A 72,089-nucleotide genomic window follows, 5' to 3' on the forward strand; every position below is an offset into this window, starting at 1 on the left:
CTGATATCTGTAGACGGAGTTCTGCGTTTTGCCGTGTCAAAGCTTCGATTTGCGCTTCCATTGCTGCAAAGCGTTCAGGATCTCCTATTTTCGGTTGACGAGGAGGTATGTTGTGTTGAATCGGTCCCTGCTGAACTATGGGATCAACAGGGTTGATGCTGATAACTAGATCTATCGAGTCAGTCTGGCTGGCGTGGTTGACCGGTTTCGGATTAGGCTGGACCAATGGACCAACATGGTTGGCTATTTTCGTTCACGTAGCCACCATGGCAAAATTTTTTCTTCCTTTTTGCTTTTTCCTTTTCTTCTTATCCGTGATAGAGTAACCCCAAAATGTAATAATTTGGAATAAGAATTACCTTATTCTCACAACCAATCAAAACCAAATTTGGAATTTAAACTAGGATAGCCTATTCTTAAACTAGAATAAGAATATAAGCTTAAACTAGGATAACCTATTCCTAAACTAGAATAAGAATATAAACTTAAATCAGGATAAGCTATTCTTAAACCAGGATAGGAATATAAACTTAAATCAGGATAAGCTATTCCAAAACCAAAACATGAATATAAATTAATAAGAAAAACCTATTGCCAAACGCCAATTTTCTTCTCCAAATTCCTCCAACGTACAGCCCTTCACGTTTTTCTTTTCTTTTTATCTTTTTTCTTCTTTCTTCTTCCTTTTCTTTTTCTTTTTCTCTCTCTCCTGTGGCCAGCACCTGCTCCTTCTTTTCTTCCTTTTCTTTTTCTTCTACGAGCACTAGCTAAGTACGTGCAGGTCCAGCGCTCTGGCAGTGCTGCAGGTCAGTGATGGGCTGCTGGGGTGAATAGACGATCTGTAGTGATGGGCTGGTGATGTCGCGGGTTCGGAGGTGAACGGCAGTGTCGCGGTGTCGCGGGCTTGGACGATGAACAACAGGTTTGGCGTGCGACCGGCGATCTGCAGGGGTGTGTGGTCGGATCTCCAGCAGTGGTGGATCTCCGGCAAGCTGGTTCGGCGAATAGCAGTCACGCCAGTGAATGTCCCGTCAGTCCGATTTGGGTCAACCATGCGCTGGGTCTCCGGCAGTCCGGTTTGGAGGCCGGCAATTTAAAGATCGGTGGTCAGCTCTGTGCGCTTGGGCTTGGGGGCACTTCGGCAGTCCGGTTTGGAGATCGACGGTACGGTGTGGTGCGGGTCTGCGGCAGAGATCGTTGGGCTATGCGTTCTGATCTCAAGCAGTGGTGGATCTCTTGCGAACGGCAGTAAATCTCCGGCAGACTGGAGGTGTGGGTCGTGCTGGGCTTGATCCGGCAGCGTGCTTGGACACCACACTGTTGGGCTTCAGTGAACGTGGATCTGCAATGTAAGCGGCAAATCTGTGCAAATCTGCTGCCTTCCGGTTGGTTGTCGCCGGAATGCGTGCTCACACCGTGATGAATTTTTTTTTTAAGAGAAACGAATTAATCGTTCCCACACGGCGCCAAACTGTTAGAACAGTTTTCAACATGGTGGATGCGCTTTCTTCGGGGTCTTCAATACGTTGTCTTGCACTCCAAATCACTATAAAAAAGCAAAAGCAATATTGTCAAGGGGGTTCCCGGGGGACCGGGACACTCCGATGCCAAAGTCAGAAAGAGTTTCTAACTCAATAATATGTGAGAATATTTCAGTATTCAAGATGTTTTAGTACCTTGGGTAGGGGCCTATTTAAAGGCTTAGACTGTTGAAGTAGAATTGGACTGGATCTTCTTATTTGAATTGATTTGAGAGTCCAAAGTTGAGATATAACTCAACAGCTATCATGTAGAGATAAATATTCAACCGATATTATGTAGAGATAATATTGAATAGTCATCTTGTAGAGATAAGTATGACGTATTTATTCTAATATTATCCTGATTGGAATATAAGTCTACTAATTAATTAAATAGCCTTTGCTATTTAATTAATATTTTCATGGGCCTATCATTGGTCATTGGGCCCAGAATTTGGTGGGCTTGTAGTGTGAATTTATTCCCAACAGGTGTGTTGGTTAAAGGTTTTTGGTCCGATACATTCAAACATAATTTCTAATTATATTATGTTGTTATTTTTTGAATATTTTCTAAAATGGGAAAATTACAATTTACCCCCCAAAAGTTTGACATCGTTTTTCAATTCGAATACCAAAGTTTCAATTTTTGCAATCCACACCCACCAAGTTCCATTTTTTTTTTTTTTTTTTTAATTCGATCAATATAATCCCAAAATTTTCTTATTGTCCATAATTTTTATTTTTTATAAAAAAAAACAAATTTGGGGGTGCAAAAATGGCTAGATGGCCAAAGAGCCACCTCGAATTTTTTTTTTTTTTTTTTTAAATTTTTTTTTATAAAATATAAAAAATAAAAAATTAGGGGTAATATAGGAAGTTTTGAATACAATTGGTCAAATTATAAAAATTCGAAACTTTGGAAGAATGAATTGTAAAAATTAAAACTTTGGTAGTTGAATTGAAAAACGAGGGGAAAAATTGTTTTCCGTTAAAAATACGAAGACAAATACACTAGGCTTTGTTTGGTAATGGGGATGAGGTTGGCCCAAACACTGTTCATCACAATTTCCCAAAAAAATCAACATCAAAACATTCTAATTTTTCACTTTTAATATCAAATCATTTACTTTTTATTATTATTCAAATAAAAAAATCACTACAAAACAAAACTTTTTCACTTTTTCATACCACTTTTTCATTTTTTTTATACCAAATATTCTTACTTTTTTTTACATCAATCTACATCAACTACAGTGTTTAAGCCATCCCATTTGCCAAACACCCCCTAGGAAACATTTCCAAACATTTTTTAAACCTGGTCTTTTGCCGAATTTCAAAAGTGAGTTGAGCATGGTCTAATTTGCAGCAAGGAGCGAGAAATTGAATTCTCCGTCTCTGTCTCTCTCTCCCGCAGGCATTTGAAAATTGAAATGAGCATCTGAGGGAGCAATCAGATTTGCACGAAGAATGAGCGGAGCGAGACTGTGCTCGTTGTTGGGGGAATTGGGATTTCAAGGGGCAGAGGGATTGGACCCTGACAGCTTCGAGTGGCCCTTCCAGTACGAAGACGCACGCCCCATCCTCGACTGGATCTGCTCCAGTCTCCGCCCCTCCAACGTCTTCTCCCTCTCCGAACTATCCCAGTTACGTTCCTCGCTCTTTCTCTCTTCGCCATCTGATTTTGTTCTCTGTTTTTGGTGAATTATATACTACATACACTAATTTCTTATTTCCTATAATGAAAATCGTTTAGGGTTTAGTTGATGTTAGTGAATAATTGTTCGAAAATTTGGTGTCCAGGCATCAGCAGTTTCTGCAAGAAGGGAAGCTATTAGAGGTAACTTCCTCATGCCTATTTTTTGCTTGTAAGCTTTAATTACTTGCTATATGGAGCATATGACACTGAGTTTAAACTGGGTTTTCCACGTTCCGATTCGAAACGACAAAGCGCCCTAGAGAGGAAAGGGGGCATATGTTTATTGTTTCAATTTTTTTTTTCTTTAGATTTTTCGCTAAGAGAATGCGTTGGGGTCGATTGAATAAGGATCCGGAGATGTTTGGCTATTGAAGAAACAATTTTGATTATATAGTGCTTTGATAGTATTTTTCGTTTTTCGTGATTTGAAGTATGCACTGAAACAAGTAAATTTATGTACAAATGTTTAATTACTTGACAGGGGGAGGATTTGGATTTTGCTTATGATAGCATTTCAGCCTTTTCTGCCAGGAGAGACAACCAGGAGGCACTTTTTGGAGCTGAAGAAGGATTAAAAGATATAAAGTAATGTAATTTGTTGGACATTGATGTTTATTCACTATTTAGTACCCCCCTCCTCGTGTTTCTTCGACCTTTTTTTTTTGGTTATTAACTAAGCAAAACTGTGTCCAATGACCTAAGTTTGATGACCTCAAGGATGCACAGTAGGAAATTCATTGGTGATATTTGTAGTTGGGTGTGCATCTATCTTGTTTTAACTTGGGTAGAGAGGGAGGTTGCAAGGAAGTATACGTGCATGCATGAATTTATATATGGAAGAAGAGTGTAAACAAGGATGACTAACATTTCTCTTTTAACTTCATCTCTTTGTTATGTCAATGATGTTTTGACGAAATGACTTCTCCCTTATAAACAAGGATGTAGAGTTAAGTTCATGGGTTCATTCTACACGGCAATGTATTCACTCACACAATAATTTTATTTTATTTATTTATTTATTTTTTTATGTGTTTGTTGTGTGAACGAGTTTATAAAATTAATCTAAGACCACCTTTCCTGACTTCATTGAGTTCTCTTAGTTTCTTCATAATCTTTTGTATGTATAATGGGCTATTGATGAGGTGGCTCCAATACAATTTTAGCACTTTAGTAGGAGTGCCTGCCTTATACATATATATTTCTCGTATTACTTCTACCCTAGTAGCATACTTTATCGATATATATGTCTTTTCTATATTATCAGTTCATTCGTCCTTATGATATAGTCAACTTTGTGGATCATCATGTACTCATCCTTATGATATTATATTCTTGTGAGACAAAAGTTGCCTGAGCAGGGCCTCTTTCAGTCCTGTGAATTCTGCTTTTGACCTTCATATTTCTTAGCATAATGAAATTATGTACTGTTTTATATTTGCTTTTGTGCATAGATGCTTTGCCACTTAAAATGCTACGCTTGGGGCATACAGGTTGCACTGAGGACTCTTTTGTTCAGAATTAGGATTTATGATAGGTCTCTTCATTATATTTTGATGCTGAATTCAGTGATTATCTTTTTAGTATGCATTTTGTTTTCACTTTATTTTTAATTGAACATAGTGTTATGTTCATCATGACAAGAAACATTATATGTGGCCACTTTATGCAAAAAAACTGATTTAAGGGTAAGACCATGTCCAAGCCATCCCTCCCAGAATACCAGTAAGGTAGGACCATGATTTGGTAATGGCCTCTTTTATTAACTTGTAACTAATCCTTGATATTTTGGCTCACAAAGATGAATTTTTTTGCTGCACTCTTGCTGGTATCTATTTGAAGATATGCTTATTTTGGTTGCTGGTAATGGAATTCTGGTAGTAGGCTTCCAGTTCTGATGGATTTATTTTTTAAAATTTTGTTTTCATTTTTTATTTTTTATCTTTAGGGATGCAACTTTAGCATATAAAGCTGAAGCTTTAGAGCTGCAGAAAGAGCTTAGGCATCTGCAGTCTCAATTTGATATGCTCAGTGGCCAAGCTTCAGCTTTGATCCAAGGGAGACGGGCACGAGTTGCTGCAACATCTAATGTCAATGGACACCTGACATTAATAGATGATAGTCTTTCAGCAAGAAATTTACAGGTGCATATGCTATGATAATTCAAACATATATATTATACACATCCACTTTAAGATAATTTTGATATATGCTGTGCAAATATAATCAATCTTTAACAGGAATGAATTTTTCAGTTTCTTGACAAGGCTGGAAAGCATATTATTTAAAAATGGTGTCCATGCATTTTGTAGGCTATGATTATTAAATAGGTGCATTATCCTATTATTTGCAGTGAAAACTTCAAGATGGCATACATTTTTGCATATGTCAGCTGTTATCTCAAAGCTAACTTCATATGCATGATAATATAGCTCTGGTCTTAAAACTAAGCTTATATATATGGATACGTTCCAGTACTTGTTAATGCACAAAAATTTACTTGGAATCTTGTGGAATTATGTAAGTATAGCAGCTTCAAGCATTGTTTACAAGCTTATTCCTTCAATAAAATATTTTTTGGAGGTGACTTTCTTGAAAATACAGCGTGTTTTGGTACCTGGGAGTGAAACTCAGAAAGCCATAACTGTTAAACCCCAATGGAAAGTATTCTTCATCCTAAAATGGTTGGTCTTTGATGTTAGAGTTACTACAAAATACTGAAGCCTTTGGTTTCACGGGGTCAGATGTATTGTCAACAGATGGTTGAGTAAATGAAATCTTAGAAGAAATTATCTGTGGAAGATTGTATAAGTGATACTCTTTTTAATACTAATAAAAAGTAATGTGGTGATTTGCAGATAGAAGGATATTCTTTGTTTTCATGATTGCTGCAAGTAAATTTTTTTCTTAATATATCATTTATGTGTTATATTCCTTTCGTTTTTCTGTTTCTAGTTTGTGTCACCTATGACCGCTCCTGGTTATGAGATACATGCTATTGTGATTTTTTATTTTTCTGTAGCATGGCAGAGGAATGTTTTATTTGGAACAATCACAATGTCATAGTTACATTTCATGTCTTTGCTTGATGTGGTGAAACTGGTTGTTATTTCTTTTAAAGAGAGAACTACTTGTTGCAATATATGTTGATGGTTGACCATTTCAGAAGTTTTTGGAATTCTTTAATTGTGACTTAGATGAACGCAGTTCTCGGAAGGATCACTGCTACAGCACAGGAGTTGGCTCATTATCATTCCGGTGATGGTATCATTTTTATCACTTGTAGTTTTACTTTCATGGCCAATTGAATTTATTTTCATTTTTCTCCACCAAAGTTGTGAAATTTTTTTATTGAGATTCTCCAATATTAAATCTAACCAATGAGTTTGTTGACCTTTTTTTTTTTTTTTTTTTTTAAATGTAAAAAAAAGGTACATGATGATATTTGGGTTTTTTGTGGGTTGTTCTTGCTGTTTTTTGGGTATTTCTTTTGCTCATTTTTGTTAGGAGCTTTCTGTGTATACTGCTTGTGTACTTAGCCTTGCGCTTTTTTAATAAGTTGTCAATTACTTATCAAAAAAATGATGATATTTGGGTTTTGGTTTGGGGCTCATCAACTAATTCAGCCCAAACATTACTTTTAATTTTGGGGAACTTCATTTGACCCCCTTGAACTTCCATCACATTTGCAATGTTTCTCCTAAAGTTCAAAAACTCTCAATTTAGTGTATTGAACTTCTAATTTTTTGCAATGTCACTCCTTTGTTAGGTTTTTTTAATTAAATCCGGTCAAAATTTCCAAAATACCTATTTTTTTTTTTTTTATAAAATAAAAATAAATAAATTGAAGAGATTCAAGCATGAGTATTTTTGCAAATTTCGTTAAATCTTTACCAACACCTGAATCATTGCAATTTTTTTTTTTTAATTTTTAAAATGGGGGGTGTTTTGGTCAATACACTAAATTGAGAGTTTTGGAACTTTAAGGAGGTAATTGCAAAAGTGATAGATGTTCAGGATTGTTAAGTGAAGTTTTCCTTTTAATTTTTTCTTTCTTCTTTTCCTTTTATGGACTTGATATTATACTTTTTAGCTAATTGGTTTGGTGGGTTGGTTGAGTTTGAACCCATGGGTTGTCTATTGTTTGGGGTTTCAAACTTATTACAGTTCTTGCCCTAGTTGGTTTTAGCTGTACATTTTTTTTTATCTTGACTGAATCTGCCTAAGGTCCACATATTGCTTTCTGTTCTAGGTTTTCTACTATGAAACTTGATCAATATTGGGCTTTGTAAATGTTGGTTTTTCAAAATTATGTATACGAATTTCGAGATTTTGGTTCTGATTCATGCTCAATTAGAAAGATTTATATGCACTTTCCCCCCCCAACAATTTCATCCTACTTTATATGATGAGATTATAGCACTATTAACTTGCAGAGGATGGCATCTATTTAGCATACTCTGACTTTCATCCATACTTGCTGGGAGATTCATCCTGTATAAAGGAGCTAAATCAGTGGTTTGCTAAGCAATTGGACACGGTATGTGTGCTGGCTTTTGTTGTGTTTGTCTGCACTTGGTGTAATATTTTTGATGTTACAGTCTTGTCCAGTCATAGAATTGATAACCTTATTATGTGATCATGATTAGGGTCCTTTCCGATTAGTTGCTGAGGGAAAATCCAAATGTTCTTGGGTGAGTCTTGATGACATTTCAAATATCATTGTACAAGGTATTTCTTCTCTGTTGCCTCTATGGCTTATTTTTTTTTTTACCTGTGTGCATATATATATATATATATATATATATATATATATATATATATATATATATATATATATTTGCATTTGATTGCTTTGTTAGTTACCTATTGGTGGTTGCCCAATGTATATCATCATGATTGCATAGTGATTTGTGCATTCGTGCACCTCTTATGTGTGTAGAGAGAGTTAAAATTTGTTTTGATTTTATGAGATTTTAATCCATTCATCTTTCATGTTTGCTTGCATAGATGAAATGTCCGAATTTTCTTTAAACTAAAAAAATGAGTACTTTCAAACAATAATATCATATATTAATCATCAGTTGTATTTATATCGCGTGTCTTCTCTATGTAATGTTCGGAATATTTATTGTGTGATACTAGTGAGAATGATCAGGATTGAAATTCAAGTTGACCTTACTTTTGTTAGGGCTATGGTGTTTGAAGTTAATTATTACCAGCTTTCAATCTTTCTATTTATTCATACACATGCTTGAAGCATGGGTTTGAGTATTGCCTTTCCATGTAGTGGGCATATCTTCATTTTTCATTTTACTTTTTCTTTTTTGGTAAATGAAATAATTGTAGTTATTGGTTTAAAATTTTTTTGATAAGTTATTGGTTTAAAATTTGTATGTTCCTTTGAAAGAAGACAAAGTTTAAGATGGAAAGTTTGAAGTTTCTTTCCCAGTCTGCATTGGAAAGGGGTCTTACCTCACTTGGTTATTGTTTTTGGAGAAGATTTATTTTTCAATTAGGTGCATGTAGGCCCGTCAAGACATTCCTAATATGCGTGTTTGCATTCTGGGAATGATGCCATCTTAGTTCTTCTTTAGGGTGTTTTGCTATGGGTAGTTATTCAAGGTTCTTCGTCGCATCTAAGGCATTCAATTTTTGGCAGCTGATGCGTCTTTTGTACTATGTATTGTTGAGAGGAGAAGGGGTGTTTCTTGGGCAGATTTTAAGGTGAGGTGAGCGTGGGCTGTTTTTTGGGTAATGTGGAGGCTTTGTTACATGGGGAGGGGCAGGAGGAATTCGTGAAATCCTGCAGAGTTGTGAGCAGAGCTTTTATAGCTCAAAGATGTACCAATCGCCATGGTCGGTATTTGGCACATGCGAAATACAAAGGTGGTGGCCGGAGAGGCTGCATTATCATATCGGAAGGACGTGAGGGGAAGGGCTGGAGAAGCTGCTCTCTTGAGTTGCCAAAGGCACTCTCCTTCTAGTTGTCCTTCAGCGATGGTCTCAAAGTTTGGCTCCCCATAGGCTTCTTGGTGGTCTTCCTTTGTGTGGAGTGGGTGGTAGCACAATGACAATAGAGGTTTTGGCCCCAGTGGAGGTTGTTCGGAAAAAGGACATATGTGGAGGTTATGGAAGGGTCCGGGCAGTCTCCGGTAATTCCCATAGCTCACAGGGGCAATGCGGGTATTTCAGAGTTTAAAGAAAGGAGAGGATGGGGTGGCAGCGGCAGAGGCTCTTGGGGTGGTGTCAGGATATGCCTGGTTTCTTGCTGACATTACCAAGTCTGAAGCTTCCACAGTCATTTTGGTTGATGTGGAATTCATTTGATTGGAAAAAATGTTTCCCTTTCTAAAAGTAGAAATTGAAGGATATTTTTTTTTTGATAAGTAAAAAAAAAAAAAAAAAAAAAAAATATCCTTCAATTTCTACTTTTAGAAAGGGAAACATTTTTTCCAATCAAATGAATTCCACATCAACCAAAATGACTGTGGTTGATGTGGAATTCATTTGATTGTGTCCCCTTTGTCGATTAGCTTTGATGATTTCCTTGTTCGTTTTTCTCTTTCTAATTAGGTGATTCATTTTGTGTACTTCTTGTGTACTTAGGGGTTCATGCGCTCCCCCCCAACATAAGAATTCTTTGAGAGGCGTTCTTTGTGTGGAGGACAGTGTTAGGGAAGACCTTAACTTTGGATTACCTGGTAAAGAGACACTTCATAGTGATGGATTGGTGATGCATGTGCAAGAAGACTAGGAAGATCATAGATCATCTTCTTCTCCATTGTGAAGTGGCTGGAGCTTTGTGGGTATTGATTTACCGTCTTTTTGGATTAGATGGGTCATGCCCCAAAAGATGGTGGAGTTGTTGACTAGCTGGAGAGGTTAGTTGGCTCCTTTGTGCTTAATGTGATGTACTTGGAGGGAGCGAACACTTGGAATTTTGAAGAGTGTGACAGATCATTGTTAGAGTTAAAAGCTATTATGTTCAAATCTCATTATGTTTGGGTGGCGGCTAACAATAGTTCTCGTTTTTATAGTCTTTTAGTTTTTTTTTTTGGATTTGTGTTCTTCTACTTCTGCCTAATTGGGGGTCTCTTTTATATACTTCTTGTATGCTTGGGTTGTTCCCCTCGGTGCTTACGAATAAGATGAATCACTTATAAAAAAAAAAAAAAAAAAAAAAATCAGGGAAGGGAACGACAATACTATTTTTACTACTGCTTATTTTAGGGAACTGAGGATGGCGAAAATTTGGTCGGTAGAGGCGAAAGAGTTTGAAATGGTGGTGAGGGTAGGAGCTAATGGGGTGAGGCTTTTTGAGAGGAGTAAGGGGAAACAAAGATCCATTTTCTTTCAGAGGGATGAGCTAGAGTGGCTAGCTCGTACAGTGAAGGAACTGGTGACAGTGGAAACCTCAGAGGTCTTTTGGGATCAATCCAGAGCGGGCTATCCAAGGATTATAGTGCAGCGACGGTCCAATCGACACGGGTGTTTCCTGACGATGGAGGAATTTGATGGGAGACGAAGGTGTGGCTCGGTTCTTATTCCAGAAGGACGCTATGGGCAAGGTTGGAATCGCTTCATTTCGGAGATACGCCATGCTAACTCTTCATTTCAAAGTTTCCAAGAAGAAAAGAAGCTTCAAGAGAAGAAGGCCAGGAGGAGCTTTGCTGAGGTGTTGGCACAGTCTGTAAACCCGACGGAGGAGTTGTTTGGGAAGTTCTCTGAGCCCGTTGCTCGAGTTCCCAGCTGGCTGAAGGATTCCTCTACAGGCTCAGGGCGGAACACTCTAGCCACAGGGACACAAGACTTGATGCCAAGGTCACACTCTCAGACTCCGGCGAAATTCTTAGGGGGTCAGGAAGGCGTGGGGTTCCATAGGCCGGAGGGGAAGATAATCACGGAGGAGAAAGCACTTGAGACAAGGGCCCCGGCGCGTGATTCTCAAACGCAGTCAAAGACACCCGCAGGGAGTAGCAAGTCGGTGCTTGAGCTGACGGGACGTGAGGGGTGTCAGGCTCAGACCCTTTCCAGTGCAATTCTCGAGCTGCACAACTGCAAAGAAACGTTAAGGTGGCTGAAAGAAGGAATAGACGTGGGTTTGCAGAAGTTGGATTTGGCAATTAAGAGGGTGGAGATTTTCGGACGTCAGCAGGAAGAGAAGGGCTCGGACACCCATGTTGTTGGGCATGGGTCGAAAGTTATAGGGGGGAACGTGGGTGGAGTGGACGTGGCAGCTAATAGGGAGGACGTGGCAGTTGAGAAGGTGGAGGATAATGGGCTCCAGAATTTGAAGAATGGGCTTCGGAAGAAGGTGGGTGCTTATGCTCATGTTAAGGCAGGAAATTATCAAAAAGCAACAAACCGGGTTGCAGGGATAGGCCCAAGGACCGTGAAGGGTTTTAAGACTAAAAAAAGGTTGGTTTATAAGCCAAATTATCATGTGGGTTCGGGCCTGGGCCAGGAAGATAGAAGTAGGACTGAACCACGTGAAAGTAGTCTGAAACTTTCAAAAACGGCGTGGGTTAAGAAGGGATGGGCCGGCGACACAGGGGCGTCATCGTCGGCAGCAGGTCTGCGTTCAGGGGGGCGGTCGTCGGAAGAACAGAACGGCCTCGCCGACACTTCAGACAACGTCGCATGTGCTCCTGGAGGTTCGATCGGCAACAAGGTCGCCGGTGGTTTGATCGGAGACTCCCTGAGCCCACCGTCGATCGAGATGCCGGACATGAGAGAGGAAGACATGACCCAGACTTCGCCGAAGAAGCTGTCGATGGTGGTACCCAATGTCAATCAAGAGCTCGGGAAGGTTTCCGGCGGTTATGGAGCGCAAAATGTGGACGGCGATCCACTGACTTCTCCGGTGAGTACATTTCCGGTCAATGGGGAGGCTGGGCTTCAGTTGTCAATGGTGGAGAGGTCCAACCCACTGGACGAGGGCAATTTTTCAGAGGTCGATGCTCACGGCGCCGAGAAGCAGCAGGACTTACAGGTCAGTGAGGGGCGGGATTCATTTCGGGACGTAGGGACTGTAGAAGTGCGTGAGCTTAGTGTGGAGGGCCAAATTCCTGGAGAGGACAGCAGGGTGGTCGAGGCAAGAGTTGAAGCTCTTACATTTGGGGATGAGGACAGAGGCAGTTTGAGGAGGGAGGAAGAAGGGGTTGGGGGTCGTGAGGTCGTTATGTTTTCTCCTTGGAACACGCATGCTAAGGATGCAGGGGGGGCGGCAGGTTATTCAGACTGGGTGATCCAATGCGCTAATGAGATCTATCCGATTGTAGGGATTTCTTACACGGGCCACAAGCTACAGCTGCTAGCTCTGCTGACCTTCTTAGAGGAGGAACGAAGAAATAATGGGATGGCCAGCACAAGTAGCGGAACGAAGGGCAAGAGGGAGGTTAGGAACCTGGAATGTTCGGTGAATTATGATGCTAGAAATATGGGCTCAAAGCGCGGCAGCAGAAAAGGCAAGGGGCAGGTAACCACATTATGAAGCTAAACATCTTATCTTGGAATGTGAGAGGGTTGAACAAGAGGGACAAGCGTATGAGGGTGTGTAATATGCTTAGAGATTGGAAGGTAGACATTGTTTGTCTCCAAGAAACTAAGCTTAGAAGCACGTCTCGCAATATTGTCCGTAGCTTATGGGGGCGAAGTCATGTGGATTGGTGTTGCTTGGATTCGAGTGGGGCTTCGGGTGGTATTCTAATTATGTGGGACAATAGGGTGGTGGAGAAGGTCGATGTTTGTGTGGGGGCTCACACCCTGGCGGTATCTTTCAGGAATATGGGGGATCGCGCTGTTTGGGCTTTTGCTGGGGTGTATGGCCCGAACCTCTATAGGGATAGAAGGATCCTCTGGGAGGAGTTGGCAGGCATTATGAGTTGGTGGGACATGCCGTGGTGTATTGGGGGTGATTTTAATGCCACTCGATTCCCTAGCGAAAGATCAGGGGAAGCTCATTTAGATGCGGCTATGATGGAGTTTTCTGATTTTATCCTTGAACAAGGGCTGATGGATCTTCCCCTGGTTGGGGGTTCGTATACTTGGTCGCTCTCCAACGATCCCCCGGTGTGGTCAAGGATAGACCGGTTTCTTGTATCTCCAGGTTGGGAGGCTTGTTTTCCAGGGGTAAGGCAGAAGAGGCTCACTCGCCTTTGTTCCGATCATTTCCCAATCATCCTCGAGGCAGGGGAAGTGCCTAAGGGGAAAAGGCCATTTAGATTCGAAAATATGTGGCTGAAAGCGGAAGGGTTTGTGGCTCAAGTGCAACAATGGTGGGACTCATATGCTTTCCACGGTTCGCCGAGCTATGTTCTCGCCTGTAAGCTTAAGGCCTTGAAGACGAATTTGAAGACTTGGAATGAAGAGGTGTTTGGCAACATTGAGAGGAACAAGAGGCTTCTTCTTGAAGAGCTCCAGGGGTTCGATGCGAATGAAGAAAATAGGGCCCTGATAGAAGAAGAGGTTAGGAGGAAGGCAGAGGTGGTTCATGAGTTGGAGAAGTGTTTGCTTATGGAGGAGGTGAGTTGGAGGCAGAAATCTAGGGTGATGTGGTTGAAGGAAGGTGACAAGTGCACTAAATTCTTTCACTCCATAGCCAACTCCAATAGGAGACACAATGCTATTGAGTCTCTAATGATTGGAGATAACCTCACTTCGAACCCAACCGAGATCAATGAGCATATAGTTGAGTTTTATAAAAAACTCTTTACGGAGCAATGCCGTTGGAGGCCGTTGGTTGATGGTATTTCCTTCGACTCCATTTCGGAGGAGGAGGCTCGATGGTTGGAAAGAGATTTTGAAGAAGAAGAGGTCAGGAAGGTAGTGTTTAAAATGAATGGTTTTAAGGCGCCGGGTCCTGATGGGTTCTCTATGGCTTTTTTCCAATCTTGTTGGGAGGTGGTGAAGGGGGACATTATGAAGGTGTTTAGAGATTTTCATGCAGGAGGTTTGTTTGAAAAGAGCCTCAACGCGTCCTTTATTTCGCTTATTCCGAAGGTTCCTGGCGCTATTAATCTTAAAGACTTCCGGCCGATCAGTCTTGTGGGAGGCATCTACAAAATCATAGCCAAGGTTTTAGCAAATAGATTGAAGGTTGTCTTGGATAAGATTATCTCTCAGTCACAAAGTGCTTTTATCAAGGGCAGGCAAATTCTTGATCCAATTTTGATTTCCAATGAATGTCTCGATAGTCGGTTGAGAGGGGGGGAGCCAGGGGTCATTTGCAAGATGGATCTGGAAAAAACTTACGATCATGTGAATTGGGATTTCTTGTTGTATATGTTGAGGAGGTGCGGTTTTGGGGGGACTTGGTGTTCTTGGATTGACCATTGCATTTCTTCGGTGCGTTTCTCAATCCTAGTCAATGGATCTCCTAATGGGTTCTTTAGTAGCTCCAGGGGTCTGAGACAAGGGGACCCCCTGTCTCCTCTGTTATTTGTATTTGTGATGGAAGCCTTGAGTAGGATGATCTCGGCAGCAGTTAATGGGGGGTTGTTAGAGGGTTTCAAGGTTGGTAACACGGTGGTTTCTCATCTCCTGTTTGCTGACGACACATTGCTGTTTTGCAATGCTTTGCCCTCCCAACTCCGTTACTTGAGGAGTATATTTTTATTATTTGAAGCTGTTGCCGGTCTGAAGGTCAATTTGGCTAAGTCGGTGATAATTCCGGTGGGAAATGAGGAGCAAGGGGGTATGTTAGCAGACATTCTAGGGTGTGGGGTTGCATCTCTTCCTATCAAATACCTTGGTTTGCCGTTGGGGGCTCCTTATAAGGCGAAGCATATTTGGGATGAAGTGATTGAAAAGATAGAACGTCGGCTGGCTGGTTGGAAAAGGTTGTATTTGTCAAAGGGCGGCAGGGTCACGTTAATCAAAAGTACTCTTGTGAACTTGCCTACTTACTATTTGTCTCTCTTTCCTATTCCGGTTAGCGTTGCCAAGCGCATAGAGAAACTTCAGCGTAACTTCTTATGGGGTGGGCTAGGTGACGAGTTTAAATACCATCTAGTGAAGTGGTCGAAGGTGTGCACTCCAATTAAGGAAGGCGGGTTGGGGATCAGAAATCTGGTGGACTTTAACCGATCACTTCTAGGAAAATGGTTGTGGCGCTACGGTTTGGAAAGAGACGCTTGGTGGAGGGGGGTGGTGGATGCGAAGTATGGTAGCTTATGGGGAGGGTGGTGTTCCTTGGAGTGTGGAGGTACTTTTGGGGTTGGGTTATGGAAGAATATTAGGAAGGATTGGGATACTTTCCAAGGCTTTACACGCTTTGAGGTGGGGGAAGGGACTAGGGTTCGATTTTGGCATGATGTGTGGTGCGGTGATACGGCTCTTAAGGAAGCCTTCCCTGGTCTCTTCAATATGGCTTGTGAGAAGGATGCCTCAGTAGCGGCTATCTTGGAGGTGAGTGGTGGCAACAACCTGTGGAATGTGACTTTTTCTAGAGGGGCTCATGATTGGGAGGTGGACGTTTTTGCCTCTTTTTTCCAGTTGTTGCAGTCAGCTCAAGTGAGACCAGGGTGTGAAGATAGGTTGTGGTGGAACTCCTCCAAAAGAGGCCAGTTTAAGGTCAAACTTCTTTATGCGTCTTTGGCTGGTTCTAGACGGGGGCACTTCCCTTGGAAGAGTGTATGGCGTACACATGCTCCGCCGAGGGCAAGTTTTTTTGTGTGGTCGGCAGCTATGGGCAAAATTCTGACCCTAGACAACCTAAGGAAGCGGCATGTGATCGTGACAAACAGGTGTTGGATGTGCAATAAGGATGAGGAGACGGTGGACCACCTTCTTCTCCATTGCGAGGTAGCTTACGCTTTGTGGTGCGCCTTCTTTGGGCGGTTTGGATTGTCTTGGGTAATGCCGAGACGGGTTTCGGACCTGCTCGCTTGTTGGTGGTCTATGGGAAGGAGAGGGAGCGCTGCGGTTTGGAAAATGGTGCCTACGTGCTTCTTTTGGTGCATTTGGAGGGAGAGGAACAATAGGTGTTTTGAAGATCTGGAAGGGTCTTTGGAAGATTTACTATCCTTATGTCTACACACTTTGTATCTATGGACTGTAGCGTATATCTTCCCGGTGTCGATTAGCTATAATGACTTCCTTGTTCGCTTTTCTCTTTCTAGCTAGGTGATCCTATTGTATACTCCCGGTGTACTTTGGGGCGCCTTTACGCTTTCAATAAAACTGGCTTTTACTTATCAAAAAAAAAAAAAAAAAAAAAAAAATCATTTGAGGCCTTGGACAAAATGATAAGTTTATATCCCAATTGTCCTTTTAAAGAAGGCAAAGTTTAAGAGGGAAAGCTTAAAGTTTCTTTCCTAGTTTCTATTGGAAGCTTGTCTACTTGCACTTGGTCATTGTTTTCAAAGAAAAGAAGAATTATTTTTCATTTAAGGCCTTGGACAGAAATACAGGTTTATTTCCACTTGAAGATATTCTTTGGTAAGTCTCTTTTTGAAATGATTGAAGCAATTGATGAATTTATAAATACATAATCAAATTTTATGGTTTATAAACTGCAACTTAATCCATATGCCATCCATAGAACTGTGAATCTAAGTTCTAACTGTGCTGTTAGTTTTAAAGGAACTTGTGTTTTTGTTTGCTCATAGCAAATGTTTAACGAAGGGAAAAAATGCTCGTGTTTTTAGCTTTGCATTATTTTTTTTGGTTTTTTTGTTTGTTTTTTTTTTTCTCTTTCCATTTTTAGCCTTTTGAGAAATTCTATCATCATTGTATATCTCAATTGTCTTGAGTTTGGTGCATTTTCTTGATACTTATGCATAAATACAAGTTTTTAATGTGAAATTAAATATGTTAGGTTGCGATCTACTGTGCACTTAAGTAACTTTTTCTTTTTTGTTTTAACAACGCAACAGATGTGGAAAAATCCCAACACCAACGTGTATCTGAATTGCAGCGGCTTCGTTCTATGTATGTTTTTTGTATCTAAATAAGTTATTCGTTTTCTTTTTCCCACTACATGTTATATTTCTTAGGGAAACTACATTTAGCCACCAACAAAAAAAAAAAAAAAAACTGCCACCCCTTTTGTACTTACACTTGTGTAAACTTTAAAAAGTGACACTTGGCCTCTCAAACTATCACTTCATTGCAAGTTACATCCTTCATTATAACTTTTGGTGTTAAAATGGATGGAAAATAACACCATTTGATATGCACATGATAAATTTTGACTTGAAATGCCCCAAATTATCCCTAAGAATTATAAAAGAAGGAAAAACAAACGGAGAGTCAGTTGTATGTGCAAAAAAAACGGAGAGTCAGTTGATCATCTTCTTCTCCACTGTGAGCTCGCAAGTGCTCTTTGGCACATGATTTTTCAGCGGTTTGGGTTGCATTGGGTCATGCCGTGCCGGGTGAGGGACTTGTTTGCTAGTTGGTGGTCGGGAGGACGATCTCGAAGCGCGGTTGTGTGGAAGATGATCCCTTTGTGTCTTATGTGGTGTATTTGGAATGAAAGAAATGCTAGATGTTTTGAAAATTCCACTAGGACCTTAGAGGAATTGACTCATTTTTTCTTCTTTACTCTTTACTCTTGGACGGCCGCTTGGCTAGCTCCTTTAGTGATTAGTTTCTCTGAGTTTCTTTTTCATTTTTCTCCTTCCTAGGCGCCCTCTGTTATACTTCCCGTGTATATGGGTTGCGCCCCTCTACGCTCTTTTTATATCATCATTACTTATCAAAAAAAAAAAAGAAGGAAAAACAAAAAAAGAGAAAAAAAAAGAGGAAGGTTGAGGGGATGGTTCACCCACTCCCTTATCAGTTTTGGGGGTGGCCGAACCATCCTTACAACATTGAGGGGGTGATTAGGCCACCCCTTCAGGATTTTGGGGCGGCCGAATTGTCCCCTCAGCCTTGAGAGCTGATTTAGCTACCCCAATACTAGCTCAACCTTGAACAGTGGTTCAACAATCCCTTTAGCTTCCATTTTTTTAATGATTTTCAGGGGTAATTTGGGCATTTTAAATTAAAAGTTAGCACATATGCGTCACATTTCATCTATCTTAATGCTAAAAGCTAATGAGGGGTGAAACTTGCAATAAAGTGGTGCTTTGAGAGGGTCATGTGTCACTTTTTTAAAGTTTGGAGGTGTAACTTCAAAAGAGGCGTCGGTTTGAGAGTATTATGTGTAATTTCCCCTTTATTCTTTTTATTCTTTTTATTGGTGCTAGTGGTAATTGAATAATGGAGGAGTTTCTAATTGCATGGGAATACATTTCCAACTTTTTGTTAGGACAAGGGAAATAACATGTGATGCACTTTAAGCGTTAAGAAGAAACTAGAAGTAGAGCAGTTCTTAGAATGGTTTTTACATTTTATGATTCACTACCACCAAGAAGCTTCCTTGTTAGTTATAACTGTAAAGTGGCTGCAGTGCTAGTGTTACATGAGGCATGAGTTTTACAAGTTCTGGTTTTCTAATCTATCATCTTCTTTGTATGCCTCCCGTATCTCTCGTGTGTGCTGGATGTGGGTGACTGTAACACATTGATGATGACTTGCACAAGCACATTCACATTCTTGGATACATGGTTGCAATTTTCTAATCTATCATCTTCCTCGTATGCCTCCCATATCTCTCGTGTGTGATGGATGTGGATGACAGTAACACACATTGATGATGACATGCACAAGCACATTCACATTCTTGGATGTGACAGCTTGTTAGTTTTTTGGGTTACTTTGGGGACTTTGTGATGATTGTCTAATTTCCTGAAGTTTTATTGGCTGTTCAATGTTATCACAGATTTGGAACAAGTGAAAGACAGTGGGTAGAGGCCCAAGTTGAGAATGCTAAGCAGCAAGCAATTCTAATAGCACTTAAATCTCAGATATCATCAGATGAAGCTCACATTCATCTTGATCTTCATTCTCTTAGGTACTTGCTCCATAATTTACTTGTCAAGTTATTATGCTATTTTAGATGTTTGGCTTTTTAACTTTTAGGTTGCAAATCACCTCGCAAGATCCATGTCTAGAGCCTAGGTAATTATGCATGGAAAAAGTTGAACCCCCTTGTCTCACCCAAAAGATTGGGGTAAAATATATGAATGAAAATGCTTTTAGGTACAAGCTTCATATTTTACTTTCCAAGTCATAATGTAAACATCATGAAGCTAAACATGGTAATTTGGTCCCCTCATCATTTGAGAATTGGCCTTCCAGACAAGAATCAATGAGCTCCTGAAGATTCCTATCCCTTATAAGGTCAAGTGCATGACTTGGAGGCATATGTTTTCTGTTTAGAAGATCAAGTAAAAGAGTGCCAAAACTATACATTACATTTTTAGGTGTAACTCACCCTGTTAAATACTTGGGAGGAATAAATGCCAGGTTTGTACTGAAATGTTTCCCATCTCTATTTTTTATCAAACCAAAGCATGCAAGTCTTGAGTTACCATCATCACCGAAGACGATTCTATAAGCATTCAAATCATGATAAAGAGCACATTCTTTGCTAGTACAATATTCTTGAGCTTGTGCAAGATGCAAAGCAATCCTTAATCGCATTGCCCATTTCGTAGGTTGTTGCTTAATCGCATTGCCCATTTCGTAGGTTGTGTTTCCCAATGAAGTAAGTGCTTTGCTAATGTATCATGGGGCATATATTCTGCAATAAGTAACCTCTCACCAGCTTTAAACTTTGCAGCAGTCAAGAAGCCATTAAACTTATTGTGTTTAGAGGAACTAGTGTCTTTCCTAAGAGGATGCAAGCTATGGGTTTTGTTGCCCATTTGTAATGAACAAGTGTTGACTCTAGTGCGGTGGATTATGTCATTCTCATGGTAGATGTCATTCTCATATAACCATGGTCTACCCAATAGAATGTGAAATGCATCCATTGGCACAATGTCACACATAGCCTCACTATCAACATTATCACCCAAGGAAAAATTGACTAAACAAATATTTGTGACCAGCGCTTCGTTACCTTTTCGATCTTGTATACTTTGTCTGCTTGGATTGTAGTCCCTCTGTGTTTATCTTTTTGAAGGGCTTACTTATGAGAAAATAAGAAAGAAAAAACAAAAAGAAGCCCAAGAAAGTCTGAACTTCTGGATAGATAATGTAAGACTATCGTCTTTAGTAAGAATTGAACATATTAATATCTTACATTGTTTACTTTCTCTAGAAATGCGTTTTTATTCTTGAAACATTATTGTTTCTGCTATTAAATGTTATCTTCTTGTATATTCTATAATAACCAGGAGAAAGCATTCTGAGCTGGTGGGAGAACTTTCTAGTCTTTTTCACAAAGAAGAGAAGTTGTTATCTGAGGTTTGTCCCTGTATCTAGTTCCAATTTGTCTACATCTTTTTTTTTTTGATAAGTAATGTTGTATTTTCTACATCTTGCCTGCCATATCCTCATCAATTGCAATAGTTTTTAGTTCCAAGCATGGACGGTTAGTTTAATTGCCTTCTATTGTATTATATATATTTATTAAGGATCTTAGTTTATCATAGGTTCTACTATTTGTCTTCCCCTCATGGCATAAAGCAGCATCAGGTTATCAGTGTCATATGTTTATATTTAATTATGCATGGAGAGAAATATCATCTGAAAGGTTATACAACTAGTGACATTAGAAAGAGCAACTGAATCCAAATCGCTGTCTTGTTAAATTTTTTATTTTTAACCGAAAGGAGGTACTGAATTTTTTTTCAAAAAAACTGAAATATCCTTCAACCTTTCAAGAAATGCAGTTAAAAATGCTATCATTGCTACATGCATATATATGATTAAGAATGATAACCATTCTTAATATACAATGCAAATACATATGCAAATACCTACATGCATATGTAGAGCTCCTTAAGTTTAGGTTTGCTTCCATGCCATCACCTTACAACTATATATCTGTCTCTTCTAGTCATGTCTCTTCCACTTCGGTTGGAGTTTCCAAGGTCTTTAAACTTTAGGTGCTAATTTTCTCGGTTTTCCCCCTTGTTTCTTTTTATCTGGTGTTTTTTCTCTTGTACGCTTTCCATATGCGTGGGTGCATCCAATTTACATCAAAATGATTTCTTACTCCCCAGAAAATGTGCGTTCTTTTTGTTGCTGTATTTCAGTCTGAGTGTATAATTTGTACTGTCTTATTTTTCAGACTATTCCAGATCTTTGTTGGGAGCTCGCTCAACTCCAGGACACATATATTTTGCAAGGTATTCTCTTGTAGTTTTCCCTCTTTAGAATTGTTAGAAGAAAGAAAACTTATAAAGAACAGGAGTTGTTAGAAGAAAGAAAGTATCTATTTCCTTTTCTTAATTTTTTTCCTGTGTTATGGTTCTAATTCTTTTTCTATAAAATAATATTGTTCAACTTTTTAACTTTTAGGTGATTATGATTTAAAGGTCATGCGCCAAGAATACTATATTAGCCGGCAGAAAGCGGTATATTTAGCTATTATATTATTTTATATTTCTGCATGTTATTCAATTTCTCTTTCAGAAAATGTTGATAAAACGCAATTGAATAGCATGAGCTGTAAAGTAGAACCCTGGCATGTGGAGCTATCTTTTTCTTTTTCTTGCTTTACGAGCTGCTCATGGGAGTTTGAATTATGGCATTTTGATTGCTAATACGGATTAGGAGTAGTAGCTTTGTGAAATTATGTAAAAAAGGTATTTTAGTCAAATCTTTGCCCCATAAGTTTTTAGCAAAAATTGGACTAGAAGTTCAGATTTTCTCAATTTTTTTTTTCTATTATTTACTTGAAGCATTCTAAATGATAACTCTTCTCCAATCTTGATATTGTGTTATTTTCCGGGGATTAATTAGTAGATCAGGAGGATCATCCTGAAAGAACAGGGGTTGAGTGTATTTAAAGTTGCCTAAAATGGTTAACGGAAATGGATAAATTAATACTTGGGAATCAAAAGTAAGCGTTATTGATTTGGTTTTAGCTTGGTTGTGTTTCAGGGGCTTTACCTTTAATACCAGTTACATCTCATGCGGTCTTGCGACAATCAATAGGAGGGCATGTTGCTGTAGGCCTCCTTGAAATGTTTTTGGCACTTTTTAGATCCAAACTAAAGAGTAGAGATCAATCTCGTCTTCTTGTTACTAGTAGATGGCTATTCGAAGGATCATTTTGCTTACCCCTCTTGAACATTTTGATCATCAACATCTTCTTTTGATTTTTTGTCTTCCCTTTGTCTTCTCGGCATGATTCTCTATTTTACTGAGCGGGAGTCTCACTTGTATAATTGGAGCCCTATTTCCTACTATCCTCCTGCTTCACCTCACTACAGGGGTTGATAGCAAAGTGTTCTATTTTAGCCACTTGAATTCATTCCAAAGTAGGGTTTTAAGTTGTTGATTTAGGTAGGATGAACAACCATAATGCTTCTGATTGAATTATTGTTTTCTAAGCTTTATTTTAGGTTTAATTTTTTAAATAATTCAGTACATATTCTTATGAAAATTTAAATACTTGTAAGATTATTGGGGGGTTTTGTGGCTGTCCCAATGGTCATGAACGATCTGTTTCCTACTGAAGCTATTACTTTTATTTTAGTAGTTATTTTGGTTTTGTTAGTGCAAGTTAGAATTTAATCAGAGCAGATTTTTTTTTTTTTTTTTTTTTTTTTTTTTTTTTTTTTTAAAATTAAAAAAAAAGGTGGGGTGGGGGCATTATTTTGAAATTAATAGCATTTATATAGAACTACTTTAAGGTAAATATGTGTTCTCTGATAATCATGGGGCACGGTAAACCCATAAATTCAGGTTGTGAATTGGCTAATTGTAAAGTTTAAATGGAAATGACATTATTATCCTAAAAAAAGAAAAGAAAACCTCTGGATGTGCATGAGTTCAAGAGTTGAAATGGTATCTATGTCTGATCTAATCAGAGGGCACTTACAAATATAAATTAGAAAGAGTTGATGGATCGAGGGATAGAAAAGTTATCATTCCAAAAAACCAGTGATTTTTCACTAGAGTGTTCTGCTTTAGATATGCTGGAAGGCCAATGATATGGCCTAGGGTGGTTTCTCATGAAGATTTAGATTTGCGGCAAAATTATGCCAAAGAAAGGCATGTTTGGTGTTTGCTTTTCTTGTTTGTTTGTTTGTTTGTTTTTTTAATTATTTTTTTCCTATTTTTGAGTTCTTTTTGTATACTTCCTGTATGCTTAGGGGCGCCTACTCTTTTTATAAAATATCTCTTATTACCTATCAAAAAAAGGGGTCGGGCTCACATGAAATTTCATTGTGTTCATGGTACCAAGCAGTACTAATTTCTTCTGCATGAGTAATATTTTAGTGTTAAACAACTCAAAGCATTTGAATTATCTGCATGTATTTATTTTAGGTATATAATATTCTTAATTTCTTTTGACAGTTCATAAATCATCTGATCAATCAACTTGCGAGGCATCAGTTCTTAAAAATAGCTTGTCAGTTGGAAAAGAAGAACATGCTTGGAGCATATTCGTTAATTAAGGTTATTGAGTCAGAGCTCCAGGCATACATGTCAGCAACCAAAGGCCGAGTGGTACATATGCTTCTAGTTTTTGCTTTGTTTCTCTCTCTCTCTCTCTCTCTCAATTGTTACTCACATCCTTTGCTTCAACAACGCATGTGTGCGGGCATGCAGAAACACATGCACATCTATTCTAGTTTTATACCAGGCTTCGTTTTGTTGTGCTGGATGCCATGATATGATCAGGAATGTCTATGAGATCAAACTGAAAATGTGATATAATAAACCTTGGTCTGTGGTGTACAGGCAGAGCCTTGTGCATTCATGAAGCATGCTACCCTATGCCAGTGGGTAACTATGGAGCCACGGCTTGCTGGTCACATGTGAAAATTGTTTATACCACCACTTTGTATAATAGACACATATTTGTTGCTTAAGTATTAAATAAAAATTACAAATGTGGTGGGTAGTTCTAGTGGGCTTAAGGGTCTCTTGTAGTTCCTTTCTTTTGTTTTGTTTTTGTTTTTTTTTTTTTTTTTTTTTCAGGTTTTTGCTGGTGTCCTTGGCTGGGTTTTCTTTGTTCTTTTTGTTTCTCTTTGTTAGTCCCTTTTGTATACTTTATTTATACTTAAGGACGCTTTATGCATTTTATAATACTTGTTGATTACCTATCAAAAGATTTTTCATTTTGCTTCATGGTCAGCTAGGTGTTCTAGATTGGACCTTTCAATGTTTAGTCTCAAACCATACACTATTACACTTCCAATTGTGGAGCTGTACCTCAAAATGAGGAATGAAGTCTGGTTTTTTTGGTAGCTTTTCTATTACACAAATCTCACGTAATATTTTTTGGTAACTATATATTTGTTATATTTCTACATTTGACTTTATCTAAAGTGGGAAGATTATGCTTCAGATTACCCTGAAAACGTTTGTTATATAGGTCTCTTGTTTTCTTTTATCTTTTTTCCTTCTTAATGATGTCGTTCTAGGCGATATAATCTCTTTTCTTTTTTGATTTTTAGGATTCATTAAAATTTTATGTTCTAATTACTAGTTGTCCTCTTATATACTCAAGTTTTATCCTTTTCTCTTTTGATACATATTTTACTTGATGATGGTGTTGTATAACCATAATAGGGCCGTTGCCTGGCACTGATTGAAGCTGCATCTGACGTACAAGAACAAGGAGCAGTGGATGATAAGGATAATTTTGTGCATGGGGTTAGAGATCTTTTAAGTATCCATTCAAGTAAAGACCATACATTCTCTTTTAGTTACCTGAGTATTCATTCAAGTGCAGACTGCAATTGTTAGTTTTTCGGCTAGCGTATTAATTACATTCCTGCTTTTACCATTTTCTTAGATGCTCAAGCTGGGTTTTCAACATACGTATCAGCTCCTGGCATAGTTCAGCAGATATCTAGTCTTCATTCAGACTTGGTGACCCTTCAATCTGACCTTGAAAATTCTCTTCCAGAAGACAGAAATAGATGTATCAATGAGCTGTGAGTTATTCTATTTTGTTAAGGGTTATCTTACATTTATTAAATTAGCCTTTTAAATATTGCTTTGAGGATGAACTGATGAACTTGTATACCTGCATGATAAATGATTTTTGACAGTAATCTTTTTTGGCTATAAACTAGTGTATCTGCTATATTTGATTTTGTTGGACTTTGCAAATTGGTTCTGTAATTAGTTTCAGCCCAATGCAAATTGATAAGATTTAAGAATTCTTTAGCTCTCATTTAGTGATGTAAGCTTTGCAGAAGCATGAAATATGCGGATCATCATTAATCGGAAAATAGAAAAAAAGAACAAAAACTAAACGTTACTGGTATCCATGAAATATTCCTACCAAATCATGTTCATGCTTGTTGTAAGCCCAACTTGGAACAAATAAATTCCAGTCAGTCACTGCAAAGAGACATTGTAATGTTCATAGCAGCTTGATTATCGCAATACAGAGGAATAGGTGTAGGAACTGAAAATCCAATTTCCTGAAGAAACTGCTATAATCATGGAATTCACTAGTTGTATGAGCCATAGACCTATACTTTGCACTAGATAGAGCAATTACTGTCTACTTCTTACTCTTCCAAGTAACAAGGTTAACTCCCAAGAATGTATGATGCCTAGTAGTAGATCTTCTGTTGGAAGAGGATCCTGTCCAATTTGCATCAGTGAATCCTTCTATCCCGAGATTTCCATTCTTCTTATATTGAATACTGCGACCAGCGAATCTCTTTAGATATCGTAGAATATGAACCACAACCTTCCAATGTAAAGTTCTAGGTGCTTCCATGAATTGACTCACTACACTAACTGCTTAAGAGATATTTGGCCAGTGATAGTAAGATAATTCGATTTCCCAATCAATCGCCTGAATTGGCTAGGATCATCAAACAACTCTCCATCTTTCAGAAGCTTTTGATTTGGATCCATAAGAACATCAACAAGACAAGCTCCCAAAAGACCTGTTTCTTCACAGAAGTCTAGCACATATTTCCTTTGAGATAGATTAACCCCATGTTGGGATCTAGCAACCTCAATGCTCAAGAAATACGAAAGTTTTCCCAAGTCTTTGGTATAAAATTTCTCCTGGAAAAACTATTTCAGTCTAGAAAAAAACGAAAGGAAATGAACAGATAAGTGAAGTGAAACAGAATATAAAATTTATCTACTATACACAATTATTGCAATGCTCCGATACCATGTAATGAAATGAGATTGAAGAAATTGAAATGGGAAGAAAGCTATGAAATGGAATGGAGCTACAGATTCTACATAGCTCATTCCTCCATTTATTAAATAGAAAAGCCAAAATACAAGAATATTCTATGACAGTTATAGGAGACAGCTCATTAGGACACCTGGCCTTCTTGTAGAAGTTTTACATATCAATCCCTATACTCTTAGGAAATTACATATTATTCCACAGTTCACTCTATCCAAGCCAATGAATTGTAGTTCAAATGATACCTCCCTCAATTAAGAACAGGGTGGAGGGGTTTTGTCTTGAGTTCAAACGCTACTTGCTACATGTGTAATTTACCAATTAAAAAAAAAGGGAGTAAACCTGGTCTTGACATATTTGCTTTAAAAGCTATTCTATAATTGATTTTACTCCAATCCTTAGATGCCATTTGGCATCATAAACACATTTCCTTGGGCTTCATATCAATGATTTTATCATCTCTGCTAAGAAACAGCTGCTTCATGTGTCATCCTTTTTGAGCCATATATAAAAGTAATTTGTTGAACAAAATTTTGAATTGTTAAGGAAGCATTTCAAGTGTATTTGTTTATTTATGTCAGGTGCATCCTAATCCAAAGTCTGCAGCAACTACTATTTGCATCTTCAACAACTGCACAACCAATTCTTACACCTCGGGTACAACCTTCACCATTAAAATTTGACTTCTTATGTTTGCTGTTACAGTTGGCTCGAGTCTGTTTTCTCATTTGCTATTACCTTTGCGTTTTTTTTTTTATGAGTTTATGTTTTTGTTGTTTAGTTATTGGAATTGGAAACAATATGGTGATAGGTTTTATAAGAGCTCAGAACAAGCAGAATGAATACAATTCAAATGATACTATATTCCCCATCTTCAAAATTGGTTTCACAGGCCATCTTATCTAATCTAAACTAACCTTTGAATAAAAATAAAACCAACTTTTGGAATAGAAATAGCTCCAAACTAATATATTGATGAGAATTTGAGCATTTGACACTGATTTAAAATTTTATTTGAGCATATGATGCTGATCGAATTTGAACATCTAGCAGAGTTTCTAGATGATTCTCTCTTGCTCTCTTTTTGTGTGTTTGTGTGTGTCTTACAATGGTGATCTTTTCCTTTATAATTAAAATATAGTAACATTTCATGAAGGCTTGCGTTCATGCATTTGGGATTTTTCTAGTGATCCCAAGGAAATTTGGTAATAGGTGATTGTAGTGATTAGTCTATGTCTTCGAACTGCTTTGGCTTTTAGATTTTCTCGCTAAATCTAAGTCATATTTAGCAGGCAAGTTAGTTTGTTTCCTTCACCTTCTAACTAATCCATTGTCGAACCAGAACAACGTGCCCTTATTAAGTCTGGTTTTGGTGTTTCTTCTTTTTTTCTTATTGTCTGTTTGGTCCTGTGACATGATGTCTTTTCCAGTCATTGATGAAAGAGCTTGATGAAATGGAAAAGATCAATGCAAAACTCTCTGCTGCAGTCGAAGAGGTGACACTGGAACACTTGAAGAAAAATGAGGTAATCCTGCAGTGGTAGATTGTGAATTCTGTAGTGGTAGATTCCTTTCAGTAACTAAAGTTGTATTTTTTAAGATGTATATCGTAGACCACAGTGGTTCATGCAACTCATCTTCTTCTAGCATTGCATATAATAATTTTCTTATTTAATGAATTTTTGAAAATAACATGCTCTAATTGTGAGTAATCTATAATTTTAAAACATAATGAAGAACATTTTTTTTTTGTGTAAATTCCTTTAAATAATTGTTATTGTAGGTGCCCCTAGAAAACCCAAGGAACTTTTGTTTTTTTGATCATTTGGAACAGAAGTGTTTGTTTGTACTTTTATTTTGGAAAATATGCCCCACACTTCCCCCTCCTCTCCCCCTCCGTTAGGGCCAATTTTCTTGACGCCACAATTTTCAATTGTGCTATTGAAATTTGAGAGCCTATGTGGTAGATCCAATTCTGAATGACTCCTTTCATCCCACTTTCATTTATTTAACTGAGTTTGTTTTCGATTCCAGCTATACCCACACCCAAACCAGCTAATATTTTTGCTGTCGATACACTTGACACCCAAATCCCCAAAAATCATCAAACCCACCACTTGCCATTGTCCACGGTCCAAAAACATCCCAGCCTCTAAATGATCATGGGCTGCAGCCCCAGCTAATCTCCTAGTCTTGTCCCTTCGCTAAAATCCCCAAAATTCATCACCCAAAACATTCTTGACATTTATGGTAAGATCCTCATTAGAAATCATGAGCATTCTAGGTATGGATTAGATGTTGTGTTGGTAATTCACTCACTGGTATGCATGGCAAGTGTGAGCATCTTGAAATTTCCTGGTTAGTGTTTGATAAAATGCCTGAGAGAAATATAGTTTCTTGGAGTTTGATGATTGGTGCATGTGCATAGATTGGGCATCATGGGGAAAGGCTATTGGTGTTTTCATGGTTATTAGATGAGGGAATCAGATCAAACAGGGTTATCTGAAATGTGATGGCATGTGTATATGAAGAAGAGCCTAATGATGTTTGTAGACTTGTGATGCATATTGGTGCTGATTTGGGTGGGTCTGTTCAAAATTCAGCAATGGGGATTTATGCATGATATGGGAGAGTTGACATTGCAAGAAGATTCTTTGTTGGAATCCTTGCAAAGGATTTGGTGTTTTGGGCATGCACAAGCTAATTTTCCTCTTGCAGTCTTAGAGCTCTGCAAATGGATGTTTTTGAATTTTCTTGATTTAGTGACCCTTTTGAGCTTAATTTGTACTTGTTCAAACTTAGCGTATTTTTGGCAAGCGGCAAGCACATATTCTTTGTACTTGGTAAATAAATGAAATACAAAGAGCACACTCAGCAATATCTGCTTAATTATTCTGATGTAAATTGATCAGAGTTCTTAACATAGGCTGTAATTTGAGCCTGGGGAAATAAAAGGAAAGAAGCATGTGTCTCAAATATTGTAGGAAATTGACTCAAAAGAGGTAAAAAGATAGCAAGTAGAAAAACGTAAAGATATAGAGAGGATTAGGAAACAAAACTGTCCAAAGCAATCAATCATTTTCAGAGTCACAGTCTATTTTGTTTTTTCGTTTTTAAGAAAACGACAAAGCAAGTTCTCAAGACCTTTTAACATTCAGCACCACAAAATAATATTTTAGCCAAGCACCACAGTAATTGGAGGAACTTACAAAAAGGACATTAAGAAAACAGTGCTAAGATATTAGGTTATATCTAGGACCTCCGGTGTGGTTAATATTTCTCACTTGTTTGCAGATGATACTTTGGTTTTTTGTGGGGCCAACCCTGATCATCTTCGCCATCTACTTGTTTTATTCGTTTGTTTTGAAGCTGTTTCTGGGTTAAAGGTTAATTTGGCCAAGTCAGTTTTGGTTCTTGTGGGTAATGTGAAAAATGTGGATAGGCTGGCTGGCATTTTGGGTTGTGGGACTTCCTCTTTGCCCTTGAAGTATCTTGGTCTTCTGCTGGGGGCTTATTACAAGGCTAAGTCTATTTGGGATGACATTGTGGTAAAGATTTAACATCGGTTGGCTAGTTGGAAAATGATGTATCTGTCTAAGGGTGGTAGGGTTACCCTTATTAAGAGTACTCTAACTTACCTATGTACTTCTTGTCTCTATTCCCCATTCCTGCTAGAGTGGCAAATTGTATAGAGAAGCTCCAACGAGATTTTTTATGGAGGGATAGGTGGAAAATTAAATAACACCTGGTTAGCTAGGCCAAGGTTTGCTCTCCTATTTCTGAGAGAGGATTGGGGATTTAGAACTTGAAGTTATTCAATATGGTCCTTTTAGGAAAGTGGTTGTGGCGTTATATGTATGAGATAGAGGCTTGGTGGAAAGTTGTGGACACCAAATTTGGTAGTGCTTGGGGCTGGTGGTGCTCTATTGATCCCCTTGGGATGCTTGAGGTGGGGATTTGGAAGAATATTAGGAAGGGGTGGAGGTTGTTTTGTAGCCATACCAAACTTGAGCCAGGAGATGGGTCCAAGATCAAATTTTGGGATGAGTTGTGTGGTGTTGAGAGATGACCCTCCAGGAAGTTTTCCTGAATTTATATAACATTGCTCTTGTGAAGGATGCATTTGTTGCAGTTAATTTGGACTCTTCTAGTGGATCCCTTCAGTGGAATGTTAGCTTTATTTGTGTGGCTCACGATTGGGAGGTAGGGGTTTTGGCTTCCTTCTGAATTCCTCTAGAGTGAGAAGAGAAGGGAAAGATTAGCTTTGGTTGGCCTTGTCTCACAAAGGAAAGTTTGATGTTCCCTCTTTTTATAAGATCCTTGCTTGTAAAGATGCCTCTCTTTTCCCTTAGAAGAGTATTTGGCGGACCAAGGTTTCCTTGAAAGTGGCTTTTTTTGTTTGGTTGGTAGCTCTTGGGAAATTCTTACCATGAATAATCGTAGGAAGAGGCATGTCATCGTGGTCGATTGGTGCTCTGTTTATGCAAATAGAATGGGGAGTCCATGGAGCTCAAGTATTTTTTTCTTTTCTTCCCTCTTTTCTTGGACTGCTGTGTTTTTAGCTCCCTTAGTGATTTGTTTTAATGATTTTTTGTTCTTCTTCTTAGGTGTTCTCTTGTATATTTCTTGTGTACTAAGGTTGCACCCATCTGTGCCCCTTGATATGATTACATTACTTATCAAAAAATAATTGAACGCTGGGGTGTCAATGGAATAGGCTCTAAGCACACTGGGGGTATACACAATATATTTTCTCTTATATTTATGCGTTGTGCACATAAAATGCAAGTTTTTAGTAGTTAGAAGAATGTATGTTCTCTCTTGACATTTTCCCTTTCTTGTAAACTAGAATCTGAATTAAGAAACTTATTTATTCCTTTGCCTTGGAATGTATACACCCTTTCTATGAGTAGGTTTATTGGTCTTTCTTTTGTGGTGGAAGTTATACACCTGTGAATAAGTGTTCTTGGATCTGAAATCACATAAAAATAGTAATTAATACTCCTAAGTAATTTGGTATCACAATTTTTCAACATTCCCACTTTCTACGCCGAATCTTTTTGCTGCATAATTGAGATTTTTCATCTGCATTCTATGGCTCTCAGATTGTAAAACATCATTCTCAAGAAGTCGGGCTTCAAAGGCGGGTGTTTGTTGATTTCTTCTGCAATCCTGAGCGTTTGAGAAGCCAGGTAAGGGAACTGACTGCTCGAGTTAGGGCCTTGCAAGTTTCTTAGGCTCATGCAGATTGTACATCTCCATTTTCTTCTCATGGACTGGATTATTGTATGTATTATTATTTCTCACCCGACGATGCAATTGTTGTAAGTGGACTCCAGAATCAAATTTGTCATTTATGGATATACCATATCTTTTACAAAGGGGACGCATTGTTATTTTGTTTGCAAATTCCTACATTCTGAGCAAAAGCTCAAATGACCTTCAACGAAGGAACCAAATTCTCTGTATAGGTATAGATAATAGGGTATTGCGCAGGCCCACAAATAATAAAAATAGAAAAGCCATTGGAGATAAATTTAGTCATAAATGAGAGGCCACGAATAATTTATTCAACAGCATTGATAAATTAATATTAGATGTATCCATTTTTGCCCTCACTTCAGATCAATAAAATGCCGCTTATACCCTCCTAAACCCTAATCCAAAAATTTGAAGTGAGGCAAAATTGGAAGGAAAAAAAATTAAAATGGCACATGCAAGTTACAAGACCGTTGACCATTAGTTTTAACCACCCCTTTGACTGACGGAAGGGGGGAAAGTGTCATAAGATGGTAGTTTGATGGGGTCAAGTGTTATAATTGATAGTTCATGGGGGGAAAGTGCCAAGGCGCTGCAGTTCATGGGGGCAAAAGGTAATTACTCAAAAATATAATGTCGTTTAGTTGTCAACAATGTGCCACAACTAAAATGTCACTTGATTTTCTGGTTGTATTTTTCAATGTTGTTTAAATTTGTATGGAGTGGATAAAAGAATGAAGGAATATATGAGGATTTTAAGTGCAGATGGGGGATGGAATTAGGGGTGCAAAGGCGCGCTAACCGCTAACCGCTATAACCGCCAACCGCCTAACCGTCTAACCGTCTAACCGCACTAACCGCTAACCGCCTAACCGCCATAACCGCCTAGCGGTTATTGGGTCTACTAACCGTAACCGCTAACCGCTAACCGCCTTTTTATATAATATATTTTTATAATTATAATTATAAAAATATTTATACATATAACATAATCACTTGATCATTAAATCACAATTTGAATATTAATATATTATCACTATAATTTATATGATTACATCACATGAGATTTAAATCATTTGATTATATAATAACAAATTATACATATATAATATGACATAACTCATAAGTATACCAATTCATACTAATACAACAATTAAATATCTAGAGACTTATTTTCAATGTATGTTATAAACTTATAAGTCTATATAAGTCTACATATGTATATGAATAATATAAATGTATAATATCAATACTTAATCATATGATTCAATGACAATTCAAATATTTTATTCATGACTTCAAGTGAATCATATTATTAATGTACAATGATGATATGATTCGTATAATATCAAATTAAGTAATTGACATTGGATTAAACAATGACCAATGTGTTACTTATAAACACAATTTAAGTATTAATGTATTATCATTATAATTTCAGTAATTTATATATTATCACTATAATTGATATGATTATATCACATGATGACTTGATCATTAAATCATATGATTATATAATAATAAATAATACATATATAATATGACATAAGTCATAAGTCATAAATCTACAAGTTAATCATATGATTCATGTACAATAATAATCACAATTGATTCAATTGAATTAAACAATATATTACTTATCACTACAAGTCTACAATTTAATTAAACCATTATTAGATACTTTAGGAATTTAGGATTTAGGAGTTTGAACATTACCATTTACCATTAGATATTAAGTTCAATTCAAAGAAAAAAGATTATAAGTAAATATGATAAGAATTTAAATAATTAATCATATGAATCATATGATATAATTTAATGAGACTATATAATTATATAATATCAAATTAAATAATTGACATTAGATTCAACAATGTGTTACTTATAATCACAATTGAAGTATTAATGTATTTTTTGAACATTTTTTAGAAAAAGAAATTTAACCATTAATACATTAATCACAATTGAAGTATTAATGTATTAATGTATTTTGTGCCTTAATATTATTATGTTTAATATTATAGCTTTTCTTCTTTTGATGTCCACAGGATTTGCTAGAGGACCAAATGAGAGGATAGATGAAGTTTTAATATTTTATTTGAACTTATTTTATATGCTTTGTGTTGAACTCTTTTTATATATTTTTTTATATGTTGTGACAGTTGTCTGAATTCTGAACTTTTTTTTGTATGTTGTGTTGATTTTTTTTTTTTTTTTTTAAAAAAGTTAACCGGTTATGATTTAATATTTAAGGAAATTTTTTTAAAGTACAAGTAAATGTAAATTTTGGGTCAAATATTTTTGATTTTTCAATATAGGCACTTTTTATAGCAATTGGGCCCAAAAAGATATTAAAAATACAATAAAAAAAATGAGGGTAAAAAAAAGCCCAAAAAGCCCTAAAGAAAGCCCAAAAAGCCAAAAAAAAAGCCCAATTTAAAAAAAGCGGTTAGCGGGCGGTTATCTATTTCACTAACCGCTAACCGGCGGTTAACCGCTAACCGTTAACCGCCTAGCGGTTAGCGGTTGCGGTTAGTGAAATCTACTAACCGCTAAGGCGGTTACGGTTAGCGGTTATTGCCACTAACCGCTAACCGTAACCGCCTTTGCACCCCTAGATGGAATGTAATGTAAATGACCAAACAATTGAATGATTTTATTTAAAAATGGAAAAAAGAAGATGATGCATGAATTTTCTCGAGAATACTTATGACTCTCTGCTTCTTTATTTCTTCACAGAATACAACAGCAATTCAATCAATTTAGTCTAATAGCCTAATTACAGTAACATATTAGCTTCCCTAATTATTTATCTCCCACATGTCAATATTTGCATAATAGGGTGGACGACGTCATAAATTCGTTGTTTCATGCATGGTAGTGGGGTTGAAGCCATGGTTGCTAAGACTTCACTATTATTAGAATATACAATTAAAGAAAGGAAAGAAGTAACTGATTTTGATGAAATTCTTCCAAATGGCACCCTTTTCATCACAAATGTTCCTGCAGAAAAGGACGAACAGATTTTGCAAGAGTTATCTAAACAAATTTTTTTGGTCGAATTTGCATGAATTCTTTGTCTTAAAGAGGAACACTTGGTGGTGTTTTGTTGATTCTCATGATGCATTAATATCTAACTTTCGAAACTGAAAATATATTTCTAGAGCATTCAATCCAGAAGCTTCAATTCGGATTGTGTTAAGAAAATGTTATGGAATAATGATATATATGGAAATAAGCCTCGAGGTCAGGTGATTAAAAGTAATATTGAAAGGCTTTAACCTCTACTGCTTTGGAAATAGAGGAGCTACAGCTAGAGGAGCTTAAAAAAAAAAATAGTACTTATTTAACTTAAAGTTACCTAGCTTAGATTATGTAAACGGATATACATTAACTACTTATGGTTCTAATGATTAGGCATGAAAGTCATTGTCAATGTCATTGGTTTAGGCGTAGGAGAAATATGCGTCACTTTATTACACTGGTTTGTATGAATTAGGTACAAACCACTTTCTAACTAATTTCGATTCTGATTGGTATTGAATTGAGAAAATAGTTTTTATTTATAGAAAAAGCCACATTTTCACGCTTCTCCCAACACTCAGTTTTGGACGTTTTTAGATTAAAACAAAAGAAAAAAAGAAAAAAAAAAAAAGAAATTAGAAATAAGTTTTATTTTTTATTTTTGGTTGAACTTCATAGAAGACCCCTGAACTTCCACCCGATTTGACAAACCCTCCCTAAACTTCAAAATCTCTCAATTTAGTCCCCTGAACTTTCAATTGCAATCAATTTGGACCCCTCCGTTAAATTTAAGAAGTTAAAAGTGAGATAATGACGTTTATACCCCTGACTTTTTAAAAAACTCCAAATTTACCCTTCCAAATTAAAAACAAAAAAACACATGCGGGTCTCATGGGTCTATGGCGGAGATCTGCGTAGGTCTTGGCCAGAGACCTAGCGTGGGTCTATAGACACGGTGGATCTGCTGGCCAAGACCTAGTGTGGGTCATGGCCAGACCCGCATGGTCTGGCCTGACCCGCGTGGTCTTTTTTTTTTTTTTTAATAAAAAAAAGAAAATCAGGGGTATTTTAGTCTTTTTAGGGTTTGCCGTTAAAAGTTAATGGCAAAATCTGACGGAGGGATCCAAATTGATTGTATTTAAAAGTTTATGAGACTAAATTGAGAGATTTTGAAGTTTAGGAGAGGCTTGTCAAATCAAGTGGAAATTCAGGGGTTTTCAGTAAAGTTACCTCTTTATTTTTTAACTAAACGGATCCATTTTTTCTAGACACAATTTTGTATGTACTAAAAGAAATTTTTAAGGTCTTTAGCGCAACATTAAACAAGCTCTAAATATGTGTACTTTAATTTGTATGATAATTTCTCACCAAAACAAAGTGAAAGGAGGTATCATGAAATATTCAAGGCTCACCAGATGTATGTAAATTATACTTGAAAAAATTTAAAAAATAAAATAAAAATGAGGAAATTTCACTTTAAACTCTTAAACTACTTTTGAGAAGACTCCAAAAATTAAAAAAACTATTAATTTACACTCTTGAACTTTCAATTTTAATCAATTTACCCACTCTATCATATTTTAAATGTTAAAAGTGATAAAATGATGTTTATACCCTTGACTTTTTTATAAAATTTAAAATTTATCCTTAATTTAAAATAAAAAAAAAATACAGTTATAATTAAAAACAAAAAAAACAAAAAAAGACTCACGGTAACCCAACTGTTGGTCTGCTGACCCACAGTTGGATTAGGCAGGTCGGCAGAGACCCAGCCTCGCTCTATTGGGTCACAGCCAGTCGTGGGTCAGCAGACCCACAGGGATCTAGCCATGACCCAGCTTGGGTCATGACCGTCGTGGGTCACAAGACCAATTTTTTTTTTGCTTTTTCTAGAAACAAAAATTGAAGTGTAATTTGGTATTTTTAGTCATTTCCATTAGAAGTTAATTGCTAAAAAAAAAAAAAAAAGAAAAAAAAAAAGGGAAAGCTTTGGAACACGAATAAGGCTGTATTCGAGCTGAGCTAAATTAACTTTGGGGCTGCTGTACTAGCGTTGAAAACATAACTTGGGAGCTCGATCCGAGTTTTGGAGGTATATTTGAATTCGGCTTCTTAGGAACCTAGCCGAACCTCCAATTTCTGTGAACTTGGGAGCCTCCAATAAAGTACACTACACTTGGGAGTTGGAGCAGCACGAGCTCAATTGGAGTTTTGTTGCATTTTTTTACTAAAACATTAATTATTAAAAAATCAGTAAAATTTAAGTACTTATGGTTCCAATGATTAGGCATCGAAGTCACTCTCAATGTCATAGGTTTAGGCGTAGGAGAGATACCGATTTAAGAGCCAGTTTGGAATTGCGTTGAAAAAAAAGAGTTTTTGTCTATAGAAAAAGTTTAATAGTGCTTTTTTTTTTTTTTTTTTTTTTTTTTTTTTTTTAAATTTAAGAAAAGAAATCTCATTTTCAAGTTTCTTCCAAAAATAGTTTTGAGCTTTTTTAGAGCAAAAAAGTCATAAAAGTACTTTCTATGTTCTTTACCAAACGAATCCATTTTTTCTTAACAAAAATTTTTATGCGTTAAAAACACTTTTTAAACTCGTTAATGCAATCTTAAACATACTATAAAATTGTGTACTTTAGTTTGTATGATAATTTCTGTGAAGCCCCATTTCTATACAATAGAATCGTAAAATGAAAATCTTCAATTTCACATGTTACGTTACAACATGAGAGATAGAATCTCGCAGCCAAATATATATATTTTTTTCTTTTAAAAATACTAGGATTACCTCACTTGACACGTTTGAGCTTACTAAAATACCTCAATATAAAATGGATAGAAACATAATGCATACACACTTGGTGTATCAAATATGTGCCATAGGTGGCACGAAATCATCCATAATTAAACAATAACAAACATAAACTAAGTTATTGTCATTTTACACATAAAAGTGAATACACATTTACCTAAGTTTTTCTTGGCTTTAGCTTGAAACTCTTTGAATCTTTAGATTTCCGACGTATTAGGTAAGCATAACCATAACTTAAGTAATCATCAGTAAACGTGTAGTACCCCAAGTGTTTATTGAGGTTGTGATTAGTATAAGAAGGGCTAATGAGTTTACCAAGTTCATTAGGGTTTATTGAAAATAGGAGTTTTGACTGAACATGCGAGACCTTGAGATCGAACGCTTGAGCCAAACCCTAGTGAAGAACGTTCAAGTATGGACCACCGAACATTCAATTGTACACAAATTTGCAAAAGCAGCTCATTCTTATCCTCAACTTTTCCACACCAATAAATTTCTCACCCCTTTTGACTCTTCAACTCATTTTCACCATTTTGCTTAGTGTTACCGTTGTCTGAGTGTGTGTGAGGGCTTTGGAGAAGAATGTGTGTTTTTGGTTTCAAGGAGGTAACTTTCTTAACTTAGCTTGCTCTTTATATTTTTGTTATGTTGCTTAGGTGTTTTTCTTAGCTTAACTTGTAGGTTTTAAGCTTGTGGTTATGTTGTTAGCCTTAGTCAACGATAGTTTAGCATTTTAATAATATTGGATGTGGTTTCTTTTGCATGGATGTATTATTATGATTTAGAATTTTGTTAGGGATTGTATTAAGTCCTTAGTACTTGCTTAGAAGTAGTTTGATTGTTTTTGGTTCGAAATGGGTTTTTAACCCAGCACTGAATGTTCGACCTTCCTTGTCCGAACGTTTGATATCGTGGCCAAACGTTCGAACTCCTCTATCAGAACGTTCGATAGTCAGACAAAAAGTATATTTTGAGTGTATTTGGAATTAGGGAATGTACTTAGACTATCTAAACCCTTTGGATACTAATCTAGCCTTATACTTGTCAATGGATCCATTAGGTCATGCAGATCTTTAAAAGTTAGGCGTCGGGATGGGCAATTATTGATTATAAACTAACAATCTAATTTGGACAACTAATTAAATCGTTTGACATAACACAAATAGTGATCTATATTACATTATATTTATTTCATTATGCCCATAAATTCCTTAACATAAACACAAACCAATATGAGTTTTCGTTTTCAGTGATATAAGTTTTGAATGTTCCAATAAAACACTTGTCAAATAACAAGGGTTAAAAACTATTTAACTATGTGCTTTCGCGGTTTAAATGATTTCTATTTGTTGCTCACTCCTACTTACATTTGTTTTGATCAAGGATCTCACTCGCTATTTGTGAAACCATGATATAAAACTAGATGGATTTCACCAAATAGAGTATTTTTGCTAGTCTTATTTCTAACATGTTTTGTTTTAATCATTATCAGTACAGTGGTTTCTATTAAATCGTGATTAAAACTTTTAGATTAATATTGGGACCGAGTTTGTAACTATCTGAGTCCAATTTTATTGAAGTTGTTAATATATTAAGATTAAGAGCTCATCAATTTCGATATCTTGAAAGAAGTATAAAGTAATCATTAATATATTCTAAGTAATACACTCATATTGTAACACCCCAGAAATTAATTAACTAGTAATTAACTCCACGGTTCATCTCCTAGCCTTATACCACTCCGAATAAGACTCAGGGATCTGTACTCCTTGAAAATAGATGATACTAAACAACAGAAACAAAAAGATTCTATAAACTTTAATCATTATAACCAGAGTATCTACCAAAGATCATCAAGTAGCTAAATTAACACTATATAAGTAATTATCTTTACAAGGGATTCATGCTATACCTCAATATGCAAGCATGCATAAAAGCTCTAAATTTACAACACAACTCATAAGTACTAGTTACCATGAGTGCTCGCCTAAGCTTGCAATAAATCCTCAAGCATCTTCCGAATCGAATCCTCCAAGGTAACCCATATGCTTCGCGGTATCCATCTTCTGCTAAACTATCTATAACCGCATAATTGTACATATGGAGAAAAAAGAGAAATAATACAAGGGTAAGTCAGACGACTTAGTGAGTATAAATGCATATGACATACCCGTCATTAAATAATAAAATAAGTTGTTTATAAAACACATGCAATATTATGAGATGACAGTTTTTTTTTTCAGGTATAATTTTCATACATTTAGTGAGCATTGAATATTTTATGATACCTTTTATCACTTTGCTCATGTGAGAAATTGTCATACAAACTAAAGTACACACATTTAGAGCATGTTTGAGATTGTGCTAAAGACTTTAAAATGTTCTTTTAGTACATACAAAACCGTGTCAAGTAAAAAAAGATTTATTTGGTAAAAAAAACTTAAAAAGTAAGTTCTAACTTTTTTATTTTTTTATTTTTTTACTTTTTTATTTTTATCTTAAAAAAGTCCAAAACTATGTTTTGGGAGAAACTTGAATGTTTTAGATTTTTTCTATAAATAAAACTATTTTCTCAATTAAATTCACATGACAAAAGTTAGCTACAAAGAAGTTTGTAGCTAATTCATACAAACCATTATAATAAAGTGACATGTGTTCTTAAAGTATATGAGGAGTATACGTTATTAAAAAAATATATGTTTATTACATGCTAAGGTACACATATCACTTTTTTAGTCTGATTTGTATGAATTAGTTAAATACGACTTTGTAGCTAATTTATGTCTTAAACTCGTATCTCTCATACATCTATGAGTCTATAACATTGCCAGTGACTTTGATGCCTAATCATTGGAACAATAAGTACTTAATGTACATCCATTTACATTATCTGACCTAGGTGTCACTTTAAGTTAACTTAGTGCTGTAATGTGTGTTACGTACAAACATAATTTTTATTTTTTTATTTTTAAAAAAGTTGTTTGGTCATTAAAATATTTCATAAGCATTGGTTTAATTTTTACCATTCAATCATTAAATTTTTTACAGGCCGTTGCCTTTTTCATACCGATGATTATTTCTTACATTGAAGATCATTTGTCTTAATGGATGGTCATGGACTTGAAGAACCATGTCACTTTGATAGACGTTGGTCTTTATAGTTTTAAAAGAAAAAATTCAGCTCACCATGTCTATAAATAAAAACGATTTAGTTTAGACAAAAGGTAATAAAAAAAAAAGTTTCATACTCCATTTTTTGAGTTTTCAACTTTGTTGTCCATAACTCATTATTGGCTCTAGTATTTCGCTTTGTTACTGAAGAGAGAAATATAAAGCCATTCCATGCTCATTCTTCATTTTTTTTTACACTGAATTTTGTAATTATATTAAAGGGTTGTTCTATTAGCTTTCATAATTGGAAGTGCGTCCTTAATGAAAGTAGACACTATAGTCTAATCTTGAGAGGTTGCGTGTCAAGGGATTTGATCACACCGACTTATATACTCTAAGAAGCACGAATCAACATTTAAGGACAACGCTTTTTCGTCATTCTATAGAATTGTGAGATATTTCCTTACTTTAATTTATTCTATTGCATTATACATATTATATTATTATTTTTGGATTAATATGGTTTAGTATCAAAAATAATATTTTGCACCATAAAAACTTATTTCTAACATTCTTAGAGGTTGATTCAGATGGTTGCACACATATTTTGTTGTGTAAAAAAAATATGATAATTGATTTGTTTATCAGAAGAAGAGGTTAATTTCGTGTGTGTACGTATTGGAAGTGAAAATATTTTAATTGAAATAGTTTTTGATTATTTGAACTCAAATTTGTGTTAATTTAATTTGTTTGTCAAATACCACTTTGCTAAAGATTGTTGCAGGAAAGCACATGATAGGAGGAATAGATGTGGTGTGCATGCTGAATCGATCGATTTTTCATGACACCTTGTCTGTGCGTGGTGGCATCGGCCTATTTTTTGGAGGATCTTGGAGTAAAACCATTGGCTTCAATGTAAGTTCTTAAACTCTAATTCATAGGCCTTTATTTTTCTTAAGACATGATATAAAATTTTATTTATTTAAAAAATATCATGTGATAAAGGTGCTCCTTAATTGAATTAAAGTTGGTTGAAATTTATAATTACTTGAATATTGTATTTGATAAGTGGTGACTATTTGTTGATTGGTTTGTTTCAAATAAAAATAGCATCTAACACTTACGTTAGTTATGACATGCTAGATTTGCAGGAATACTTTAAAAGGATTTGCTAATTCTCCATTTATATCATTTAATTAGCTTTCAAATTTCCTTAACATGTTGGTTCAGATTAAAGTAGATGTGATTATTGATGTCCCTATTGAAGTTCATTTAACATCTAAAAAATTATTTGCATCATAAGATTGATACCAACGATGTATTTATGACAGTGAGCCAATATTAGTTGATTATTATATGATCAAGCTTAGTATTTTGTATATTTATTGGGGGTTTAGTTGAAAATATTTTATTTTACTATCTTGATAGAACTTGGGAAAAATTGTTACTAACAATAATTTTTTATTTTTTATTTTTTTTTTATTTTTTTTTGTGAAGTACCTTAGAATTAAGATATGCAACCCCAATACATAAAATAAAAAAAAATAGAGATCATGTTGCAAAATCACAAGTCGGAATTTGTAATTTTTTTTTTTTTTAAGTAATCAATGCTATAGAAAACTATCAATTGAGAAAAAAAAAAAGAAAAAAGAAGAGAAAATGACAAATCATACTTAGAGAAAGATGGGCTTATGGAAGTCATTTCTTAAAGCACTTGTGTGCTAGTAATGAAAATTTCTCTTCTTATACTTGGTTTATTCTATTAATATTTGGTATGATAGACTTATACATGTAAATATTAGAAAATGAAAAGAAATTGGAATCTAAAGGAGTAGCTGGAATTAAAACATTGAAAGAAATGATGAATGCTATGATTCTCAGTCTTGGGCTATCCACTAATGCGTGGGGGAAGCTATTCTTTCGACTTGTCGCATTCATAATCAAATGTCTTATAAGAAACTTAGTAGAACTACTTATGAACTTTGGAAGACCATAGGCCTTGTTTGGAATACCTTAAAATGTGGGGGTGTTTGGCAAATATTATGTTACCCGAGCCTAAAAGGAGGAAACTTGGCTCTAAAACTTGTGATTGTGATTTTATTGGTTTTTCTTATAATAGTTCATAATGTAGATTCCTTATTATCAAGAGTGATGTTTTAGATTGCAATACTATTATTGAATCTAAAAATGCTATTTTTTTTAGCATGTTTCCTTTGAAAAGTAAGGAAAAATTATTGCATTAATCTTCTGTTGCTTCTAATAAAATTGTTAATGATGTCTAAGAATTAAGACGCAAGCGAGCTAGAACAAAAATGAATCCCAGTAATGATTTTGTTGCTTATATTGTTGATAATGATCCAACATGTTATAGTGATGAATTTGATGCCTCTTTTTTTTTTTTTTTTTTTTTTTTTTTTTTTTTTAATTTTTAGAAAATATAAATAATGAATTGGAATCAATTATGTCTAACCATACTTGGTGAAACACCCCTAAATCTGGCCTTGACCAGTCTGATAGGATTAGTGGAAATTACCCCAGTTTAGCTAATTGGTAGCTAAATGGGGAATCGCCCCTCAGCAACATTACAGTTATTGCATAGAAAGATGAAATAATCTAAGATGCCTATTAATCATCAAAGGAACAAGTATAATTCTCAATACATAGACATGAAGCAACTAATAGAAATAGTAACTTAAGCAAACCTGGTAACCATGTGAAGATCTTAGTCTTAGAAAAGGTACGTGGTGGCAACCATGCCACTCATCTATTTCTAACGATAAGCCTCCTACAAGATGTAATAACCGAATAAGTCCAAAGACTTAGTAATTAAACCTCATAGTTGGATATGACATGAGCCAGTTTATAGAATTAAATGTGTAATTTGGTAAAAATTTGCGAGAGGTGTTGTCTTTGTTAATACACCGTAAAAGTATTGTTTTGTTGATAGAAAATGGTGTACTTATAGCGGCAATCGCCTAAGTATTTTAATGCAGAAAATTAATGCTTATAGGTCATAACTATCATATATGGTCTACCCGAGATATTACCCTTTCTCAGCAGGGTTGGCGCTATTCTAAGGGACCTATAATATAATGCCGGTGCCCCAACCATTGTACGCTATCGTCCATAACACTAGCAACCCAACTGAGTTCGAGCTCGGGTGGCCCACACTACTAATGATGTACGTCTTATAATGACCCGCCAATTAAGGTTACATCGGTTACGAAATAACCATTGGATCCAAGGTTCATGTAAAAAATCCACAGACAGTTTGACCATAGAATCAAGTCTATATAGTAAGCTCATTACCATTATACCACACGCACTAGTGTACTATGTCATATAATGCATCTTATCAACCAGTTATTAAAGTAGTTACCAAGTTGTACAAAAATGTATAGGCATGCTCATATTATACGAGTGCTCACTCAGCTGACATATCGCACATTTTTAAGGAAAGTGGTTGTAAGTGTTTACTTACCTCGTGTGCTCGCTCAATTCCTCCGACATCACAAATCCCTGCTATAATGAATACGACACATCGTTATAAGCAGCACTAGAGAACTCCCCAAGTGACAATAAGTTTCTAACTAGCAAAAGGTGTTGTCAAAGCCCTAAACTCACATATTTGGGTTGCTGGGCGTACGTCCTGCCTTCTGGGTGAATGCTCGACCCCAAGGGCGTGTGTTTGGCTAGAGAGTAGAATTCTCGGCCAGAAGCTCCAAACGGGGTCTTATGCTTCTAAGGTATGGTATACCCTATTCTAAGCTCTTAGTAAACACATGCAAAGTAACACATCATGCTATCATGCAAACCCAAGCAATAAAAGGCGGTTAAAGTTCCCTAAAAAGTTTTTGGTCTTTGTAAGAAAATAGGTGCAAGAACTTGTCAAAGCATCTTTAAAACTTGTATAAACACAAAATGAGAAGTATAGCTCAATTGCTAACTTTTTGGATAGGAAATTACCTTAGAAAATGGCAAGGCACTAAGATCTCCTTCCTCTCTTTTCAATTCACTTCTCTTACTAGGGTTGGGGTTTATCCTTGGTGTAAGGAGAGGTTGAAGTTGAAGGGCATGGTTTATATAAGGGCTTGGGGCGTGCTTTGGTCTAAAAAGCTGTAGAATGGGTTAAAATTGCTTTTTAGACTATCAGCGAGCACTCAGGTACTATTGGATGAGCGTTCGGGTACTATTACACAATGGATAAAAGGGTCCAAGCATACGTTTGGGGTATTTTCCAATGGCTTGAAGATTGGTCAACGAGCGCTCGTGGTGGTCCCTCTAGCGTACACTAGCACTTAGGTTAAAAGGCTACGCTCGGGTGGTCCCCCAGCATACGTTCAGTCAGTGAGGTGGTTGTGGGTTTTTGCTTTAAAAAGTCTCAAGGAGTTGGGCTACTTTTATGAAAACACTAGCCGTTTCATAGTAAATCATTAATCTTTTAAAGCGAGTGTTTTTTGTCGGGGTATTATACTTAGAAACTCATTGAGTTACCTTGTAAGACCAAGACAATTAGTTGTAAATAGGTGTTTAAGAAGGAGCTCAAATTGGATGATACAATAAATAAGTATAAGGCACACTTGGTAGTTAAAAGCTACAAGGAGTTGGGCTAGTGAGGGTGGCTGTGGGTTTGTGCTTCAAAATGTCTCAAGGAGTTGGGCTACTTGCACAAAGTTTAGGTCTTTTGGTTTATGAAACCTTGTTTTATGAAAACACTAGCTGTTTCGTAGTAAATCATTAATCTTTTAAAGCGAGTGTTTTTAGTCTGGGTATTACACTTAGAAACTCGTTGAGTTACCTTGTAAGACCAAGCCTATTAGTTGTAAATAGGTGTTTAAGAAGGAATTCAAATCGAATTATACAATAAATAAGTACAAGGCACACTTGGTAGTTAAAAAGGCACAAAAAAGGTAAAATATTAATTATTTGATACTTATTCTCCGGTACTAGAATTGCATCTATTAAAATGTTATTTTTCATTGTTTCTATTTATAAATTTGTCGTACATTAAATTGATGTCAAAATTGCTTTTCTAAATGGTGAAGAAATTTATATGGAGTAGCCTGATGGACTAGTATTTCTCGGTTAAGAACACAAAGTGTGCAAATTGGTGAAATCCTTATTATGGATTAAAGCAAGCTCCTAAATAATGGCATGAAAAATTTGATAAGGTGTAGTCTAACGCATATTTGATTAATGATGCAAGTAAATTCATAGCAAGTTTACAATAATGAAAGTGTTATTATTTGTTTATATATTGATGACTTTCTTATTTTTTGAATTAGCATTGATGTTGTGAATGAAACTAAAGATCTCTTGCATCTAATTTTGATATGGAAGACATGTGTAAATCTAATGTCATCTTGGACATTAAAGTTATTAGATATAATGTTGAAAAGATACTTAAAAGATTTGAGCACTTTGATTATCTGCCTATATCTACAGCATATGATTCAAAAACACACTTGGTTGAGAATCATGATGATGGTGTCTTTGCAAGAAAAATATGCACAAATAATTGATATCTTGATGTTTTGACAAACTGTATATGCCATGATATTGCTGTTGGATATGATGTCCAAAACTCCAATTGATTGGATGGTGTTTTGATTATTATTATTGTAGAACAATGGACATATACACTTATATTCTTACATGGCATATATGTGTGATTGTGTATTATCGATTATGTGCATGTAAGATCCCTAAGATGAATTATATTTGAGTGATCGTGTGGGTATCATAGAAGATCATACTCTAAGGTCCTTGCAACTTATAAATTTAATGTTCGTAGTCATAAATGGAACTGGGAACTCCATATAGACTATACATACCAAACCTCAATGACTTGTCTTGGTCAAGAGAAACAAGTTTGCTTCTGTTGATATGTTGGGGTATTGGCGAGGTAGTGCCATACACCGAACATGAACACGTGAGTCATCATTTGTTTATAAATGTTGTCATAACAAATGATGTACGTGTATGACGGCTTATAGCATTTACTCTAAATCCTGAGGAGGTCGTGAACTCATATGTTCAGTGTAGGTTACTTTGATTCATCAAAGAGTGAGACTTATCATCGGTTGAAATAACCTCAATACGTTGGGTAATCACATGTAGCATTGTGAGAAAACTAGCTTTAAGAAGGAATCCAAATCCTCTGTCAGAAAACAAAGCGATAGGGAATATTCTCCTTGTTTTAGGTTTAATGGGAAAATGTTATCCTAAAGCTCGGGCCTGAGTGTTTTCAGTAGTTCTACTGAAATCTTATACATGTACAAGTTGAGATGCATTCTTTCAAGGTGCATAAGGATAATAATGAATTTAAATCAATGACTCAAGGAAAAGAGGTAGTGAACAAAGTGATAGTACGTAGACTTTGGTTCGACTACGAAATAATTTCATGTAGGGGTAATATGCAATAAATAAGTGCGTCATGAGGATAAATTGATTAAATAAAAAATATGTATTAGAGTGTTGTTACAATTATTAAGTGAAATTAATTGTGATTAAATAGAATCATGTGACATGGTCACAGACTTATTGAAGCTAATAGTATTTTTCCTTTAGGTCCCTCTTCGAACTCATGTAAATTGACTAAAATGTATATTGAACTTCATATATACTTATTTACTTGAATTCTTTTGTTTTAAATAAAATATGGGCCAAAAGATTTATTAATCTTATTGGTTAATTGGAGAAATTGGACTTAGGAAATTAAATAAAGATTTCGACTCATAATTTAATTCCTGCGGGCTAAAGAATTAAAAAGAGTCTTAGGCTCATGATTTTAATTCTTATAGGCTTGCAAATAAACTTTGGGCTTAATAGAATTAATTCTAAGGGCCAAAGTCAAGTCAAAGAAGCATTGGGTTTAAGGATAAAACACACGCCCAAGTGCTAGAGCATGTGGGAGTGGGCCCTAGCCCTAGCCATGACCGGTTTTCTAAAGTAGTGTTTCACCCATTGGCTGAAATACTTGCTAGATTGGGATTACACCCACATGGCTTATATTTCCTTACTCTCCTAGGATTCGAGTATTATAAATAGAGGTTCAATAGTGAAGCAAAAGTAATAACTTGTGATTTTGTGAAAACAAAAACACACTCCTCTCCCCATTGAGGAATACAAGGTCACTAGGGACAAAATTCTCTCTCTAGTTTCGCTTTTAGTTTTTATCTAGTCCCTTGAGAAAAAAATTTTGTGAGCCCATACTCACAGTCATATTCAGTCATCAAAGAGAAGATCTAATAGAGGAATTGTGTCCTGAATTATTTGAAGATCTTGAAGCTCTTAGAGAATTTCAAGTACTTCATGAACACTATGAAGATCATCAAGATGTTCTTCAAGTACATCAAGGACACGAAGAACGCGAAGAACTCATCGAAGATGAAGAACAAGAAGGGATGAGTATTGACTCATACTACGAGTTCGTTAGCATGCTTAAGCTAGGATTGCTCAACCTCACACCTTTGTAAGAACAGATGCACACTCCTATACCCCAGTGCCTAGGAAAGGTCGAAGCTACATGTAAGTATTCTAACTTGTATGTTTGTTCTTGAATCTTGCCATGTTTATCTTGAAGGCTAAATGTCTTAGATATTGTTTTTTATTCTGCTGCGTTAAAAGTAAAAATTTTGAAATTTACGCAATTGATCCCAACAATTTCATATGTTGTTGGCATATTTAGTAGATATACTCATAATCCCGGTGTTGAGCATTTTGATGCTATTTCTAAATTGTTGAGTTACTTAAAGGGTGCAATTAATTTTGATTTGTCACATTATGGTTATCCAACTATATTGAAAAGGATATTATGAAGCTAACTGGATTTTTGTAATTCAGATAAGCAAAACCTACCAATGGGTATGTGTTTACTCTGGCAGGATAAATTATCTCCTGGAAGTCCTCAAAACAAACTTGCATAGCAATGTTTACCGTGGAGTTAGAGTTGGTTGCCTTGGAGTAGGCAGGAATTGAAGATGAATGGCTAAAGAACCTATTGATTAATTCAGTTTCACTTGTGTGTTCATTGTGATTGTTAGGTTGTCATAGTTCGAGCGAAGAGCAAGATTTATAATGGGAAAGTGCACAATATTGTAAGACAACTTATTGAGACTCGTGTAATGTCTATGGACTTTATGAGGTCATAAAGGAACTTTACAAATCCTTTGACAAAGCCACTAGCAAGAAGGCTAGTGAAAGAAACATAGAGGGGGATATGACTAATACCCAAATTATGATACTATGATTCATACCTAACCTTTTTGTTTGGAAATCTCATTAATGAGGTTTAATGGGAAATGAAGTCACATATGATTACAATTTGGAACTGTCATTTTATGTTTATCCACTATCTTGATTAGGAGATAGTGATGAGTCAATTTATATGGTGTAAGACAGTAGAAAGATGGAGAGTGATTAAGGATGAGTTTAAGACTCTTAATGGGTCCATAGTTCCTACTTTTAGAAATGAGGTGTTCCCTGCACACACTCATGATGGATGCTACCTATGTGAGTGTGGAGGTGATGCCACTTCTTACGAGACTTTGACAAGTCTCTAGAGTGCTCATGAAACCTAGGGGCGCATGGCTTGTATAAGTCGCCAACCCGCTATAGAACAACCCAAAAATTTGGAGAAAGTTATGTAGGTGATAAGTTTGGTCAATTTGTGGATTTGGTTAAAAGAGTCTAACTCTACCGTAATTTATTAAGTTCTTACTTATTTATTGTATGTGTAATTAAAATCTTCGGGTACCACATTGATGCATGCTTCTAGTCTCCTCGTATTCTAATGCTTGTAACATGTGGAGGATTGTTGTAATGTGTGTTACAAACATTATTATTATTATTTTTTTGAGTCGTTAGGTCATTAAAATTTTGCATAAGCATCAGTTTATCTTTTAACATTCAATCACTAAAATTTTTACAAAGCCGTTGCCTTTTCATAGCGTTAGTTATTTCATACGTTGAAGATCATTTGCCTTAATGCATGGTCATGGACTTTAAGGATCATATTACTTTTATGGTCGTTGGTCTTTATTACATGGTCATGAGTCTTAAAAGATAAATTTAGCTTACCATGTCTATAAATTAAAATGATTCAGTTTAGACAAACGATAATAATAATAAAAAAAAGTTTTCTTCTCTTTTTTTTTTTTTTTTTTTTTTTTTTTTTTGAGTTTTCAACTTTGTTGTCCATGACTCATTATTGGCTCTAGTATTTCACTTTTTTATTGAAGAGAGAAATATAGAGTCATTCCATGCTCATTCTTCATTTTTTTACATTGAATATTCCAATTATATTAAAGGATTGTTCTATTAGCGTTCGTATTTAGAAGTGCGTCCTTAACAAAGTTAGACACTATAGTTTAACCCCTTAAGGTTGCGTGTCAAGAGATCTGATTGCACTGAGTTATATACTTCGGGTGGCACAAATCAACCTTTAAGGACAACGCTTTTGTGTGATTCTATAGCATTGCAAGATTGTTCTTTGTTTTAATGTTATTCTATTGCATTCTACATATTATATTATTATTTTTTAGATTAATATGGTTTAGTATCAACAATAATATTTTACACCATTAAAAATTATTTCCAACACTAAGTATAACAATAGAGAAATCTCTTTTTTTTGTTTTTTTAAACTCCTTTTAATCTAGGTGTAGCTCTTCTCTATTACCAAAGGAGTAGAGGATAAAGCAGGGCTGGCTTAGTACATTTTGGGGTCTAAGGCAAGAAGTTTAAGTGATACGTTTTCCTAAATTTAAATATTAATTAAATAAGATTTAATTTAATATTATATTTTAATTTAAAAATTATTCTTTGCGCTTTTTGGAACCCAAAATTACTTATTAAGGTTCAATTTTTTCTAACATGCATCTTGTAACACTTCAGTCCCATATTGGGAAGATGAGAAAAAATCCACATAGAGTGGTGATTTATAAAAATAGTCATAAGTGCTAAGTCCCACATTGCCTAGTTACTAGATGAAAGTGTACTTTATAATGAATTCAACTGAAGCATCAACTTGATTAGTCTTTTTGGAGTATGAAAGTGTACTTTATAATGAATTCTACTGAAACTTCAACTTGATTAGTCTTTTTGGAATAATAGCGCAGATGTGGTTAGCGCTTTCCCCTGTGTCGTTACACATCTTCTTTTTGTTTTTTTTTATCACTAATTAGATATGGAATGATTTTAAGGACTTAAACAATTTGTTATTAGAAATGGGAAAATATACTTTACCCCCTGAACTATTCACCCATTTATACTTTTAACCCCAATGTTTAAAAAGTGACACTTTACTCCTTGAACTATTCACCCATTTACACTTTTAACCCTTATGGTTAAAAAGTGACACTTTATCCCCCCAAAGTATCCAACACTGACACTTGACCCCATGAAGTAGAATTTATTCTCCTAGAGTATTTTGAGTTGATACTTTACCCTCCGAAGTAACTAAGTTTTGGGAGGGTAAAGTGTCAACTCAGGAGGGTAAAGTGTCAATTGACTTTTTTGGATAGTTTCAGGAGAGTAAAGTGAATTTTCCTCTATTAGAAAATAATAAAATTGCAGAAGAAGAGAATAATTCAAATTTGAATAAGACTTGAATAGAGAAATAGAGAGAAAAATGGAAACTTATAAATAGGAGTTTGTAATTGAATAAAATATTTAAAGACTTTCCAAATTCTTAACATTTAATTTCTTGGGTAAAGTCCACATATCCCCCTCAAACTACCACCCAATTGACAATGTCCCCCCTAAACTTTCAATTGCGACAATGTACCCCCCAAACTACCAAAATATTGTCAATATCCCCCCCAAAGCTAGCAAAAAGATCAAAATGCCCCTATATATTTATCAATATGACAAAAATACCCCTAAAATTCAAAAAAAAAAATTAAAACGAAAATTTTAATTTTTAATTTTTAATTTTTTTTAAACCGAAATTTTTTTTTTTTTAAAAAAAAATCAATTTTTATCTTTTTAGATTTTTTTAAAAATATGTTTTAAAAAACGAAAAATTTATTTTTTTAAACGAAAATATTTTAATTTTTTTTAAAACGGAAATTTTTATTTAAAAATTATAAAAGAAAACTTTTTTTTTTTAAAAAAAAAACAGAAAAAAAAAACGAAAAATTTTCAATTTTTATATAAAAAAAAAAATCGAAATTTTTAAATTTTTTTTTCTAATAAAAAGATTTTTTTAATTTTATTTTAGGTTTTTCCAGAAATTTTAGTATTTTTTTTTTTTTAATTTTACTAATGGTAGTTTCGTCAATGAGGGGTACATTGACAATGTTTTGGTAGTTTGGGGGGTACATTGTCGCAATTTAAAGTTTAGGGGGGACATTGTCAATTGGGTGGTAGTTTGAGGGGGGTAGGTGGACTTTCCCCTAATTTCTTTAATGTAGGAATCTAATCATAAATTCATATTTTGTGGACAAAAGCAACCTCTATGTCGCATGTTAGACCTAATTGCCCGTTGAGACTTGGAATTATAATTTATTGCTAATTAGCTGTCATTGTAAATTATGATGGGAATCTTTGACTACTCATCACATGTCCAAAATATAGAATTTTATTTAAGAATGACTTTGATATTAATATATTATTTGATTTCCTTATTTAATGTTATCAATTAATACCTTTCCTAATTACTTATTTACCATAATTTTGGGCCCTAATTAAATTGGAATAAGATCCTCTCCAATCCAAAATGGACTGAAGAATATCCAATTTATGGATAGGATTTCTTCTTAAAAATCCTAAAGCCATAAATAGGACACCTGTCCACTAACCAAAAATAATAATAAAATATTATTTTAGATTTTAAAAAAATAAAAATAAAAATAAAAATAATAAAAATTAGAAAATAGTTTTAAAAAACTAAGGGTGGCCGGCCAGCCCATAAGTGGTGGCTGGACCACCCCTATTGGCCACCCTTAGTTTTTTTTTTTTAAATATTTTCTAATTTTTTATTATTTTAATTTTAATTTTTTTAAATCTAAAATAATATTTTATTATTATTTTTTGGTTAGTGGACATGTGTCTTATTTATGGTTTTAGGATTTCTTCTTGGAAATCCTAACCATAAACTGGATATTCTCTAGTTCAAAATGAATCGGAAAGGACCCTATTCCAATTAAATTTCCTTTAAACCAGTCAGGAAGAAATATTCTCTAACCCATTCAAAATAGTGTTAAGTGTCTATAAACATTTAAAATGCACTATTTTAAATGGGTTGGAGGATATTTCTTCCAGACTGGTTTGGAGGAAATTTATGTCCATTAAAGAATATTGACTATAATTAGGGCCATAAATATATTTTTAAATGGAATAAATCTTCATTAATATTTATTAATGCCTTTCCTAGCTCTGGCTGGCCCTAGGATAAAGCCTTTCAACATTACTTTTAATCACCTCGAGGCTTATTTCCATATATAACATTATTCCATAACATTTTCTTAACACAATCCGAATTGAAGCTTCTGGATTGAATGCTCTAGAAATATATTTTCTGCTTAGAAAGTTAGACATTAATGCATCTTGAGAATCCACAAACCACCACCAAGTGTTCCTCTTTTAGACAAAGATTTCATGCAAATTCGACCAAAAAAATTTGTTTTGGTAACGCATGCAAAATCTGTTCGTCCTTTTCTGTAACAAACAATAGATCATCGATGCTGTGGAGGATTTGCCATTTGTGGTGAAAATGGGTGACATTTGGAAGAATTTCATCAAAATCAGTTACTTTTTTCCTTGCTTTAATTACATATTCTAATAATAGTGAAGTCTAAGCAACCATGGCTTCAACCCCACTGCCATGCACGAAACAACGATTTTCTGGCGTCATCCACTCTATTATGCCAATATTGACACGTGGGAGATAAATAATTAGGGAAGCTAATAGGTAATAGGTTATCGTAATGCTCCAATTGACGCCAAAAAGCTGCGGAATGACGCGAATGAATTTCAATGACATGTTAACCGACGGATTCAAAGCATCCCTTATTTAAATTAGGATCTCCGATGTTACACATAAACTCATCACCTAAACCTACGGGTCAAAGGCTCGTGGGCCCAAGAACGCCCGGTGCATCCAGATGGGCTTACCAAATGCGCCCAGCACAAAGCAATGGATAAGACGTTGTCCCCTACACTCTCGGACGGCCAAAAGTACATATATTGGGCCACAATGAACCTCCCGCACTTAACATCCAGATGCATCTATCATATCAGGAAAAAGGCTCGGCTACATAGACAGTTCGCACATAGCAAGATCACCGGGACGGTTACGATCCTGCTCTTAAAAACGCCTCACAGATACATGCCATCCTCGGAATCCTGCCAACATATGTAACGACCTCTTACCGATCATAAAGAAAGGAGACACAAATATTAACTCTTCTAGCCGTTACACCCAAATCCCGAATCCTTCGCCCGGCCATCATAACCACCTCTACATGCTCAGCTATAAAAGGCCTCACTCCGAAGGTATGAAGGGACCACTAAGACGCATACTAAGCTTATATACATACTGACTTAAGCATCGAAGGAGGAACGCCGGCCAACACCCGGCGCATCCTCTTAATGCGTGCTTTTGTTTTGTAGGTTTACAGAAAGGTGAACAACGAGGGGCATAGCTTGGAAACTTGGATTCCCTCAAGTTCACCATACCGGAAACTGCTTCAACAGTTTGGCACCGTCTGTGGGAACGACTAAACCGTTCTTACAAAAACAATATCCGCAGCAATGGTGAATACAAGATTAAGAAGCCGAGCTCGCACCAAAGAAGCACCAGCCCAGGCCAATCAAAGGACACCACCGGTGCATCAGAACGCCGGCGACAAGGAGCGCATTGCTTCTCTCGAAGCACAAACGACGCTCCTAATCCGGCAGAATGAAGAGCTACGACTCTGATTTCCGTCTCCATCCCAAATCGGTCAGGCTGAACAGTCGGATTGGCAAAGAAATCACGGTCATCACTCCCATAACCGGGACCTCCATTCTGACGGTTGATGTACAAATTTAATTGTACTCGCAAGTGCACGAGTCGTGTGCAGTAAAGTGTGTGTGCAAGTGCGATGTCGAATCCACAGGGAGTCGTGTTTGCAAAAATTAAGTTTCTAATTTAAACCAATTTTATCTTAACCTAGTTCCAAATTTCGTATTTTTTGTCGTACAAAATCATAAACTGAACTAAATGATTTGAAAACAATTAATGAAAAAGTACTAAGGTTATCCGAATCCGTCTCACCAAATCAAACAACATGTTCTTGCATTTTATGCATACAATAGACAACCAAAAAGTTTATACATTGTTCAAAAGTCGTAAACACGCATACTAAATCATTTGATGAATCCATCTGTTAAAAGAATCACAACGAATATTTAATTGAGATCAAATCATCCACTGTATCCGTAGATCACAATGGATATTAGTCTCAATCCAATTATTCGATGTACCCCCAGACGAAACACAACGAATATAAAATTTAGCATGAATAAAAGGACAATATTCAATCAAATGAAATTAATCAAACAATTGAATTAACTTTGAACAACAATTTAATTAAAAATCAAATTGTATACATAAAACGACAAGAACATTAATGTTTATCAATGATGATGCGTCATCTTCAACCTTAGTTTAAGGTTTTAGCCTCTCATGATAACAAAAACAATAACATATTGAATTGACATCATGAAAAAAATGTAAAACTTACAATAGGATTGGAGTTCAAAACTCCAAAAACCCAGAAAACACGAATTTTGATAAAGTACAGCGCCACCGGTGCGTCTCCGTATGTTTACAATGGAAAAGAATGATATTTATAACTAATTTTAGGGTTTCAGTGCTGGCAGGTCGGCCAAGTGCGCTCGATCGCACTCGTACAACATGTCTCCTCTGCGCAGGGCGCGAGTGCGCTCGATCGCACTAAATGTGCGCTCGAGCGCACTTCCAATTGGAATTAGCCTACTCTTATGAAATATGACTTTGTAAATATTTGAGTTAGCTTTCCAATGACACCAAGATTGCTTCAATCTGAGCTATAAAACTATAGATATGGCCTTTTTAGTGGGACTCGTCGGGTACGAATCATCGCTCGATCCCAATTTGTTGCCAATGCTCCCTGAAATGTCTTAAGTTGCAGAATTAATGGAATGAGTTGCAAATTTCACCTTAAAGCCGCATTTTTCGCTTAACAACCTGCAAATCACTAAAACACTAAAAGATCATAACATAATAATCTAAAGGCTTAGCAAATGCAAATTAAGGGGGTCCAAATATGCAATATTTGACACTCATCAAATACTCCCAAACTTACATTTTGCTAGTCCCTTAACAAAACAAAATGAAAAACAAAATGAAAGCAAGAAACATAAGTCCACTGTCGTGGGATAGATGATTGCATTTAGCATATGCAACAAGCCTTTTAAACCCATAGGCATCCCTAGTGGACGAGTGAAGTCTCGTGAGGGCTTAACAGAAATGATACCCACAAACATTTTTAGCATTATGTCATTGACAAACACAATTTCCACACAAACACATGGTTCTCACATCATGAGCAGGTTTAACAAAGTAAACACCACAATCAAATCATCAAGTCAACCACAAATCATTCAACTCAATGGTGGAAATTTGATACAACACAAGCTCTAATAGGTCCAAAGTTAAGAGGCTTCAATTTCACTCAAAGTTTGGTGTACCTCAAAATTCATAGGAATTCACACAGATGAAAACACCAAAGGCTTAGATCAAGACATGCATTTTTTTATATATATATTTTTTTATTTTTTTTATTTTTTTGTGTAGGCTGTGCAATGTTCGGCTCCCTTAAGCGTTCTAATTGACCTATGTAATGAGTGTTGGGCCAGTGACTCTCAAACCAGATGGTTTTAGGGCACTAGATGTAAAACATCTCTAAGGCTTAATTACTCAAACAAAAAGGCTACGAAGCCAAACTAGCCATACAATCAACTAAATTGAATTTCTCATCTTTTTACGCGAACACTCAATGCTTAGTGAGGCATGAGGTCTAATTACTCAATGAAAAACTAAAACTGATGATGACACACACACACACAGATATATATATATATATATATCCTCAAGCCAAGGTTTCATCAACACTTCATCCTACAAATCGCAAGCCACACCCTAATCAATCCAAATCTCATACCTCACAAACTTTATGCTATAGTGTGCTTGTGATAATCAACTCAGACATGTGAAGTCTCTCTAATCCACTAAATGAGTCAAAGGACTCAGATTTCTAATGACATGCAATGTTCAAAAAGTTAAACACAGTAATGACATGCAAACCACAGTTATGATGTAACTCATGCCCAGTTAACAACATAGCACATTTTTTTTTTTTTTTAACAAAACAAACAGATAAAAACAAACAAAAAGACACAAACAAACAAAAAGACAATGTGTTTTTCCGCACCCTCAAACTTAAATAACACATTGTCCCCAATGTAACAAGAGATACAATACCGTGGGATGAGGAAACTCGAGTGTGCAAAGGCCAGGGCGTCTCCCAAACTTGAACACCAAAACTCATCTCAAAATCTAACAGCAATATTTCCTTATAGAAACAAATATCAAAAGATTAATTGCTGATAGAAACAAAAAGAAAATGACACAAAATAAAATAAAAATAAGAAAGAAAGAAAATGTGCAGAAATTAAAATGGGGACGAAATTTTACAGCGTTTTCCCCGATCATTTGGATGTCCAACCAATCCCTTCCACCCTTTCTTCTTAAGAATTTGATATCCCTTTGGAATGATGTTTCGTCATCTTATGTAGCCAACATGCTTGCTCTGAAGGATCTTCTTGGGACGATGTTTCCTAGGTTTGCTCGCTTGTTTGCAAAGATACTTGCTAGTCTTGGCATAAAATGGCTCTTTGAGACATCGAATAAGTGGAGCTTGGGGTTCATGGAATGTCTCAAGAGGGATTGTGACTGAGGAATGAGCTTCAATACTCACTTCCTTGTCATTGGACAAACTTGGAGTTGGCAGGGGATCAATTTGCTCAACTTGCTCCTCTTTTTCTTTCTCCTCATGGTTACCCACAATGAAAGGCTTTGCTGCTAATGAGGGTGAGTTAGGGAATGATATCTCAGTGGTTTCACATTCTCAGTTCGCATATTGGGAGTGGAGCCCAATAAAGCATCAGCTTGCTTAAGCAACTTGTCAAGGTCTAGGTCACATCCAAATTGAGCAAAGCACTTTCCCAATGGGTCCTTTAGACTTGGCTCATTAACAGTCTCCTCAACAATTTTCTCTCACCCAATTGGGGTGGTGGCTTGGACATGCTTATGATAAGGATTGCTAGAATCATCCTCATCAATCATAGAGTGCCTTTCAGCCATTAACTGGCTTTGAAGCTCTTCTTCCTCTATTCTTGTGAGTTTAGCAACTAAATGACCAAGCTGTCCTTCCAACCTTTCAATTGCTTGAGTGTTGGCCATGGCTGCATTCTTCACTTATTTATGGCTTGGGAGTTGACCATGGTGGCACTTTTAAGCTCTTGCAAGGTTTGGCCATTAGACTATATGAATGATTTGAGGGTGTTTTCCAATGATAAATCTTGTGGAGGATAATTGCAGGGTGAATGGGTAGAGGATTGGTTGTCGAACTACGGATATTTAGGATGGTGCAGTTCATCAAATTGGGGAGCATAATTTCCCATAGCATTAGCTTGCCACGAGAAATTAGAATGGTTGCTCCAATCTAGGGTGTAGCAATTGAAATTTGATTTAGACCCCGGATTGGAGAAGTTGGTGTTCATCTGCTCATGTGAAAAATTGGAAAATTGTCCCCAGGATGGACAATTACCTAAACTATGATAAGCTAAACTATGATAAGGGTTAGAGTAGTGTGAACATGGTCCATGTGGGTAAAAATGGTGAGGATAGTTGGTAAGAGCGGGTGTCTTACAACTAGGGGTAGCATTAAAATTACCTAAAGGAAAATTCATGCTTATTTTCACTCTTTAAACAAAACACACTTCCACATGAAACATTAACCAATTTTTTTTTTGTTTTTTGTTGGTTTTTTTATTTTTTATTTTTTATTTTTTTTAAATAAAATAAACAACAATGCCAAAAATTAAAAACAAAAACTCACAAAACGGACCAAACATAAGTTTGGCCAAATTCAAGGTGTTGGGCCGTTTTGGTGCAGTCTGCAGAGGTGCACTCGAGCGCAGGTGAGGAGTGATCAAGCGCAGGTGTGAGCTGGTTCGGTAGGTGTGCTGCTGTTGTGCGTGTGCGCTTGAGCGTAAGCGAATTGCGCTTGAGCATATGTTTGTTGTGCGCTTAAGTGCAGCTAGGGAGGATTGAGCCCAGGTGCGCTTCGTCTGCTTCCTTGTGCTCGAGTGTGCTCAAGCGCGAGTAGGGTGTAATCGAGTGCACTGGCAGGGAGTAGATTCCGCAGAACTACAGAAAAAAAAATGAAAAAAGAAACCAAACTCTTTTTATTTTTATTTATTTTTTTATAGTTAGATGAAACAAAACAGAAACAGATAAAAATAAAAATAAAAATAAACAAAAATTGCAATAAGAAAATGAACCAAAAATCTACCTAAACTAGTAGAAAAATAAAATCAATTTAAACAAAAATCAATTTTCACAAAAAAACAATTCCCCGGCAACGGCACCAAAATTTGATGTACAAATTTAATTGTACTCGTAAGCGCACGAGACGTGTGCAGTAAAGTGTGTGTGCAAGTGCAAGGTTGAATCTACAGGGAGTCGGGTTTGCAAAAATTAATTTTCTAATTTAAACCAATTTTATCTTAACCTAGTTCCAAATTTCGTATTTTTTGTCGTGCAAAAAACATAAACTGAACTAAATGATTTGAAAACAATTAATTAAAATGTACTAAGGTTATCCGAATCCGCCTCGCCAAATCAAACAACATGTTCTTGCATTTTATGCATACAATAGACAACAAAAAAAGTTTATACATTGTTCAAAAGTCGTAAACACGCATATTAAATCATTTGATGAATCAATCCGTTAAAAGAATCACAACGAATATTTAATTGAGATCAAATCATCCACTGTATTCGTAGATCACAATGGATATTAGTCTCAATCCAATCATTCGATGTACCCCCAGACGAAACACAACGAATATAAAATTTAGCATGAATAAAAGGACAACATTCAATCAAATGAAATTAATCAAACAGTTGAATTAACTTTGAACAACAATTTAATTAAAAATTACATTGTATACATAAAACGACAAGAACATGAATGTTTATCAATGACGAGGCTTCATCTTCAACCTTAGTTTAAGGTTTTAGCCTCTCATGATAGCAAAAACAATAACAAATTTAATTGACATCATGAAAAAAACATAAAACTTACAATAGGATTGGAGTTCAAAGCTCCAAAAACTTAGAAAACACAAATTTTGGCAAAGTACAACGCCCCCGGCGCGTCTCCGTACGTTCACAATGGAAAATAATGATATTTATAAGCTAATTTTAGGGTTTCAACGCTGTCAGGTTGGTCGAGTGCGCTCGATCGCACTCGTGCAACATGTCTTCTCTGCGCAGGGTGCGACTGCACTCAATCGCACTAAACGTGTGTTCGAGTGCACTTCCAGTCGGAATTAGCATACTCTAGTGAAACATGACTTTGTAGATATTTCAGTTAGCTTTCCAATGACACTAAGATCTCTTCAATCCGAGCTATAAAACTCTAGATATGACCTTTTTAGTAGGACTCGTTGGGTGCAAATCATCGCTCGATCCCAATTTGCTGCCAATGCTCCCTGAAGTGTCTTAAGCCGCAGAATTAATGGAATGAGTTGCAAATTTCACCTTAAAGCCGCATTTTTTGCTTAACAATCTGCAAATCACTAAAACATCGAAACTAACCAAAACATCATAATATAATAAACCTAAAGGCTTTGCAAATGCAAATTAAGGGGTCCAAATATGCAATATTTGGTACTCATCAATGGTCACAGCCAGCAAGGCGAGAGTCGCCCTCCCCTACGCAGTGTTGTTCACAATTTCCTACCTAAATTAATAGGTAAATAAGTGGATGTTTTACCCGCAAGTGCACGAGGTCAACATAGTAGTATAGTGTGCAAATACGGGGTCATTCCGACGAGGACTGCTGAATCTTGTCTTAAAATCAATTCCCAAAGTAAAATAAAACAAGAGATTTGATTTAAATTGATAATGATAAAAAGGTAGGGCTTTGATATCCACCACTAATTATATCAAGCTAATAAATCAATATGCCAATGTTTTGATCAAGTTATGTTTATCTAATGTTTGTCAACCTAAGGGCATGGGTATATACTCCTTAAGCTATAGATTTTCCTAAGAAACGAGTTAGGCATGGGTGTATACTATAACTCTTTTCTTTCCTAAAGGATTTAACATGGTATATAATAAGTTGTTGTTTAGAAAAGCATATGTTCAGTGGAAATCGACAAACACACGAGGCCTAGGGCATGGGTGTATACTCCCGGTTCCCCATGTTGATTAACCCAAGAACCCGGTGTGGATTACTTTTGTTACTTATGTTAAACCCAGGACTCGGTCATCCAAATTGATTTAACTAACTAGTCCATACCACATGCACATGTTGATCAAGCACACACATATGAGGAATTCATGAAATTAGGTATTAATCAAGTTAGATATCATAACAAGATCATCACAAAGACGCCAATATTGAATATTAATAAAACATAACTAGGGCTTCAATCTAGCCCCACTAATAACATTAGTTACACATGAAGTTAATGTTAAACATATTCATAAAATAAAAGAAAAGAAAGAAAAAGAATAAACCCGAAACTTGAACTTGAAGAGCTCCTATTCTTCTCCTTACAAAGCATACCTACTCTAGAGGCTTAAGGGTTGATAAGTGCCAAATATTGCATATTTGAACCCCTTTATTTACATTAGTTAATCCTTTAGCTGTGTCGTTATTTAATATTTTGTGTTAGTTTTGTGTTTTTAATGTTTTGTAGGTCATTAAAGAAAAACTACAGCTTTAAAGGGAAAAATGCAAAGTTTGGAAGAAAGAATACTTTGAGAAGACCTAGATGATGTGGTTAAGTCTAACTAAATCCAAGAAAAATGTTAAATCAGATTAAATTGGATAAAAGATCAGATTGGATAAGATTTCGGATCGGATTCAAATTCAGATTCTGCACACATCTCAGTATTTTGATCATAATTTTCTTCTCAAATATCGGATTGAAGTGATTCAAACGGAATTGGAAAGATAACTCAAAATACTACAATTTGTTATGAAATATGATTTTCCTAATTCGGACGGTTTCTATGCTAAAAGCGCCCCGCAATTAAAGGACACAAATCTGGACGAATCCTATTCCGATTTCAGACTTCTATTTTGACTGGGAGACAGACCTCCGAATTATCTAGGTTTACTTGGGCTTCTAGGACTTCCCTAAGCCTATAGATAGACTTCTTTGCATTCAAGAAAGGAGACACAATCCTAGAGAGCAAAATTCTTTTGTTTAGTTTTTCTTTAGGTTTAGGTTTAGGTTTAGATTTTATTTTTATGTGGAGCTAAATTCCCAACTAAGGTTGGGGATGAAGCCCCACCGATGAAGAACAACATCACTTTTATGTAAGTTTTTAGTATTATGATTTTATTGGGTTTTATATTTCAATTGTTTTACTTCTAATCAATTGTATGGAGTGATTCTTGGATATCTCTTGTGATTCAAGGATACATGTGATGATTTGAGATAATTTCATATGATTGATTGCTTGGCTTTTAACTCATAAAAATTGGATATCCCTTGTGATTTGTTCTACGGATACATCTGGTGTTTCAATTCAATTTGGATTCCTTTTGTGATTTGGTCAATGAATGGATACATGGGATAGTTTTGATTAATTCTTTGAAGCATAGTAAAACATACATAAGATTTAAATTGTGAGAACTTCGGATAAATATTGATGAACATGGAGTATGTTGTTATGATTCGGTGAGTGTGGATTCTTAAACCTTAGTCTCTACCTTTTGTTTTATTTTATTTAGTTTATGTTTATCCTTTAATTTTCAAAACTCAAAATTTTTTGGAACTAGGTTAGGATTTAATTAGTTTAGATTTAAATTGTTCTTTCAAAAATACAATTCTCTATGGGTTCGACCTCGAACTTGCAATCCATTAAACTACAATCGATTCGTGCACTTGCGAGTTAAATAAATTTGCACAACAAGGGTCTATTTATAGGCTTTAGAAATCCTTGACAAACTAGTAAACCTAGGAATTTCGTAGGGTTTCAAAACCTATTACAATTGGGAGTTCGAAAACCCTAATATGGAAATATTAGCATCATGGCCGCAGCTTTGATGTGTCTCCTGCGCACTGGTGAGATCGATCGCAGGTCCACGATCGAGCCTCATCTGTTGTGCGCTCGAGCGCTCGTGGCCTGCTTCATATTGTGTCTTCTTTGGTACTGCGCTCGATCACAGGGAACCTGCGATCGATCGCAGTGTCAAGGGCTCCCATTCTTACCATCTTCTCTCTTTGAGCCCAAATCTTCCAGATTTACTTCATTTTCTTCCAAAAGCCTACAAAAGTATGGAAAGCACAAAAAGAAATTAAAATGACCTAATTAAATAAAACCAAAGGATTAAAACATGTAAGTTAAGCGCCGAATGTTGCACATTCAAGCCCCTTAATTTACATATGTTAATTTCTTAGCATTTTTATTTGTTTGATTTTGTTTTGTTTTTGTGTTTTCAGGTCTTTAATAAAGATACAAGAAAATCATTGTTTTTGGGCTCAAAATGCATTGAAGTTACTGTAGCAAGTACTGTAGCGATCTTGTAGTAATTACTGGAGTAGGGTACTATAGCAAAATACTGTAGCAAAGTTACTGTAGATATAGTGTGCTCGAGCGCAGCTACAGTGGGCTCGAGCGCACACGCGCTGTAGAGGCAAAAAGGAGTCCGAAATTGATAAAGAAAGTTTTTCTAGGTCTCCCAATCTGACTGGGAGACTAAATTAAGATTTTTCTGGAATTCTTAGGGCTTCTAGGGTTCTCCTAATCCCTATAAATAGGCCTCTAAGCATTGAGAAAAAAGACACACCGCTTTCTAGAGCTAGAAATCTGAAAATTGTCTTTGGAGCTTAAAAGATCATGAGCGGCTAAACCCCTTCGTGGGGTGTTGATGTAACCCTATCGAAGCACAATGGTTTGACTGTATTTAATTTCTAGATTTTCAATTTATGCATGCTGATTGTATAACTATGAGAATTGCTACCTTTTGATTCTGTTCTTAATTATTAAATGCAATTGTTCTTAAATTCCAAAATCAATATTTGTGAAATTCTTCTCTTGTCTTAAAAAATATTTTACTTTTATTGATCTCAAATCATTCTTGTTTTCTATGATTATGAGGATGATGGTTATAGAATGGGTTTAATTGACATATGATCAATAGGATTTGATAGGCCATGCCTAGGGAAGACGGATTGTAGTACACCCTAGTTTAGTGTAATTTAGGTAGACAGTCCGTGCCAACCGAAGATGAGTTACACTTATTCATTGACTGTACGTATCTTGTTAAAGAATTTGATAATTTATACCTAGGGAAGACGGGTCGTACCGCATCTTAGTGGTTAGGTGGACGATCCGTGCCAACCGAAGATAGATTATGCTTATTCTTTAATAAGGTAGTTTCTTGTTTATTTATAACATGCATAGAATGAATTTCTGGGATTAATTATGATTAACCATTGTTGTGCGGATAGAGGTGAAGTCAATACCCTATACTCTCTCTTATTTTAAATCTCTTTTATTTTCATGCATTTTACTTTTAAAAGAAAATCAAATCAATTCTCTTTTTTAATTAAGTTAATTTTGATCTTTCGAATTTGATAACAAAACCCCTGCAGTCCTTGAGGTTCTACACCCTCTCTATAGCCCTATCTTACAGGATTCGTACTATTGCGAGTGGTTATTTTTATTATTGATATTTTTGGACACAAAAATACCGCATAAATTTTTGGTACCATTGCTGGGGACTGCCTAATGGTTTCATTATCTAAATTTAAGGATCGATTTTAGCTGAATAATCTATTTTTCTGTTTTAAGTTGCTAACTTTAATTCTGTTTTGTGTTTTGTTTTATTTTTTTTAGAATTTGCTAACAGCTCTGTAGCTGCCCTCTCCGTGACTGCAATCGAGCGCAAATCTCTTACGATCGAGCGCACAGAGACACTCTAGCAGGAATCAAGCCAGCAGCACTCGAGCCCTCCCCTCCTGCGCTCACACCCATCTGCGACGATACGCTCGAGTGCACCCTGTTGTGCGATCGAGTGCACTAGCAGCAGCCTGCATCCAAAACCCTAAGTGCATTTAAGGGCCGTTTGTGAGCTTTACCTTTCGGTTTTAACTTAGTTTTTTTTCTTTCCATTTTACTTTATTTATTTATTTTTATTTATGCAAGGTTGCCGTTCTTTGTGTTTTCCAATAATTTCTTGCGACCTTGAAATTGAATGCACTCTTAGACAAATTAGATCCCAAAGGACTCCTAATTTGCTAGAAGAGAGTCCCACTGAGACCATGGGAGACGCTAACCACGTGGCTTTGCAAGATCATTATCTCCCTACCACTTACACTACTCTCACATGTCTCCGGCTGCCGGAGGTTATAGCAGCCCATTATGAAATTAAGCCTAGCACTATACAAAGTTTACCTTCTTTCCTATGGTTTAGCACTGAAAACCCTTATGACTTCCTCATTGATTTCGAAACAATTTGTTCTACCATTAAAATGACGGCATTCACTGAGGATGCCCTAAGGATGCGTCTTTTTCCTTTCTCCCTCAAGGAAAAAGCCAAACATTGGTTCCAGTCCTTAACACCCAACTCTATCACTTCTTGGGCTCAATTGCAGCAAGAATTTCTTAAGAAGTATTTTCCCATAGGAATGACCAATGACACTAGGAGAGTTATCACTAGCTTCTCCCAATATGAGAGAGAAGATCTTCATGAGACTTGGGATATGCTGCAGGGCTTACTTAGATCATGCCCACACCACGCTGTCCCGAAATGGCAGCTAGTGCAGTGTTTCTATGATGGCCTGACCGAGTCCAATAGAAAAATGGTAGATGCATCTTGTGGGGGAACATTCATGTTAAAAAGCGAAGATGAAGCATGGTCTATGTTTGAAAATTTGAGTAACAATTCTCTTCAGCAGGTTTCCACCAGATGAAGGGCACCAACACCTAAAGCACTCAAGACAGAGAGTTTGTATGAAGTAGACCATTCGCCAAACATGGCCACCTAAGTGGTTGAAGCTATCACCAAGAAGCTAGATCAAGTTTTGATGACTGTTGGTTTTGCTCCTAATACTGCCCACATGCACACATCACATGAATCTTGCTCATTTTGTTCTAGTCCTATGCATCATGTAAATAACTGACCTTTGGCTGGAAATTATACTGATGTTGCTAATGAGCAGGTTAATCCAGCTTTCTCCAGACCGGGTAATGATCTGTTTTCCAATACCTACAACTCGGGGTGGAGAAATCATTCTAATTTCTCATGGTAGAATCCAAATTCGGGCAACTCAGCCCCAGGGCCACACAATTGAGCTCAATCCAACAAGTAGCACTACCAACCTCATTCCACTTACTGGCCTCCATAGCAGCAATACCAGGCCGTACCACCTCATTCAAATTCTAATTTTAAGGATTGGATGCTGAAAATGATAAGTGAGCTGACCGACCAGGTGGAGATAAATCAGACGGTAAAATCTCAACAAGAGATAGTGAACTCACATTCCCAGTCCATTGCCAAGCTAGAAGCTCAAGTCGGACAACTTGCCAATGCCCTCAACAGGAGGGATGAAGGAAAGCTTCCAAGTCAGCCAGTGGCCAACCCTAGGGGACTATACATGGTAGAAGGAAGCACATCTTATCTAGAGCAAGTTCAAGCCATCACCACATTGCGAAGTGGAAGATTGGTTGACAATCATGTGGAAGAAAATAAGGATGAGCAAATTGAGGCCCCACAGAATCTGCATCAGGACAAGGGTAAACAAGTAAGCATCGAGGCATCTTCATCATCTGACCCCACTCCTGAGGTACCATATGAGCCTAAGGTCCCATTCCCAGAGCGGCTTAAGGCACCCTCCCACTTTGGGAAACAAGGAGAGAAGATACAAGACATGATGGAAACCTTCAAGCAGGTTCAAATCAACATCCCACTCCTTGATGTCATCAAGCAAATTCCAGCCTATTCAAACTTTCTCAAGGACTTGTGCATTCAAAAGAGGAAGAATCGGAAGCACATTCCTAAGAAGGTCATTCTCACCGAGCAAGTAAGCTCTCTGATTCAGCATAACACTCCTCCAAAGTTCAAAGATCCTGGAGCGCCTACAATTTCGTGCGTCATCGGAAACATTGAGATTGAGAGAGCTCTCCTTGACCTAGGAGCTAGTGTTAATCTGCTTCCATACTCTGTATATCAGAAACTGAGCTTAAGGGAATTGAAACCGACAAGTACTACCTCGTGGGATTATGGAAGATGTCATTATCAAGGTGGACAAGTTCTACTATCCAGTTGACTTTATAGTTCTGGACACAGAACCGGTCTTAAATCCGGAGAAGCAGATTCCTGTCATCCTTGGGTGTCCTTTCCTCGCCACAGCCAATGTATGCATCAATTGCCGAACCGGAGTAATGAAGATCTCTTTTGGGAATATGAAGATCAGATTGAACATTTTCAATGCCTTCCAGAATGCGCCTGATCAGAATGCATGTTTCTTCTTGGATGACATTGGAGAAACTGTTGAAGACCCACCTCCTGATCCTCTATCTGGAGCCCCATCTTGGAGAAACCCACCGGAGCCTATGCCTCTCACTTCAAGTACTCCACCACCTGATGACAACCTCACAGGGGACATATTTCATCCAGAGGTTGCTGAAGTGGATTTCATCGGGGTGGAAATTTTTTTGGCAAATTCCCTAGCTACCCCAGTTTTTGAGAACTCCCACAAGGACAAGAGGTTGATCATGAAACAAGTTCGGGACAAACACCTTGAACATCGTCATGGGGAGCATCAAGACCTATTAGCTGGGAGAAGCAGTTTCGGGATGTTAAGAGGAATCCTCTTCCTTGTGGAGTGCTACATGATCATAAAGAAGAAGGGATGGAAGAGCTTGATTGGACTTCTGAAGAATCGAGGTAAGATCCTTTGGGACTCGGGCTTACATTGAGAAATACCTCATAGGATCAAGCACAGGCCCTATGCGCTTGACTCCTCACTCCACCAGGGTACTTGATCTCCATCCAGGTTTATTTTATCCATTGTTGCTTCTTTGTTTGATTATATGTTTACAACAATGTATGCACTTGATTGGTATTTGGTTGGAGTATCACTTTTTTTTTAGGGACATTTGTTTTTGCATACAAGTTTGGGGGTATGATATGCCCCCATCTGCTCATTCAGGTATTCCTATACTCTTGATCTTATTCTTTAGTTCTATACATACATTGGGGACCATGTATGATTCAAGTTTGGGGGTATGGAAAAATAAAACATGGTCCATTTTTGTTATTATGTCATTCTTAAGCATCTAGTTTAGCTTTAATTCTGGTTTAAATTTCATTGATAGGCTTAACGTTATGAACACATGATCATATGACTTAGGGATTTTAAGTCATGTTACTTACTTTCGGCAACATGAGATGCTTCTTGTTTCAACTTAAATCTATCTTAAGCACACTAGCACATGTCTGTGAGGTATGAATTTTGAGACCAATTATGTTTGTTTTCAATATCTTGAATTCTGTTGGGTTACACATTAGATGAATAACTTTGGCATGCTATAAAACAACAAAAATAAAAAAAAAATAAAAAGAAAAAAAATAAAAAATAAAAAATCAAGTTTGAATTTTTCGTTGAGTAACCGGACCTCTTGCCTCATTAAGCAGTGAGTGTTCACGTCAAAAACTGAAATTTTTGGGTTGATTAATAAAATGGCTAGCTTAGCTTCGTAGCCTTTTTGACTCAAGTTAGTAAGTCCTTAGGGGTGTCTTTACACCTAGTGCCCTAAAGCCATTTGGTTTGGCAGACATTGGCCTAACACTTGATACATGGGTCAACTAGAAAGCTTAAGGGAGCTAAGCATTGCAAAGCCTACAAAAAGAAAAAAAAAAAAAAAAAAAAAAAAGAGAGAAAAATGTATGCTTTGGTTGTTTCATTTGATATGAAGTCCAATGAATTCTGAGATGTTGATTCATTCATATTGGAATTATTTTGAAGCTTCATAATTATGTGTTAGTTCACTTTGCACTAATTGAAATTTGTGTATCTCAATCTGCCATTTGTAAGTGATTTGACTTGTAAATTCCTTGGAATTTTGAAGATTAAGTTTATAATTTTAAGCTTGCTAATGAATGAGAACCATTATTTTTGTGATACTTTACCATTTTGAATGACATAACGTAGACAATGTTTGTGGGTATCATTCTTAGAAAACCCTCACGAGACTTCACTCGTCCTCTAGGGAACTCCTAAGGGTTTAAAAGGCTTGTTGCATACGCTAAATGCAACCGTACATCCCACGAAAGATGGATTTATCTTTTTATTTTTTGGTTTATTTTTTGTTTTGTATTGCTAGGGGACTAGCAATATGTAAGTTGGGGGTGTGATAAGCGCCGAATGTTGCACATTCAAGCCCCTTAATTTACATATGTTAATTCCTTAGCATTGTTATTTGTTTGATTTTGTTTTGTTTTTGTGTTTTCAGGTCTTTAATAAAGATACAAGAAAATCATTGATTTTGGGCTCGAAATGCATTCTAGTTACTGTAGCAAGTACTGTAGCGGTACTGTAGTAATTACTATAGCGGGTACTGCAGCAAAATACTGTAGCAAGTACTGTAGCTACAGTGCGCTTGAGCGCACACGCGCGGCAGAGGCAAAAAGGAGTCCGAAATTGATAAGGAAAGTTTTTCTAGGTCTCCCAATCCAACTGGAAGATTGAATTACGATTTTTCTGGGATTCTTAGGGCTTCTAGGGTTCTCCTAATCCCTATAAATAGGCATCTAAGCATTGAGAAAAAAGACACACCTCTTCCTAGAGTTAGAAATCAGAAAATTGTCTTTGGAGCTTAGAAGATTATAAGCGGCTAAACCCCTTCGTGGAGTGTTGATGTAACCCTATCCAAGCACAATGGTTTGACTGTATTTAATTTCTAGATTTTCAATTTATATATGTTGATTGTATAACTATGAGAATTGCTACCTTTTGATTCTGTTCTTAATTATTAAATGCAATTGTTCTTAAATTCCAAAATCAATATTTGTGAAATTCTTCTCTTGTCTTAAAAAGTATTTTACTTTTATTGATCTCAAATCATTCTTGTTTTCTGTGATTATGAGGATGATGGTTATACAATGGGTTTAATTGACATATGATCAATAGGATTTAATAGGCCATGCCTAGGGAAGACGGATTGTACTACACCCTAGTTTAGTGTAATTTAGGTAGACAGTCCGTGCCAACCGAAGATGGGTTACACTTATTCATTGATTGTACGTATTCTATTAAAGAATTTGATAATTTATATCTAGGGAAAACGGGTCGTACCGCATCTTAGTGGTTAGGTGGAGGATCCATGCCAACCGAAGATAGATTATGCTTATTCTTTAATAAGGTAGTTTATTGTTTATTTATAACATGCATAGAATGAATTTCTGGGATTAATTATGATTAACCATTGTTGTGCGGATAGAGGTGAAGTCAATACCCTACACTCTCTCTTATTTTAAATATCTTTTATTTTCATGCATTTTACTTTTAAAGAAAATCAAATTAATTCTATTTTTAATTAAGTTAATTTTGATATTTCGAATTTGATAATAAAACCCTTGCAGTCCTTGAGGTTCGACATCCTCTCTATAGCCTTATCCTACGGGATTCGTACTATTGCGAGTAGTTATTTTTATTATTGATATTTTTGGACATAAAAATACCGGATCAGGGATCATGGAATCTGTCGACAAGATAACTTTTACGAAGGTACCCAGAGAAGAAAACTCACAGGCGGAAATCATATCGGTTGATCACCCAGTCTAGGAGCTAGCCGAACCCTCAATTGGCCAGATAAATCAAGTGGCATGCATCGAAGAGAGAGAGAGAGCAATGTCCAGATTGGGGCCACGACATCCTACAGTTTCTCAAGGAAGGCAAGCTGCCATCCGATAACAAGTTAGCACGGAAGATTCCCATCCAAGCAGCACGATACACACTAGTTGACGCTGTCCTGTATCAGAGGGGTTACACCCTCCCTCTGCTCAAATGCCTATCCAAGGATGAAGCCTGATAAGAGCCAAATATTGCATATTTGGACCCCTTTATTTAGATTAGTTAATCCTTTAAATGTGTCGTTATTTAATGCTTTGTGTTAGTTTTGTGTTTTTAATATTTTGTAGGTCGTTGAAGAAAAACTACAGCTTTAAAGGGAAAAATGCAAAGTTTGGAAGAAAACATACTTTGAGAAGACCTAGATGATGTGGTTAAGTTTAACCAAATCCAAGAAAAAGGTTAAATCGGATTAAAGATCAGATTTGATAAGATTTCGGATTAGATTCAAATTTAGATTATGTACATGTCACAGTATTTGGACCATAACTTTCTGCTCAAATATCGGATTGAAGTGATTCAAGCGGTATTGGAAAGCTAACTCAAAACGCTACAATTTGTTATGAAAGATGATTTTCCTAATTCGGGAAGGTTACTATGCCAAAATCGCCCTACAATAAAAGAACACAAATTTGGACGAATCCTATTCCGATTTCAGACTTCTATTTTGACTGGGAGACAGACCTCCGAATTATTTAGGTTTAATAAGGCTTCTAGGACTTTCCTAAGCCTATCAATAGACCTCTTTGCATTCAAGAAAAGAGATAGAATTTCAGAGATTAGTTTTGGGATACAAAGCCGCATACGTGCTCATAGAAATTCACGAGGGGGTGTGCGGCAACCACTCGGGAGGAAGAATGTTAGCCTATAAAGCTATCCGAGCAGGGTATTACTAGCCAGGAATGAATCGAGATTCCCATGAAATGATAAAGCAATGCGACAAATGCTAAAGATTTGACAAAGTACTAGCCAATCCACCCGAAGAGTTAAGCTTGGTTTCGGACCCCTGGCCCTTCATGCAATGAGGGGTCGACTTAGTGGGCCCACTTCCAACAGGAAAGGGAGTTTGTCGGTTCGTTGTGGTTGCTGTTGATTATTTCACTAAGTGGCCAGAAGTAGAAGCATTATCCACTATAACCACAGGAAACATAAGGAATTTTCTCTAGAAAGCAATCGTCTGTCGATACGGCATCCCGTATGCTTTTGTAATCGACAACAGAAAACAATTCGATTGCGAACCTTTTCGAAGTTGGTGTGCCAAGCTCCATATCAAAAA

The 72,089-nt window shown here is 36.2% G+C and overlaps 1 protein-coding gene and 1 pseudogene across 1 annotated transcript; one reads left to right on the forward strand and one right to left on the reverse strand.

Moving 5' to 3' along the window:
- The first annotated feature begins 2,828 nt into the window (after positions 1 to 2,828).
- On the forward strand, positions 2,829 to 31,785 carry AUG3 (HAUS augmin-like complex subunit). The gene is made up of 18 exons (XM_059575922.2): positions 2,829 to 3,163; positions 3,321 to 3,357; positions 3,698 to 3,801; positions 5,162 to 5,357; positions 6,411 to 6,477; positions 7,650 to 7,753; positions 7,863 to 7,944; positions 17,094 to 17,148; positions 18,986 to 19,117; positions 20,448 to 20,517; positions 21,347 to 21,404; positions 21,577 to 21,632; positions 23,584 to 23,736; positions 24,805 to 24,916; positions 25,031 to 25,172; positions 26,986 to 27,061; positions 27,835 to 27,930; positions 31,510 to 31,785. Exons 1-18 carry the CDS (start codon positions 2,988 to 2,990, stop codon positions 31,639 to 31,641), a joined length of 1,848 nt encoding a protein of 615 aa, XP_059431905.1. The 5' UTR covers positions 2,829 to 2,987; the 3' UTR covers positions 31,642 to 31,785.
- Positions 19,315 to 20,099, reverse strand: LOC148583105 (serine/threonine-protein kinase BSK7 pseudogene; annotated as a pseudogene).
- Positions 31,786 to 72,089: the final 40,304 nt, after the last annotated feature.

This window comes from Corylus avellana, chromosome 11 (assembly GCF_965113065.1).
Source record: "Corylus avellana chromosome 11, dhCorAvel1.hap1.2, whole genome shotgun sequence".
Lineage (NCBI taxonomy): Eukaryota > Viridiplantae > Streptophyta > Magnoliopsida > Fagales > Betulaceae > Corylus > Corylus avellana.

Coding starts and splice junctions, on each gene's coding strand:
- AUG3 (XM_059575922.2), top strand. CDS start 2,988: ATGAGCGGAGCGAGACTGTGCTCGTTGTTGGGGGAATTGGGATTTCAA. Junction 20,518..21,346: donor AAGAGAAGTTGTTATCTGAG/GTTTGTCCCTGT, acceptor CTTATTTTTCAG/ACTATTCCAGATCTTTGTTG. Junction 25,173..26,985: donor AATAGATGTATCAATGAGCT/GTGAGTTATTCT, acceptor TATTTATGTCAG/GTGCATCCTAATCCAAAGTC.